This window comes from Populus alba, chromosome 2 (genome assembly GCF_005239225.2).
Source record: "Populus alba chromosome 2, ASM523922v2, whole genome shotgun sequence".
Classification (NCBI taxonomy): domain Eukaryota; kingdom Viridiplantae; phylum Streptophyta; class Magnoliopsida; order Malpighiales; family Salicaceae; genus Populus; species Populus alba.
In genome coordinates, this window is record NC_133285.1 from 11,722,357 (window position 1) to 11,794,271 (window position 71,915).

General features: G+C 32.4%; 4 protein-coding genes across 13 annotated transcripts; 2 read left to right on the forward strand and 2 right to left on the reverse strand.

Moving 5' to 3' along the window:
• Positions 1–785: 785 nt before the first annotated feature.
• On the forward strand, positions 786–8,190 carry LOC118046896 (DUF724 domain-containing protein 7). 4 transcript variants are annotated; one of them, XM_073407505.1, is made up of 10 exons: positions 786–1,767; positions 2,359–2,440; positions 2,564–2,892; positions 3,665–4,114; positions 4,661–4,772; positions 4,848–5,041; positions 5,937–6,015; positions 6,103–6,213; positions 7,019–7,189; positions 7,255–8,190. In XM_073407505.1, the coding sequence occupies exons 1-10, from the start codon at positions 1,240–1,242 to the stop codon at positions 7,938–7,940; spliced, it is 2,742 nt and encodes a 913-aa protein (XP_073263606.1). In that variant the 5' UTR covers positions 786–1,239; the 3' UTR covers positions 7,941–8,190. The 4 variants fall into 4 exon arrangements, with proteins under 4 accessions (XP_073263606.1, XP_034911878.1, XP_034911876.1 ...); XM_035055987.2 differs by lacking the exon at positions 2,359–2,440 and having other exon boundaries at positions 2,476–2,892; positions 7,255–7,505; positions 7,640–7,782; XM_035055985.2 differs by lacking the exon at positions 2,359–2,440 and having other exon boundaries at positions 2,476–2,892.
• A 13,870-nt stretch (positions 8,191–22,060) lies between these two features.
• On the forward strand, positions 22,061–36,010 carry LOC118046895 (long chain acyl-CoA synthetase 1). 4 transcript variants are annotated; one of them, XM_035055984.2, is made up of 21 exons: positions 22,061–22,150; positions 22,264–22,314; positions 22,405–22,580; positions 22,920–22,983; positions 23,050–23,139; positions 23,277–23,333; positions 23,414–23,462; positions 23,864–23,940; positions 24,016–24,055; positions 31,889–31,983; positions 32,295–32,462; positions 32,823–32,933; positions 33,311–33,398; positions 33,497–33,563; positions 33,672–33,747; positions 33,992–34,109; positions 34,476–34,721; positions 34,803–34,942; positions 35,046–35,228; positions 35,443–35,562; positions 35,648–36,010. In XM_035055984.2, the coding sequence occupies exons 3-21, from the start codon at positions 22,429–22,431 to the stop codon at positions 35,693–35,695; spliced, it is 1,989 nt and encodes a 662-aa protein (XP_034911875.1). In that variant the 5' UTR covers positions 22,061–22,150; positions 22,264–22,314; positions 22,405–22,428; the 3' UTR covers positions 35,696–36,010. The 4 variants fall into 4 exon arrangements, with proteins under 4 accessions (XP_034911875.1, XP_034911874.1, XP_034911873.1 ...); XM_035055983.2 differs by having other exon boundaries at positions 22,068–22,150; positions 22,410–22,580; XM_035055982.2 differs by having other exon boundaries at positions 22,074–22,314.
• Positions 36,011–36,045: 35 nt separating this feature from the next.
• On the reverse strand, positions 36,046–39,849 carry LOC118046893 (probable pre-mRNA-splicing factor ATP-dependent RNA helicase DEAH3). Of its 4 annotated transcripts, XM_035055979.2 has the most exons (7): positions 39,379–39,845; positions 38,849–39,051; positions 37,671–38,755; positions 37,130–37,255; positions 36,797–37,035; positions 36,546–36,664; positions 36,046–36,462 (listed from the first exon to the last, which is right to left on the reverse strand). In XM_035055979.2, exons 1-7 carry the CDS (start codon positions 39,664–39,666, stop codon positions 36,336–36,338), a joined length of 2,187 nt encoding a protein of 728 aa, XP_034911870.1. In that variant the 5' UTR covers positions 39,667–39,845; the 3' UTR covers positions 36,046–36,335. The 4 variants fall into 4 exon arrangements, 3 of the variants coding, with proteins under 3 accessions (XP_034911870.1, XP_073263417.1, XP_073263418.1); XM_073407316.1 differs by lacking the exons at positions 36,046–36,462; positions 36,546–36,664 and having other exon boundaries at positions 36,895–37,035; positions 37,130–37,230; positions 39,379–39,848; XR_004687253.2 differs by lacking the exons at positions 36,046–36,462; positions 36,546–36,664 and having other exon boundaries at positions 37,012–37,035; positions 37,130–37,356; positions 39,379–39,849.
• A 21,313-nt stretch (positions 39,850–61,162) lies between these two features.
• LOC118046892 (probable glycerol-3-phosphate acyltransferase 3) lies at positions 61,163–63,625 on the reverse strand. Its single transcript, XM_035055978.2, has 2 exons — positions 62,861–63,625; positions 61,163–62,368 (listed from the first exon to the last, which is right to left on the reverse strand). The coding sequence occupies exons 1-2, from the start codon at positions 63,620–63,622 to the stop codon at positions 61,475–61,477; spliced, it is 1,656 nt and encodes a 551-aa protein (XP_034911869.1). The 5' UTR covers positions 63,623–63,625; the 3' UTR covers positions 61,163–61,474.
• Positions 63,626–71,915: the final 8,290 nt, after the last annotated feature.

Sequence of the window (71,915 nt, forward strand, 5' to 3'; positions counted from 1 at the left end):
AAAAAATATTGCTTCACCTGTCAACTGAGAATCAAACTAGTGTGTATGTACACACACACATAACATGACACTGGAAGTAACATCCTTTATTTATTTTCTTCCTTCCTTTTTTTTTTTTTATCTTTCGAGTTGCATGCTAAATAGATTATATGTTTATATTTATGTGTTATATTATTTGACTTGAATTTTTAGATATTTGATGTTATTTTGTAATTGAATGACAAACTGTTGTTTAAATAACAAACTTAAATTACATTCTCTTTTAGTTTTCTATAATAATAATAATAATATATATAATATATAAAGAGATTTAGATTAATTTTTACAAGGATTGCAATGTGATAAGATGCAATAACTTTAATAATGGTTACATATTCTCTAATATTTATTTAATAAAATCTAGTTAATAAGCAAAGGTTGAATAATTAGATTTGTTTTATAAGATATACAATAATTTAAACAGCAAAAATAACAAGTTGAGCATATTTTCATATGTACCCGACTCACAGTTAATCATATTTGTTATTATAAAGGGTATTTGTTTTAGTATTTTCAAAGTTTATTTTAAATTAATAATTTTTTAAAATAATTTTGATTTGTTAATTTAAAAAAATAAAAAAATAATTTTAATATATTTATGAGAAGAAAATATTTTAAAAAACAAGTATTATTATATATATATATTTTTTAAAAAAGCAAGAACAGTAAAATTGTCGTCTCTAACCGTTGTCGTAACACGCGACAAGCAATGATAATATATCGACATTTGTTATTGTAGTGATTTTATTCTCACTCTGTTCGCTAAAGCTTAAAAGCCTCAAAAACATGTGAAGGCCGAGTTTCTTTCATAAAATTTCCCCTCATGAACACATAATAATGGAATAATGGGCCAATTTGGCAACCCTTAATCACGAACACGAAAGACCAACAGTTCCTTTCACCCGACACCCCACTCGGAAGGCAACAGGAAACCTCGGAATCTAGAGCTAGACTGACTGCACATTTCCCACACAACGCAGCACAGGCACCCGGCACCGCACCATCCCGCCAAAACCCCACCAAATATTATCCATCCACTTTAATGCTTGTCATTTGGTTGAACAGCATTTGACCGTGGAAGGCACCCCAGGAAGAAAAAATAAAAAAAAAGAGAGAGAAGAGAGAGAGAGGAAAAGAAAAATGCACAAAACCCCCTCTGCCTAGGGTTTTCTTCTTACAGTCACAGAAAAGAAAAAAATTATGGTGGGTTTAGACTCAAATCCCGAACCCCAACCCCAACAAAACCCTCGACAGCAAGACCAGACTATCCTCTTCAACAAGGGTGAGGAAGTTGAAGTAAGCAGTGACGAGGAAGGTTTCAGGGGGGCTTGGTATTTAGCTACCATTTTAGAATTCCCGAAACCACAATCACAAGCAGCTGTGAAATCAGCTTCGAAAAAGAAAAGGAAAGCGATTGTTCAGTACAAGACTCTGGTTACTGAAGATGGGTCTGCTCCTCTGGTAGAACAAGTCGATCCCCATCTCATTAGGCCTTTGCCCCCGCAATATTTACTGAAAAATGGTGGGCCTTTTCAAGAAAACGAAGCCATTGATGCAAGCCTGAGAGATGGCTGGTGGTCTGGTGTTGTAAAGAAGGTTCTTGATGGGGGGTCAAGATACATGGTTTATTTTGATAACCCTCCTGATGTTGTTGAATTTGAGGCCAAAGATTTAAGGCTTCATTTGGATTGGGTTGATGGCAACTGGGTCCGACCCCAAATGCAGCGGGTATTTCTCATTTCCATGAAATCGAGGCTTTTGAGTGTTTACTCGCTTCTTCTTCTTTGTGTTTGATTGTTTGTGCACTGATGCTGTTTAGATGTCTATGAAACTTTTTTGCATGTTGTGTTGAAGTTCTAGATCTATGTGGGTGCTTTCGAATCTCACTAGAAATAGAATGACTCAATTGCATGTTGTGTTTTGGAAATTTGGATGCTGAGGATTTTTTTTTGTGGTCCTACTTGCATGAGGAAAAGGAGAACTTTGAGTCGCTTACTTTAGTTGCTATTCCTTTCTTCGTGCACCCGCGTAACTTAATGCCTTAATCAATTCCTTGTCTTTAGGTCATTTAACAATCTCCCTTCCCATTGCATGCCTATTTTTATGACAGCTAAATTTATTTTAAGTTCCGAAAATGAGATTTAGTACCTGCTCCGTACCTTTTCAGTGCCTCAGCTCTGTCCTACCTGAATGCGGTTATTAAATTTTGACATTCATCATGTCAATGCCCCAACTATGGATTTTGTTCTTTGCATTGATCATACTGTAGTAATTTGTGCACTTATCATTTATGTTATCTTTTCTTTTGGCTTCCACAAGCTCTATTTCTATCCAATCTGTTCTTTCCATTTTATCAATGGAGTTGAAGATATGTATGCTCTCTGTTTGACTTATTTATCATGTAAGTGATTTGGTTTCTCAATTTGATTTTTAAAGCAAGCAACAGGATCGGTTTTTAGCTCAGGGACAGAAGTAGAAGTGAACCTTGAAAAAGATAATGTACGTGATATTTGGTTGCCTGCAGTTGTCATCAAAGAAAACGAGGATAAAACTTTCTTGGTAAAGTGTCTAAGCGCGCGGAATAGTGATGAGGCCGGTCCGATGAAAACAATTGTGGATTTTCTTCACATTCGACCCACTCCTCCTCTTTATGCAGACAGAAATTACGAGTTGCTGGAAAGGGTAGATACACGCTATGGCTTTGGTTGGAGATCTGGAGTAATTACAAAACTTCTTGCTGGGAGGAGATACAATGTCTTTTTTAAGCACGGAAATGAGGACAAGGAGCTCAGTCACTCAAAGATAAGGCCTCATCTGGAATGGGTTGATGGAAAATGGATTAGTAAATCAAAGGTATAATACTTATTTGGGTCAATTTGTGAGTTCATGTTATTAACAGTAGCAAGTGGCTGTTGTTAGATATGGTGTTGGATATACATCTAGGTTTGTTCCTATGTGCGGAAGATGGAGACCATTTCCTGACAGTGTGAGCCATTAGGTTTAGATCTCCCCTGCCATTCCATTTAATCTGAAGCTTACTCTTTAAATAGAGTGTTTTCCACCTCTTGCTCTATATTTGAACATCAACTGATCAACACAAGACATTTAAGGTTTTTATGGTCAATCATTTTCAGATTGATTGCAGATTAATCTGAGAAAAAGAAGGGAAAATTGAGCTGTTGACCCAGACTCAGGAAGTGTGCTGGTTGGATCTGATTCACTTTTGTATTGCTTCATATACTATCTTACAATGTATGGTTTCTTCTGTTATGTGTGCACAGGCCACACAGGCACGTGTTTATTACTAGCACTTTTCCTATAAGAAACTTCACTTGTTTGCATTTTGTACCAGGAGTATTTTGAATGCATGATTAAGTGACTAATTTAGCATAGGGAATGCAATAAAATGTCTTGCCTCGCTTTCCTTGACACGTCAATGGGCAATGGCTGAGCTTAGGTGATTCTTTGGGCTTACTTTTCTTATGACTTGGAGTTTTGTGATAGTCTGATGCATTTATTCTCTAAAGTTTGGCAGGATTGTATGAAATGAAGTTAGGAAGCCGAAAAACATGGTAGAAAATCCCCTTTCATCTTTTGATTGCGTAACTTCCCTGTTTTTGTTCAGGAAGTTAGAATTGTTTCTGATAGTCAAGGACAGTTTGTTGGCACCGACAGTAGTGATAACCCTGATGTGGCAGTACAACTCAAAAGCTCAAGTGCAGCTGAGGATGAGACCAAAGAGAAAACAGTTTCCACAAGCATAAGGAATCCCACAGAGCAGTCAATGCATTCGGGTGAAAAATCAGTGAAGAAGCTAAAGCTGACACTTTATAATGGTGGCGGCGCATGTTCAAGCGCTTCCAGTATGCTAACTGAAGTAGATACTACTGAAGCTCCATTATCAGTTACAGTTCTGCAGTCTAGGAAGATACCAATTGAAATGTCAAGCAACGAAAAACCTTGTGGTTTTACCACTTCAAAAACAGGAGGTAAAAGAGCAAGATGCATAGAAAAACATATGGTTGATGCTCAGCCTTCTAACAAAACTGAGAACTTTTCTGCAGGAAAGACAACTGTGAGTTGAATTTCATCTTCTAAAATTTTCATTAATTTTACATCCTATACTTCCAAGAGAAGCATTTGACTTTTTTTGAATGGTCTGCACATCCTGGCTGTGTGATCCAGCGAAAAGTATTGACAAGCTTTATGCTAACCTTGGTTGGCATTTTGTGACAGCATGGTGGTTCCATGAAGCACTATTGTATTGAAAGTCTTACATTCAGTCTCACAGTCATAAACTGTTATCCTTCTTTTATGTTGTGACATATATGAAATAATCAACAGCTAAAACATGCACTTCGCAAGATCAAATAAATCATTATACTAGTTTTTGACACAAGCAGGTCCTTTTATATGATGACATGAACCACATGATATTGGGAAACAGTTAAGCCCATTTGTTAAAAAATAAATTAAGACTTTCTTGATGGAGTTTTGATGATCACCTATACACATTCACTTCTTGTTGGTTCTACCATTTTTTCTATGAGTAACTTGTTCTACTAGTTTTTTCCCTTTTGTGATATTTTTTTCTTATTTGCATCATCCCTTATCGATGCAGAAGACTAAGCTACATAAAGTGCTTGAATTGGACTGCCCAAAAGTGGATATTGTAACTAGGAAAGGGAGAGCCACCAAATCACCTTTTAGAAGTCCAAACTCTTCGGCAGCAGGTATATATTTCCTTGTTATTGTTGCATTGCTTATTTCTTTTATTCACAGGATCTCTTCTATTGAGTGATTTTCAGTGAAGGACGGTGATGCAGTGGAAGTTACTGTTCAAGGCATCAGTGAGAGTGATGTTAAAACAAAAGAAATTGAAGTCCCTCTGATCATAGGGTTAAAAGCTATAGAGGGCATTTATCAGGATGACAAGGAAATGCTGAAGCTTATGAGGGATCAGAAGAAGGGTTTGAATGATTCAGCCAAAGACAAGAACATGGTAAGGAAGAGGTTTCTTTCTGCTTCTGTTTTTGTTTGGTTGTTCAACGGGAGGTGAGTGGGTGGGTGGGGCCGTGCTTAGAAGCTAAGGAAAACTGCCAAGATAAGTTGACAAGTATGAAAAACACCTATTTATGAGAGAGATGTAGACTGGTGATAGGATAAAGCAGTTTAAGGTTTGAGAATTTATGATGCTAATTCATGTGCAGTAATGCTTGTGATGGTTGTAAATAATGGGAATTTAGTTTTGAAGTTTCTATGAACTTACAGTTTCAGACATTAAACAGAGCTGGTCCTTGAGAAAAGTGTTGCCATATTCTACAATGTTAAATTAGGTTGCAGGTTCACTATTCCTAATGGTAACTTGATTGTTACTTTGACATGCTGGATAGAAAGTGATACTGTTATTGTATAGAGAAAAATGATATTCTTCAGTGTGGTTTGTTTGAGTGGTTGGATAATTGCTAGTGTGCTTTTTTTGGCACTGTACCATTAACCAAAGTTTGACGAATTCGAAGTGCACAGCCATTTTGCTGGCATTGGTCTCGAGCAATCTTGCATTAGATAAATGATACTGATTTTTAGGGAAAAAGAGTCCATTGGTAGACATGGTTCTTGCATTTCATTGCCCTTAGAATGTGCAAAGGTGTGGAACATAAAATATTGTTCAAGGATTCCTGAATTGTGGTCACTTGTATGGGAGGCTACTGTAATGGTCTTTATAACCATTATATCTACTCAGTGTGCTAGTGTTTTTTATTTTGGCATACTTGCTTTCATTGATTCCTTGACCAAACCTGGAGAATAAGACCCTTACAGTGTTTTGCTTTCCCTCCTGTTCTTTTTGTCCCCTAATCAGACAGTACCAGCTCTTAGGTTTGTTGTTTTTGGTTCAGGAATATGTGGGAAGCAGTCAAAGAAGAAAGAGGGGAAGACCACGCAAATTAATCATAAACTCAAAAGCTCTGGTGGCTAGTATGTAAATGCTTTAAACCACAACTTGTTGGCTGGTCATTTTGTGATTTTTTTTGGAGATACACAAATATGCAATATAACATGCAGGTAAGGACTTTGGCCCTGTGGACATTGCTGATGAAGTTGTACAAGTGGTTGTAAAAGATCTTACAACTAATGAAGTTGAGTGGCCTACACAGGCAAGGGCGGAGCCTAAAGGTATGTAGAGCTTCAGATCTGAGTTATTTTTCTGCCTTGCTGCAAGGAACTTCTGTTGTGGAATTTTTAAGCAAACAAAAGGAAATTTCTGATTTCATCCACCATTACCCAGAATGCAGTGAGCTATAATGTGGGTATCTTTGGCAAAGAAAGAGAGCACCAAATGAAACTACTGTGGAAGTATTAGGCAAACAGCTGTAAATGTCATCAGAAGGATGCCTGTTACGCAAATCAATAACTTTCAATACTTTCCACTGTGATGACATAGACATTGATTTTAGGTTTGCCAAGAGCATGGCATACTCTGAACCTCAGTTGTGGATGAGCTTATTATCTGTTGTCATAGATGTTGTAGAAAGATTAGGTTCTCATAGACTTTTTTAATGGCCACAACAGCAAAATTAGTCGTAAGTTTCCACTTCTCCATTTGTTTTGCCATGTTTATTCTTCAAATGGGTAATAGCATTGGTTCCCAGAAAGTTTTTCTAGAAGAAGGGAGATCAGAGTAGTGGTTCTTTTGTTTGATACAAGCTCTCATCTAACAAATTTAAGAGACTATAGAAGCAAATCATGGAATGAATACTGGTTGGTTAATCATTTGCCAGATATTGCTCTGGAAAGCTGATAACGTTAGAAGTTAGTTTTGCCTTGTCTCTTGGTCCCATTTCAATCTCCATCTAAGTGTTTCTCTCATACACAAACACCCTCTTTACTATAAGAAACACAAGCATAGAAAGCTACTACACTCACATTAGCCATTCAAAAGTATGTATCCATTTCTGAAGCCTGATATGAAATTATGCAGTTTCACATAATTCTTCAAGAGAGAAAAGCAGTGAAATTTTCAAGACAGAATTCATGTCAAGGGAAGCTGATGCTGCTGCTGCTGCTGCATCGAAGAATGTTGCTGAAGATGATCAACCTCTATCAACCTGGTTTGGGAATATGCACGGTTCTGCAGGTCTTGAAGAATTAAGTAAGTCAAACATTTAAATGCATTTCCTCTTGTAGTTTTGCTGACTACAATTATTTCCTGTTCAGGATTATCGACTGGTCGGATTGTGAGTGAGGCTAGAGAAAAAAAAGTTGTGGCAGTGCAATCGTGTACGGTTGATCCAAAAAGCAATGACACTCTGGTGGAAAATCAGTTGGTGCCTTTTGTAAAGAAGTCTCCGGTTTGGAACACAATTGAATCTATGGAAGTATTCCAAATCATACCGCAAAAACCACACTTCCATCCTTTGACTGAATGTAAAGAAGAGTATCGTGAAGGATCAGCCATTGGCATTATGGTAACATTCGCCAGTTTGTTTGAGAAGATATCCTCACTTCAATTTGATGATTGTAGAAGCATATTAGAGAGTACATTGGAAAGTCTTGTTGACTTGGAGAAGCATGGATTTGACATCACTGTGCCACGCTGTAGGTTGAATGAATTGCTTTCAATTAAAGATGGGCAAGGGGAGGTAATAAATGAGTCCAAAGATGCTGAAGGGAAAATACGAGCGCATGCTGATGAGAAAAGAAAGCTGGAAGAGAAGATGAGCGATATTGAGAAGAAGATAACTGAGCTACAGGAAGAACTTGCTTTAACCAATGCAAAGATGGAGGCTAAGGGCCTTGATATTTCCAAGATGCAATCCCATACTGATGCCATAAATGAACGGATAAAAAATGCCCGGGATCATTTTGTAAAAGTAGCCTCCGCCCCTTGGAAGTCTCCCTGATGCACTTCAACCTCAACCAGTTTTCTTGCTTGCTGCCATGGATTATGGGAGTATAGTGAAAAGTTGTTGCGCATTAGTGCTTCAACGTGGTGGTCATGAAAATGTAGTTAACTAATTTCAGCTGTGTATTTATCATCTATATCTGATCCTAGACATATGTTGAATCCTTTTGGTGCCAAGTGCATGGAAATGGAGTTCGTCTAGAAACTCGTAATGGATTAAAGCTTTAATTTGGTTGGATTTATAATCATTCTGGGTTATGGATTATCTTCATGTTCAGAGCATGAGGTGTGACACCAAGTGAAGGCCACTCATTCCAGAAATGGTATTCTTGTCGCCTTCACTCACAAACTCTATAGTACAGTGCCCGCCTTCGAAATTTTTTTTTATCTAATTATATAAAAAAATAAAATCCATAAGACAGTGATTTCAAGTTTCGGAGCAAGAATTTTTTTCAAGTCAAAATTATTAGCGACAAGGATTTTTTTGAATAAAAACTAAGGACAATTAAAAAAATCTGTAAAAATCTTAATGATTTAAATTTAAAAAATATTCATCTTTTTAATAAAAACTCTCCTTTCTTATTTATGTATATCTTTTTTTAATAGAAAGTACTTTTTTTTCAACATAACATTATTTCTTAAATAAAATTTCATTATGATAAGCAAGTTTTAATAAAGAAATAAAAAACTACGAATTAATCATTTTTAAGCACAAAAAATAAATTTAAAAGTTTTATAATAAGAACTAATAAAATATATATTCTATTTTTATGAAATATTAATGAGTAATTTCTTTTTAAGGTTATGCATGTTAGGGATATAATTATTTATAAAATAATTGTTGATATTATCATAAGATCTCTATCTTTCTTGAAAATCATGGTCTAATTGGATAATAGCTAGAATATCATTTTAATAAATTTATTTATAGTTAATTTTATTCTAAAATAATAATAATAATAATAAAGGGGTTAAGGGTTGTTTAATGAACATTCATAGTTTTTGAGAAATAAAATTGTGTATTTCACCTCAACAAAAACCCATATATACATAGGCCTAGAAGGCTAGGTCTATGCCTAACTTTCTATTTCTTTTTTCTTTTTAAACCCACCTTTATTTTAATAAAATAGACAACGAGTCGTCTTTTAATTCAAATTCCAGTCACTAAAAGTCAAGATTCAAGTCTTTGAACTCCAAAACCCGGATTTTGATAATAGCTCATGCCATAATAGTCTTTAAAATATTATCCTCATTATATCCATCATTTTCTCCTTGTAATTGCCTGACCACACCTTTGATCTAGAGAGTAGTAAAAAAGATTGACAAAGCATGGTACATTATTGCAATGACATTCGTTTTTAAAATATATATTGAAAGAAAAAATTGCATGTATTTTCTTTGTATATCATTGTTGATCACATAGAAAAAGATTATGATTGTAACAAGTTAACTTTTATTTGATTGTCATGATAAATTGCTTTATATAACACAATTTAAATCAAGTTTAATGTTTTAATTTAGATTAAACTTTTATGAAACCTTTAAGGTGCCAGATCCTTTTCAATTTGAACATGTGATCTCTGAAGATGTCGAGTCTCTTTATTGAACTTAAAAGTGTTAGATCCCTTTCATTTCAAACATGTAATCTTCAAGGTTGTAGGATCCCTTTGTTTTAAAGGTATTGGATTCCTTTCATTTCAAACATGTGATTTTTAAAAGTGGTGGATCGTTCAATTGGAAGGATCCCTTGACCATTTCAAGAATTTTCATTGATAAGGTTAACATCAAACCCATGTCAAAACATTTCTTTTCTTTACAAGCTTACTATACAAAGTATTTTACAAGACTTTGTACCATAAATATTGTAAAGAGAGGGCAAATGTTATAACCTAATTTGTGACCATTTATTTTTATATATTTCAAATAAAAACATAAAGTCTAAAAAAATATATTTTCGGTAAATTTAGTCAATTTTAATTATTTTGTTGTTTTGATCATTCTTGTGTGGTTAAAAATAATCATAAAAACACAAAAAAATACAATTGGGGGCAAGCCAAAAAATAAAAATGACATGTCATTCCATTTGAAAAGGAATGACATGTCATTCGCTATGGTCTTTTCAATTATGTAAAGTCTTACCTAAAATCTCTATCCATAATCCAGGCCTAAACCCCTACCTCCTCATTCAAGTTTTAGCCACAATTGATCTTTTAATGACCCAAAATCATGAAGATTCCCTTCTTTAACGTAATTCGAAAAAAATATATGATTGATTCCTTAAACCTATTCTAAAATCTAAACAAATACATGCTCTCAATTAGCCTCGATCTCATGAAATTAGCCTCTTTTTAATCCTATAATCCTTGCTTTTCCATTCTAGTTTAGAATACTAACGACCTCACATACTCACCTATAAATAGTCTTTGAAAAAAGAAAGGAGAGAGGGGTAGATACAAAGGGAGACTAATAGAGAAACACACAAAAAAAAGAGAAAGTTGACCATAAAAAAAAAAAGATTTCGCTCTTAGGTTTTTCCTCACCAATACAACTACTTTCCCTTAAGGTTTCTCTAACATTTTTTCATCAAGCCTATTATTTTTGCAGCACCACACTCTTCTATTTTCCAGCCCCTAAACTATACCAATTTTAGCCATTGAAACACCATCCACACAACCATCTTCCATCCCAAGAAAATCCATTTGCAGCCACCACATAATGACCTAGAAAACCCCAGCTACAAACCCCCCATGAAACATCTTGGATGCTCTATACGAACTAGAACATTGTTTTGTTTTTAATTAATAACAAAGGCCATGCAACTTAATTTATGGTGTTTTTTAGCTCAATGGAAAGCTAAGATATAGGAATAATTTTTTTTATGAAGAGTTAAAAATCCATTTCTTGCGTCTAGAAGCCCAAAAAACAACCGAAACAAAAAATTCAGAATCTATCTAGAAGTTTACTGCAACCCATACCTGTTTTGATTTTTAGCATCTATCTAGAGTAGGTAAAAGAATGCAAACTAATATGCGTTAAAAAGTTTAGAAGAAGATCTAAAACTTTTCTAAGGGTCCAACTACAAACTATGTCATTTTACACTTGTAATCCAGTTGGAAATTACCGCATATAGTACTCCATAACCACATCAAAGATGTCACCACTATTATAAATGCCTCTTTGCATTCCAACAATCCTTAGACAACCATAACCACCTTGGAGGAACAATTGCTAATCCTAAATCATTTTTTTTTGATAAATTATTAACTTTTAGGACCAAACATTAATTGTGTTTGATTTTGGACTGGGTGGTGATAAATTATGATGGCTTGAGTTTGATTGAGGATGATGAGTTTGTTTCTATATATAGGTGTTATGTTGTGACATTTTTTTTTTTTTGAAGATGTGAAGATGTTTATGAGTTGTGAGAGATTATTGGGTTGATTAATGTGATAATAGGGAGTATGTAGGTATTGCATGGCTATTTCCTTGAAGCATGGACTAGAACAAAGTGAAAAAGGATGATGCAAAAATTCATGATTTTTTTTTTTTAGCATGGCCAAGTCTTTCTTCAAAATCATTTTGCATACCAAAAGCCTAACCTGGTTTTCTTAATTCCCAATCATAAATTTTTTGTTATTTACTTTCACTAATTAAAATAAATGGACTCACAAAAAGCCTTGAATGTTGAGAGAAGTAACACATTTCTTATATTTTAAAATAATAAAAGCACTTCTTACTCATGCTAGAGTCAAAGTAATTGAGGTATCATATGTTAGGTTAACCTTATCAAGGCTCTTTCCATAAACCTTCTTTATGATTTGGTTTGGGTTTCATGGACTCAATATAGACCCACTGATACATTCATAGACATAACTTAAGTTGTGATATGAGATAACCACTTTAAAGCTGTCAACTCACCAAATAACTAGGAGTGGAAAAAACCATCCAAAATTTTAGAACAAATAGGTGTTGAACTTTTGACAAGGGTTTAACTTGTCATAGTAAACCAGCATATGCCCAATAAATAAACCACCAATAATTTGAAACAACAGACCTTAGCAATTTAAAACAAGACTAGCAATACAACTTACCTCAAGTATGATGCTTTAAGGGTGATGGTATATTCCTTTAGCATAAGTAGTCCTTTATCATAGATCTCTGAAGAACAATTATGATTTTCTAGTGATCATAATACTAGGTGATGATTTCTTATCATAAATTAAGACATTTCCCTAAAAGAACACCCACAAAAAGTGTTTCTTTTTTCCTAATCACTGTAATGTTAAGTAGCCGATAAGTTGGTGACTCCACTGAGGATTTTAGGACTAAGCTTTGCTTTTTTGTATTGCTTGTTGTGTAATGTTGTGTTTATATATTTGGTTGTGCTTATTTACTGCTTTAGCATGCAAGTTTTTCATACCATTCATACATCACCTTTTTATGATCACGTGCTTTAAACCTCATGATAGGTGGGAGATTAACGGTACCCAAATGACTTTTAGCCTGGGTAAAATTTATGAACTATCCATCTCTTGTCTGATCGCTTAACTTGGCAGTGGTTGGCACAAATGCTTTCACACTTCTACTGAGCCTCGTATCAACCTCTTGAGGATGATTATTGAGTAGCAAGAGACATTTTTTTTTTCACCAGGTAATAACCTACCTCATTCATTTAATGGCTAGAACCTACCTTTTAAGATGTACCCTATATAAATGCATCAAGGCAAGCCTGTTATATAGCATCCTAAATTCAAAACTTATAGGAGATATGATGGTTGTTACTTGGGAAATAACTATTATAGAGTTTGAGAAAGAATATGAGTTACAATGACATCAAAATTCTTATTCATCATGTAAAAAATAATGATTGTGTGTCGCCCTTGAAGAGAAAATCCATCTTTTTTGCTTACCAAAAAAAATAAAAAATCCATCTTTTTTTTTTTTTACTAGCATCATTACTTTTGCATGTTATATTTGCTTTGTTTTCATTTGAAGGTGAAAAATAGGTCCCCTTAAAATCCAGCCTCACTCAAGAAAAACAAGAAAAGAGCGTAGTTGGAGGCCCAACACAAAAAAATAACTTGACAATCTTACAAAAGATATTTCTAGGCTTGCTAATATGCTCAAGGAGAACTTATATCCTAAATCATTGGGAGAGGGACCCTTAATACAGCCTGTAAGTATTACTCAATTTGCACCCATGTAAACAACTCCCTTTAGATTTATTCCATGTAATTTAAGAACAATTAGCACCTTACTGAAGGCTCAATTCACTACACATTTACCAATACCTCTTACAAAAGCACCACCAACTATAAGCTTGACTGCCGATAAAATTCAAAAGGAAAAGGTGGTAGAAGAGGATGGCTCTAATAAACTAGTTGCTCTTAAGTAAAGGACGAGGGTGATTGAAGGAACTAATTTGTATGAGTCCATAAAAGTTGTTGAGATGTGTTTAGTTTCTAATATGGTTATTCTAAAGAAGTTTAGAGTATTAGAGTTTGTTAAGTACATTGGAAACCAATGCCCAATTACTAACCTCAAGGTGTACTATAACAAGATAGTCAAGATAGTCCACGATGAGAATTTATTATTAATCCACTTCTTTCAAGATAGCTTTAATAAAGTAACATTAAACATCGGGATTAAGAGATGGAAAAACCTAGTGGATGCTTTTATTAAATAATACAAATTTAACATGGATATTGCACTTGATAGAGTAAGCCTACAAGTTATGAAAATAGGAAACAAGGAGTTTATCTAGGAGTACGCCCAGAGGTGGCATGAAGTAGTTGCTCAGATAAATCCTTCACTACTAAAAAAGGAGATGGTTAGCATGTTCATCAATACTTTTAAGACACCTTACTTCAAGTATCTTGTTGTAAATGCAACCCAATGCTTTAATGATCTAATGATTGTGACTAAGAGAATTTAGCAAGCCAATAAAGTAGGAAAAATAAAAGGTCCAACCATGAAATCAAAATTCATGATGAAAGATAAATCATAAAATAACTCTCAGATTGGAAATTGTAATCTTGTCCGATCAGATCTCATTGCATCACCAATTGTCTAATTGTCATTGTTAAATATTGACATATATTTACTATTCAAACATGTTTACCAGCATATTCTAAACACCAAACATATTTCCCCCACTCTATTAGATCAATTTAACCACAATTCTCTAAGTGATACAAATCAAACGAGAAATGTAAATATCATAATGAGATCTTGGGCCATTTAATTAAAAAATTGCAAGAATTTCAAGTGTCAAGTTTGAAAGCTAGTGAGTAAGGGATAAATTAAGTTTGTGAAAAATAATGGTACCTATCACATTGTAGGAACTATTTAGGATGACTCCAAAATTTTATTATGATAACCTTCTATAATAGGTGGTGTGGTGCTCCTATACCTAAGAATGGTATAACCACCACACATGTGTGGAGGAGTGATGCCTTTATACTTAGTGTTGAGGTCATAAAAAAGAAACTTCACTGAAAACATGCTTTTTTTAGGCTAAAATGGATTGTAAAACTTACCAATCCTATAAGATATATGTATGGCTAGATTCTATTTAAAGGGCATATAACCCTATCGTATTAAAGGATCCTTGTAGAAGGTCCTATTGAAAAAGAATGCATGTCGATCTTATTAAAAAGGTATACACGACCAATTCTATTAAAGACAAATGTCTGATTGATCTTTACTAACCATATGGAGGGTAGGTGAAGGAGTTCGTATGCTACTCGAAGGTTGTGTATCTAGATGTACTAGTTGGATTTAAAAGTATAGATTTGTCCAAGGGTATAAGCTTTGTTCAAGGATGCAAGGCGAGTTTAAGAGAACATGTAACTAGTCCAACAAGGAGAAACACAAGGTCAGTCCATAAATGCGTGGCTAGTCCATTGAAGAGGGATGCAAGATAATCTTGAGGGGTCTAGCTCAACTGGTCAAGCCCTGGATTTGCTCCCTAAAGGTCATCAGGTCGAGTGCCACAAACTGCAGGATCATTGGAGGCTTACATGATTATTAACTTCAGGGTCTCGATAGACTAGTCGAGGTGTGTATAAGCTCGTCCAAACACCCATATTTACCTTAAAAAAAAGGGATGCAAGGTGAGTCTAGAGGACGATGCTAGTCTTTTAAGAAATGAGGCAAGGTGAGTTTGGAAAGATGTGTGGCTAGTCTAGTAACAAGAGACACAAGGTCACCTCGACTGTATTATTTTATTATGCCATGTAGATATTCCAGTCCAATCTAGTAGGTTGTACAGAGGATTTCAATTTTCATCACCATTCACCACCTATGGAGGTAAAGTCCTACTAGTTATTTACTATACTCGTGGACAAATACCAGAAAAAGGAAAGAGCTAGGCAGCATTGATGCACTCAAGATAGAAAATATTGCCAGAAATGGTTTACTAGGAAGGCATGCCACTTTTTGTGGGAACTCCTTAATGCCTAGTGAAGTCGCGTATAGTATAAAGAGAGGCAAACATCAATTCTTAAATGGAAATCTTATAATTCAGTTCGATGTATGATTAACATTTACATGTGATTCATCGAACTTTTATTTATGATTTAGACCACTCACTATTGATTTGGTGTTAAGGGGTTCTCAAATGTCATTTCAATACAATTAATTTTAAGAAAGAAAACTAACAACCAACCATATCATCAGCACATCAATTTTTAAATTTCCTGAACTTCATTTCAAGGGTTATTGAGGATATTCATCATATCATCTCAAATCCTTTTTTATTTTTTCTTTTTATACTGATTATGTTTTCCCATATTTCTTCCCTGCACACAACTATATCCTTTAATTACTTGTAGTAATATGTTTATTATGAATATCTTGATTATTATATTTCAACATCACGAGATGAAGTTAAGTTTATAAAAAAATTACTTCAATAGATGTTAAAAGAATACAAAATACATTTTTTAAAAGAAAATTAAAAAAATTGTACCATATTACATAAACATTTTCCCCGTCAATACAACTCCATCATTTGAATTTCTTATCATTTGGTGTAGTACTTGTTTTATAGGCGGTGAGTGAAAAAAAATTGAATATGAAAAAAAATATCTAGGTCAACAGAAACTATTTGATGTTATTAAAGTCAGCTTAACGGTGAATTTTGAAATTTCCTAACTTGACCATTGCCTAGTTTGAGTATTTAAATTAAACTACATAAATGTTATCCCAACATAACCCAATCAACTTCGTGGGTCCAAAGGCAAGCCAAACATGTAAAAAATTGTGGTTTGACTTCAAAAAATTTCAAGATGAATTCCTTTTTTTTTTTTTAATATTGAGACGACGACACATTGAATCAACCCAAGCTTGCTACTTAACTTGTCAAACCCACGACCAACATCATGGACTCTACAAGGTTTGATAAATTTGTTTTTTTTTTTTTTTATATATATTTTTTTACTTAATTACACGATAAAAAAAACACTTATAAAATTAAACACAAACCAATTGTCAAGATGTTTGAGATTACGATAACCTCATAGAAAGTAAATCGAAATAAATTTTGAAGACCAATTCAAAATCAACTAAATATTAAAGGATGAAATTGAAAAAAAAAAAAACTCATTACAAATCTAATGTTGAAGGGTGGAATTAGAAAAAAAAAATCAAAGAAAAAAGGAAGACAATGAAAGAAAACGTGAGGGGAAAATGAAAAGGAAAAAAAAATGAGGAGGAGAAGAGGGGGGTCTACTTCATTGCTCATATAAAAAATTAGTAAGCGAGTTATAATCTCATTTTTTAGTGTATAGTACTAGTTTACAGGTTTATGCTATATTGTGGTTCAAATAAAAAATAATAATTGTAAAAAATATCTAAGTCACATAGAACTATTTGACATTGTTATTAAACCCGACCTAGTAGGTCAACCTTGAAACCTCCTAAACCAACTCCTTACTTAGCCGAGGTTTGAAATTAAAATATGTGGGAGTTACTATGATGTGACTTTGTTGACTTAGCATGTCCAAAGACAACTTAGTTGACATGTAAAAAATGTGGTTTAGATTTATATAAAAGAAAATCAAGATGATATATTTTTAATATTGACTTGGTAACAAATTGGATTGACCCGGACTTTGCTGCTTAACCTGTTAAACTCGTGATCCAGGTCATGAACTCCACTAATTTTGATAATTTTTTTTAAACTATATTTTACTTAATTATAAAAAAAATAGACGATCACAAAAGCAAGCACAAATCAAATATCGAAACACATGTTTGAGACTATAATAACCTTATATAAAGCAGTTTAAAACAAATTATAAAAAGAAATTCAAAATTAACCAACTATTGAAGAATGAAATTGAAAAAAAAAACTCAATAAAAAATTAATGTTGAAGGATGAAATTAGAAGAAAAAAAAATTCAAAGAAAAAAAAGAAAAAAAAAGAGCGACTAGCAACGAAGTAGGCAAGTTAAAATCTCTACCTTTTTTTAGTGTATATTGCATTATAATGGGGTCTGATAAAATAGAAATTAAACTTAAAAATTATCTAGGTCATAGATAACTATTAAGTATTGGTATTAAACCCATTCCAACTGGTCCACCTTAAAACCGCTCATTCGCCTCATTGCTTATCCAGCTTTAAAATTCAATCATGTGGGAGTTGCTCCGATGTGATTCAATTGACTTGGTGTGTCTAAAGATAGCCCAATTAATTAGTAAAAAAGTATGGTTTTGATTGAAAAAATTCAAGATAATATTTTTTAAAAATATTAAGACAACAATATATTTGATCGACCCAAACTCTATTGCTTAACTTTCTAAACTTGTGACTTGGGTCACAGACTCCACTTAATTTTATTTAAAACAATTTTTTACTTAAATATAAGATAGCAAAAACATATGTTTGTAAAATTAAGTACAAACCAAATATTGGAAGATTTGTTTAAGAATGTGATAATTTCATAAAAAAACAAATCAAAATAAATTATGAAAACCGTTAAAAATTAACCAAATATTAAAGGATGAGATTGAAAAAAAATAAAACAAAATTCAAAGAAAAAGAGGATGAAAAAAAATAAAAAAAGGGGGACTAGCTTCACTGTTCATCTAAAGAGTGAAACATTGAGTTAAAAACCCAATTATTTTAGTGTATAGTATAATAATAATTGAACAACTTTAGTGTCAAATGGCTTGTATTGCCACCCAAACCAATTCATAAGGAATTAATTGAGTTTGAACACAACCAGGTAAACATTTGCAATTTGTTTTTCCTCTTTTTTTTTTTTTGAAAAAACAAACCTTGACAGGTATTGTTATATAGTATTAAGTAGTCTTAATGCCTATGTTTCACCACAAGGTTGATTTTTTTTTTTAACTAATAATGTTCAGATATCAAAATGGGTTTGCAACCACAATAATCAAGATTAAGCCAGCCCTAGATGTCACGTCAAAATTATGGCTTAGATTATGAGATTAAAATAACTCAATAAAAAATAAAGATAATTATAAAGATATTTTTAATTTTAAAAAAACATGTTAACTTTTCAAACACATAACCGAGGTCATTAGACTCGAAGCACCTAATATGAAAAAACCATGAAGTTCAATTCTTAATCAATCAAATATTGAAGGATGAAATTGATAAACAAAATTCAATTATACAAAAGGATTAAAAAATAGCAATTAAAAGAATGAAAAGCAAAATACAAAATAAATTTTATATTTGATTGATAGGTAAAGTTGAAAAGAAATATTAATTTAGTAAAAGGACCAAAAAATAAGAGAAAAAAATGAGGGTCAAAATAACATAAACAAATATTTTGATTGAAGGGATAAATTGAAAAGAATAATAACTTTTACAAAAGAGCCAAGAAAAAATATTAGAAATCAAAACAATAAAGACCAAATTGAAAAACATAATACACCAATTTGAATTAAATGATGAAATTGAAAATTAATGAAATTTTTATAAAAGGGCCAAGACAAAAAGTTAGAGATCCAAAGAATGAGGATGAAATTGGAGAATATAATATTTGTTAAAATGAAATTGAAGGATGGAATTGCAAAAAAAAATAAAACTTCTACAAAAAAAGCCTAGATCAAGAAATAAAATCAAAAGCATAAAGACTGAAGTTGAAATATCAACAACTAAGTGGGCCAAACTTTAATTTTGAGAGGAGTACAGAGAAAAGAAGAAGAAGAAAAAATGCACACCAAAAACAAACTGAACCACTATCAGATACATATGTCATACCAATAGAAAGAGAACATAATAGGGCTTCTAGTGACATAATGAATAGGCATTTTTGGATGTTGGTATGCACCACATGCAACGCACGAAGGGCGCAGGCACTTCCCATGCACCATCGGGTGGGCCACACAATCACGTCATTTTTTGTTTGTCTATTTAGCCAAATACCAAAGTGCCCCTGAGCTATTTTTATAATTACAAAAAAAAAAATCATTGTGAAAAGACCAAGAAGCTTCTTGACTCTGAGTTTTATTTTTTTTATTTTAAGGGTATTTTTAGTTTTTATATTTTGTCTAATACCAATTATCCCCCAATTTAAATTATAATAACAAAAAAAAAAAACCATTATGATAATACAAAAATACTCCTTGATATCATGTTTAGTGTTTTTTTGCTTTCAATGGTGCGTTGGTAGTTTTATTGTGCAATCAAATTATGAAAGCCCTTATTTGTCCTTACTCTAATTGGTAATAATAAATGGACCATGTAAAAAGACTTCAATACCCTTGAAAACTTGTGTTAATTTTTTTAGGTTAAGAGGAAAAAACATCATTACACTGTTTTCAGTGAACAGTGACAATACATCTAGACCTATAGTGCTTTCGCTAGGGGTTTTAGCTCTTTTTAACTTGATCTATTGTATGTACTCCGCTTCAAGCACAGAGTCAAAGTCTCAACAATGTTCTTGCAAGTTTAAATTTAAAAAAATAGGCATAAATATATAATATGACAAAGTTGACTCGGTCAAAATCCAATCTAACAAAAAAAAAATGTTGTTTGAATTTTATTTTTATTTTTAACTTTTAAAGCAACGACTTTTTAGACTAGTACAAGGAAACAAACCAAATCCATTATATGAGATGTGATCTTGGTTGTATTCATTAAATTTAGTTTTTAGAACTGCATTTTAATTATATGAGATGTGGATCTTTTTTGAATTTTAGAATCCATAAGGGATATTTGGATTAAACATACAACAAAAAAAATAGAAAATGGATGGGAATTTTGAAAAGAAATTTGAATATGATATCTACAAAACTGGATAATAATTGAGTATAACAAGGGTTAGTTCATAATGAGAAGTAAACCTAGGGATTTAATGCCGTTTGTGTGAGATTTTTGATAGTGATTAATTTAATATCATAATGTTTAATCTTTTCAGGTTCATCATAGCCATGCAAAGAATAAATTAACTATTCTCACTTCTTGTATCTCAATTTATTAATCTTTTATGAGAATCATTGCAAACTATTCTTGAGTGGGAATATTGTGAAATAAGGTCTACAATGGTTAGAACATAATTGAAAGATTGATTTTGGTGAAATGATTGGAGTTGTCGTTGACTTGATATAATCCAAGTATAAAGAAAACTATTTCAAGATTTTGATAGAGTATTATAGGAAAAAAAGAATGATTGTGGTTCTTAATATATCGAATATTCCATAATTCTTAATATGATATGTGGAGTTGACTTAGAGTTACCCTGGAAAACTAGGGGTGTTACAAGATCAATTCTTCCTCTATTTTTCTTGCTTAAGTTGTTAGGTGAGGTCTTAAGTGTCAAAGAACCAATTCAACCCAATAGCTTAAGCTATTAGGTGAGATTCTAAGATATGATTTATATTATTCTCCAACACACCCACTCAAGTGAAAGCTCTTTGGGCTTAAACCTTATATAGGCTCACATTACCTTGTACTTGATTCAAACTCATGACCGTTTGGTCATCAAGGCTCTAATACCATGTTAAAGAACCAATTCAACCAAATAGCTTAAGCTGTTAGGTGAAGTCCCAAGATATGATTTATATTATTCTCTAACACTAAGCACGTTGGGCTGATGCTGGCCAGACTCGAGAGATAATTGAGTCTAACATCATCAATTCTATAAAATTTTATATAAAATCATAAAATAATTATTTCTCAACAAATAGACTTAATTAAACAAATCTATACTCCATCAAAATCATTAGATACATTAAAGTCTTTCATGGTTAGCATGTCACCATGTTTTAGTTGAATAAAATGAGCAGAATACAACTCAAAATATCACAAAGATGAAATTACACTTCAGTTTTTTCTCTCCATAAAAAATAAGAGTACTTATGAGCTATAAATATACTATGAGATCTTCAAAATAAAAGTTCACAGTTTTATTCTCTAATATATATATATATTATGAGCATTTCTCTAAAATATTATTATATTTTTTTATACTTCTTTAAGAATCGGGGAGTCATTAATTTCACTAAAAAAGATATTTTACAAGTAATAATCATAAATTATCTTGATCTATTATGCACTGAAAAAATAAATAAATGAAATTACAAGGATTTCTTAACTATCTAACCCAGAAACCTTTTCGTAGGATACTTATTCCTAGGATACTTAATTTCTTATTACTTCATCAGTTTGCTTTTTCCTAAATGAAATAATTGTATTTAGTATCCTATGTGCATGGTGGTGAAGTGCCATCTACTGCATTTATGATGGGTTTCCCTTTCCATCCATTTAATTGGGTGGATACGTATTAAGTGAAGTGGGTAGTAGCTGGTTAATTTGTCGGTGCTATAATTCATTAGTTAGCTTGCCAGACAATCATCTGTCCTGCTTAATTATCAACTTTTTTTTCTAGTACCTGTAAATTATAGAGTAATAACTGTGGGCACTTTTTAATCTTTAATCTTTATTTTTTTTTAGTTTAACGTGGGTGTCCGGCTAGTTTGCGCGCACCTCGACTAATCCCACGGGCCCTGAAATTAACGACCATATAAGTCTCCAGTAGCCATCATATGAGCAACTTAGAGCTCAGACCATAGAGGGAGCAAACCTCTTGGTCTGCTTTTACCATTTTTAATCTTTAATCTTGATTTTACTGCTTCTATGCTCTATATAACCACCCTAGCTGTGATACCTGTTAACTAGACTCTCTTCGTTTTGTTTTTCCTTCTCCTTCTGTGTTTTGCTATCTTCAGGTCAACCTTTGTCATGTCATGCATCAACTTTTATCTTTTCCAGTAATTGACTTGACTTCACAACCACTTCTTATATTTTTTATGGTGCTGAAGTTTTAGTCGACTTGTCGCAGAGTTTTTGCTGAGTTAGGCCAGCCATTCCTGACTTTTGTTTGCCAGTGACGGTAGTTGACCGCCTACTTGAATGTTTTAAACGGCGCTTCTTAATCTGCGCTTATTGGACACTAGAATCTAAATCTGTACGTTTTCTGTAGAGCAGCGGGTGCAACAGCAAACTAATGGCATTGAAGGCATTTGCTGCTCAGGTTGAGGAGGGGAGGGAAGGAAAAGATGGGAAACCTTCTGTTGGTCCTGTGTATCGTAATCTACTATCCGAGAAAGAATATCCTCCTCTTGATCGCGATGTGACCACATCTTGGGATATTTTCAGGTATGAAATTGATCAGCAAGAGCAGTAGGAATATCATTTTGTATTAAGCAACATCCTTCTGTTTTGCTAGACCTTAAGGTGTAAGCCAAAGCTAGCTACAAACTACGTTGGTTTTGCAGGTTTAGATGGTTAAAGAAACTAAGTTTGGTACAATTATACATGTTATGTGATAATTAATGGAGATAGAACGTAGATGTTTAAGCAGAATGGCAGCCCATATAGCTTGCCAATGATGTTGGCAGGAGCTTAACTTGAAAGCTTGGATATTGAGATGGTTTTGACTTTTTTGCGCTTGTTATAAAATTCGTCTCTTGACAATGAGAATCTTTCGATGCATAGTTCATCTGCCAAGAAGTATCCTGGATATAAAATGCTTGGATGGCGTAAATTTGTTGACGGGAAGGTAAATATCTGGTTGAAAGTTCTGTAGATTAGAACAGCAGTTTTTTTTACTTTGATCCTTCTTTAGGTGGGCCCTTATGTCTGGAAAACCTACAAGGAAGTTTATGATGAAGTTTTGCAAATTAGCTCTGCATTGCGGGCATCCGGTGCTGAACCAGTAAGCATAGATATGTGCATTGAACAGGGACTTGGATTAGAGTGACTTTGGATTTGAAGATCTGGCAATTAAAGCTTTCTTTCTTTTCTTTTCCCTTTGGTCATTTTTCCTGTGCCATAATGAATTTCTGGTGGCAGGGCTACCGAGTTGGCATTTATGGATCAAACTGTCCTCAATGGATCGAGGCAATGGAGGTCGGCTTTCTTTAATATTCTACGACTTTCCGTTTATTGGCTGAGCTTTTATTTTCTGTACTTTCGTTGTCTCTGTGTAGGCTTGCAATGCCCAAAGCTTAGTCTGCGTGCCTCTCTATGATACGATTGGTAAACTTCTTTCTACAATACTCTCAATATAGGATTAGAATCTGTGCTCTCTTTCGGTAAAAAACGATCCAAAAAGCTTTCATCACTGGTTTTTGTTCCAAGCTGTAAATCCACTGGTGTGGGTGGTGTGATCGGATTCTGCAGCTGAAAACCTTGCAAAGGAGAAAATCTTCTTTTTTAGTTTTTTTCCTTGTGCTTTCTACTTCAACTGAAAGTTGACAGTGAACTTCAAATAACCATTAGTGGCTTGCGCTCTAGTTTTAAATCCTGCATCCCTCCGTCTCTCTGTAAGTCATTTATTAATATTCTAGAGATGGGTTTCCGAGGGGGCACCATGCATCTCGACCTTTCTGATTCTTCTCTCCAATTTAAGCAGGGGTTACTGGTTTTCTTGGATGCAGGTCCTCGTGCTGTAAACTTTATTATAGATCACGCGGAGATTGATTTTGTCTTTGTCCAGGACAAAAAAGTGAAAGAAGTAAGAAAAGTTTTTTCTGTTTTATGCTTATAAGAGCTGCAGATTCTCTAATTTGACATGCACTTCTATTTGCAGCTGCTAAATCCTGAATGCGCATCTGCTCAGCGGCTTAAAGGTAAGTATTAGTGGACAGTCCAGAAAGGATTTGCTGGGAATGTTTTCAAAATATAATTGCAATGGTTCTGGTTTCATTTTTTCCAACTAATTCATACGTGAGAGTTGCAGTAGATCGCTAAATAAATTGCTTGCAACTAGAATAAAATTTAAGATTGGAGGAAAGTAACTAGCAAGCATATAAACTTAAATAAGATGAATTAAGCAAGTAAATCCTTTTCACTTAAACATACCTGCAAAGAAAGCAATATATTTTAGTATATTTATTTACCTATTGAAGCACGTGGAATATAAAAGAAATGCATGTCCCTTTGCTTTCAAGTATCGTATTTTTTTGTCCTTATTGCTAGTTAGTAGACGGATTGACTATAATCAACATTCTAGTATTCTTACACCACCATTTTTATTAGTTGTATTATTAAATAAGGTTCATGAACTAAAAAAACAAACTCAAAAATCTCTCAACAGAAAACTTACTTGACCTTAAGCTCTACTAAGGAAAAATAGAGTGGAAAAGTTGAGAAAAGCAAGTGAGAGAAGGCTAGAGACCTACTGCTTTGTGTGCACCAAACATCTCTTTAGCTCCTTTTTATACTGATTTCTTGATACAAAACTAATGCATAATTAATTATAGTTATTACTATATATAATTCTCATCATTTTATTTTAATTAACCCGTCATAAAAAGATAAAAACCTAATAATTCTTGTCTTAAAAATATTGTAATTATTGCCTTAAAAACCAGACTTTCTATGTAGAAAATAAAATTATTCAGGATTGTTTGTTCATGAGTTGAGTAAACAAAAATATATTGACAAAAAGTAATTTTTTATGAGCCAAAAACTATTTAACAATATATTTAAATTCAAGCTCAAGCCTAGACCCAATCCATAGGACTAGGACTGAGCATGTGATGAACCTGCAATTACATAATGTTTGAAATAATTATATTAAAAACAAAAATATAGCAAAGAAGAGAAAATCACATAATATATGCGCGCCACAAACACACACATATATACTCTCAATGATATGCAATCGTAGTTTCTTGTTCTTATCTAATCTTCCTTTATTATATGTAGATTCACCATTCTTTAAATTTTTCAACATTCTCATTTTGTAAATATTATTAATTATTTTTCAACAGGAGCACCAATCGTATTACTTCTTTTCAAATCTAGAAAGGCTATTGCCGACACTAATGAGTATTAGTTGCCTTTATTGGGATTGACTAATCAAATCTTTAAAAATGTCGACATCAACATAGCCGATTGATGCCATTAACTATTTCAAATCTAAAATAGTTAATCAATTTTCTATAATGCCTTAGAAATAATTTTGGGAATCCTGATGTCAAGAGTTCTTGACACTTCTGTTCGATAAGATACAAAGTTATCCTGACACGCTACTGATTATCCCTTCTCAGAATGGGCTAATGTTGCAAGTAGGTGAAAAACAATATCCGTCAATGGATCCTTTTCTGTTTCGTTACCATACAACAAGTCATGCCCTCTCCTCCACACAGAAGACGGATCAGTCCTTGCTCCCTATCATGTACGAACCATCCTGCAACATGTTTTCCCAAAACCACATTATTATTCCAATCCTTGAAATTTCAACTAGAAGCATTCTCATTACTTGAATCAAACATTTAAATCATATGAAGGAAAATCATGGAGAATTTTTTTTTTCTCGAACTCATAAAAATGGTCAAAATTTTAACAGACTCCCTAATATCGGGAGGTCCCAGGTTATAAACAATTATCCGTGCATCTTATACTTATTTCTAAACTATATCACAATCATTGTGATTATCAATAGCAAATTATTTATCGCACAAGCATAGTATTTCACATATTCATTTTCTTTTACATTAAGCATATGTTAATTCATAAATAAACGAAAATGAACAACTGTTAAGATTAAAAGTACATAATAGCACAATTTATGTTCTAACATTTAATATAAAAAAGGTGCTATTATATTTCAAGTCATATAATTCCTTAAGAGACAAAATACAGTAGTATTCATTTAATTCCTAGATCATACAAAAGAAAACTAGAGAACCTAAGACATTACTCCTGGCATGAATGTGATGAACCTGCAATTACATAATGTTTGGAATAATTATATTAAAAACAAAAATATAGCATAAAAGAGAAAATCACATAACACACACACACACACATACTCAATGATTCGCAGTTGTAATTCCTTATTCTCATCTAATCTTCCTTTATTACATGTAGATTCACCATTCTTGAAATCATTTAACATTCCTATTTTGTAAATATTATCAATTATTTTTCATCAATAACACCACTCGTACTACTTCTTCCTAAATTTGGGGAGGTTATTGTCAACACAAATGATTCCCTTAAGTGTCATTAGTCATCCTTACCGGGACCAACTAATAAAATCTTTGGTAATGTTGACATCAATATAGTTGGTTGATGTCATTAATTATTTCAAACCCCGAATAGTTAATCAATTTTTCATAATACATTGGAAATAATTTCAGGAATGCCGATGTCAAGAGTTCTTAATATCATTAGCTTTTACCTCATGAAAGCTAATAAAGTTTCATGAGTTTGTTAATACTAACGTCATCTGTTGATATCATTAACTATTATTTACCCGAATAGTTAATCTAGTTCATTATTCCTCAATTCTCTATAATGGGCATGCCAATGTTAGTAAATCTTACTAACATCATTAGCCTCCTTATTTTGGATTGGCTAATCAAACCCAAAAGTGTTATTCATGAAATTTCCTTACTACCATTCATCATTGCCAACTTTGATTCATAATTAAAATCTAATTTACATTCCCCAATTCATTTAATTCTTATCTTTGCTCCTTTTGGTTTCATTAATAAGCAAAAGGTTCATAAATTAAATAGATTACTAAGATTCCCCTTATTTAAGGATGGTATAGATATATAATACCTAGCTGCTACAAAAGCTTGGCTCGTACTCCCTTGTTGTTGTTGTACACCTCTTATAGTTCCTCCTGAATCCACAAGTACACCACAAATATGTCAATCAATCATGTTTATTTAAAATAAATTTCTAACAATCCCTACGTGAATGAAAATTTTGACAATATATAAGAACTCTAAAATTCATAGAAAGATAAATGACTCGGTAGATCACTACATCATAACAGGTAGCTTTTGGTTTTAAACTTTTCTTAAGGAAATACTATTAAATTTACTCGGTTAATTAGTGAAGGCAATGTCTAAACTTATTAGTTAACATTTTCTTGGTAAAAGTTATCATGTAATCATTGTTGTCTAAAATTAGCATGTCATCCATAAAAAGACATAATGACACAATATTTATTTATGTTTTTCATATAAATATACTTCTTAACTTCATTGATTTGAAACTCATTTGATAACATAATCTTTAAATTAATGATGATAATATCATCACCATATGAAAACACCATACTGTGCCTCCTTAAATAGAAACATATCTCCAAAGAATATATTATTGCTTGATTTTATTATTGCATAATGATGAATATCCTTATTACTTGACTTGTATACAAGAAATTTACATGCACTCTTATTGTAAACATATCTAATAAAAACACACTTCATAATTTTAAGTCCTATATTGACCTTTTTATGACTCGACAATACCACTATTACAAGATATTTTGAGGTATTTGTAGGAAGATATTCTACCATTTTACAATTTATATGGTTTTTTCTATAACTTTTACGGGGTACTTTATTAAGTATATAATTAGCAGTCAGAATTACCTCACTCTATAAGTTTCGAGGTGCTTTAAAACATATCAACATTACATTCATTATTTATTTTATTTTGGTTTTTTCTTTCAACAATGTCATTTTATTTATGTGAATAAGAAGTGGTAGTTTGATGGATAATACCATTTTAGAAAGCAAAATTCACCAAAAGGTGCTTCGTACACTCCTTTTCTATCGTGCTTAGTATCTTTATCTTTTTATTAAGCTAAGTTTTAACTTCATTCTTGTAATATTTAAATATTTTAAGAGCCTCATCTTTGTTTTTTAGCAAAAAAATATAACAATACCTTGTGCAATCATCTATAAAAATAATGTAATATTTTTTTTCTCACCTTTAGCTTGTATAAATTTTAAATCACTAATACCCGACTTAATTAAAAGAAGGTTTTATGAATTTTTTTCACAAGTTCTTTTAATTGTTTAAAAAGAAGGTTTTATGAATTTTGATTTTGCACAAACCTAACACTTATGATTTTTCTCAAAACTATACTTGGTAAATATTCAATATTAATTAAACTTATTGTAGAACTATAGTTCACATGTTTTAACATATCATGCCACATATCACAAGATTCAAGCAAGTAAGAAGATAGGCATCATTATTATTATTCATCTCATCATTTGTTATAATGGTTATTGAAATCATTTTGAAGAGATCATCACAAAGATAGGCATCCTTTTCAACAAACATCATATTTTTAGTGAGTACAAATTTGATACTCTTAACTATCATTTTAAAATTATTTTTACTTAACAATAAGACAAACACTAAGTCTTTTCTAATATCAGTAACATGAACCATATTATTGAGGGTGAGAAGCTTTCTATAAGTCATGTTTGGTATGATCTTCCCGATGCCCAATACCTTAGATATTAATGAATTCTTCATGCATAAAAGTTCATCATCCACTTCTTTATAAGTGGAAAACATTCTCTTATCGGCGCATACAAGTCTTGTTGCACTAGTATTAACTCATAGCTCCTCAGGTTTTTTTGTCGATTTGACTTCGAAAACAACAATAAACAAATTCAATTTTAACACATCATTTATCAACCTTAGTGATATTGGCTTAAGTAGTCTTTCCTTTTTAGGGTTTTCTTGTTGATCCTTGTTTATACAATCCTTGGCTTAGTGACAAGTCTTATGCGTATGAAGCTTTTTCCATTGATTTTTTTGACAATTCATTTCCCTACAATGTTTGCATTAGGAGTCATAGTGGAAAAGTTGGCTCTTTTTTCAAAGAACCTAGTATCCTTTTTTATCCTCAACCTTGAAATGAAGTCTTTAACTGTCATCTTTTTACACTTATGTTAAAAGTAGTTCTTAAATTTTTTTATAAAAAAAAGGTGCATTTTTTTTATAATTATAGCTACTTGAAAGGATTCACTCAAAACCATTCTTTCATCATAAATATCATGTAATATAAGTTAAAACTCTTGAACTTATCTTATCATTATCCTTGAATCAACCATCTTAAAGTCCAAAAATTTGTCGACTATGAATTTTTTTTATACCAACATCTCTAGCTTTGTATTTTCAATCTAAAGCTCTATATAATGTCTTTATACTCTTGATTGAACTATACACATTAGGGGTGTTTACGGTATGGTTTTAACCTAAAATTCAACTGAATTGAAAAATAGTATTCCCTGTTAATATAACCAGGACCAAATCAAGAACCGATTCAAACTGAATCAGTTTTGTTCGGTTCGAGTCGGTTTTTTAGCATTAAAAACCAGAAAAACCGAAATGTTTTTGCTGCTGTCATTGTATACCTTAATCTAAGACATGGAGATTGCTCTTGAAGGTTATCCAAGTATTAAGAAATCAAAATAAGCCGTTGTATACCTTAATATGGGACATGCACCTGCATTTAGCAATCGATTGTTACTGCCTATAGAGCAATCTTTACGTCTTCGGGCTTCACATGCCAGTGGAGAAACGACTGAGAGAGGAGCATAGAGGGATAGAGGGGTGGGGTGGCTGGAAAGGGGGAAGGAAGGGGTGGCTGGAAGGGTTGGGGTATTTAGTTTTTATACCTTGTTTTAAGATTCAATTAAACCAGTTCGGTTTGGTCTGATTCAATCAATTTAAGCTTTTTTAAACCAGAACTAAACTGGACTGGGTATTTTTTTATTTTTTTAATCGGTTTATTTGGTTTTTTCTATCGATTCGGTTTTTTCGGTTGCTTTTTCTTAGCTTTTTTGGTTTAATTGATTTGTTAGTTTTTTTAAAAAAAAAAAAAAAAAAAAAAAAAAAAAAAAAAACATCTCTAATACACATCATATAGTGTGTTATCAAATCCTTTCAAGATATAGTTCTTGCACATGAAATCACTATAATTTCATATGTTCACAACTGCACAATAATAGGATCGGATTCACTATCTAATAGATTTGATGCTTCTTGAGACAATATCTTTGCCAGGTTCAAAGTGGTTAAATAGAAAGACATCTTTTGTTGTTACCTTTTAAAGTTCAATACATTGAATTTTTTAGGTTTTCTCACTATGCATCACAGACAGTGACCAAAGTAATATTAACCAAAGCAACATTAAATATAGTAACCGGATCTTAAGTTAAAGTCAAAGTAAAATTTCTCAAATAACATCCAAATGTATATGATTAAAATTTGGTTTTAAACTTGCAAATGACAAAGAATTACAATAGATTAAAAAAAAATCAACAAAGAAATTAATGAGATAATTTCTAATGTATAATTTAGTATTTTTATCATTTATAAACTATGTTATCATAAATTAAATTAAACAAAAACAATTAAAAAATAAAATGATAAAGCCTTAAGATTGTTATCAAAATTTAACTGAAGTTTTTTAGGTTTAATTTTGTTCACCTAAATATATGAGAGTTGCAATAGATAATTTAATATTATCATTAAATAAGTTGTATGTAATTTAACCTTGTAAAAAAAAGTAACTAGAAAGTATACTGATGACTTGAACAAATAAATCAATTTTACTTAAACATACAGGTAAAGAAAGCAATATATTAAATACATTGTTTAATATACTTATTTACTTATTGAAGTACATAGGATCATATTGTTTTAAAGAATTATGTACTTTGTCTTTAAAGCTTTATTACTTGTTATTTGGTGCAAATAAGTTGATTGGAATTAGCTTCTGAAGATTCCAACAACACCATCTTAATTACTTATAATATTAAACAAGGTCCACAAACTAAGAAACAAACTCAAAAACTTCTATACGAAAATCTTGAACTTATGCTCTAGAATGACTAATAAAAATAAAAGTTGAAATATTTGGAAAAGCAAAGGAAAGAAGGTCTAAGAGCTACTACTTTGTGTGTACAAAAAATTTATCATTCAATCCTTTTTTATACTGATTTTCTCTTAACCAAAATTGATTCAAAGTTAATTATAGTAATTAATTGAATTAATTATAATCATTTTGCTTTAATTGCCTACCATAAAAAGATAAACCATGTAGTTTTTGCTTTTAAAAAAAATATAAATGTTTTTACTTATGAAACAAAAGTGTTCAAAAAGAGGAAGATTATTGTTCAAATTGTTTATTCATATGCTAGCTAAACAAAAATGATTTGGCAAAAGAAAAAAATTATGAGCGAAAAAATTATTACAAGTCCAAACCTAAATCTCGGGACTTGAGTCTGGTTGAGTTATGGCTGAGTTAAGAGAGTAAGGATATATAACTTAAACTTAAATTTAACTTATCGTAGACCTTTCCACTCTAAAAACTTTAATATCATGTGAAATTGATTGTGACTATTTAAGAAACTCTTATAATATCTCAATCAAGGATTAAAGGTTTTTTAGTTTAAAAAAACAAACATGACAATCACAATTTCTTTAAATTCAATTTTTAATATACCAATAATTTATCTTAAACAAGTTAATAATCTATATTAAAATATATTTATTAGAGAATAATTTTCATTAAATTGTTAACCTTAAAAATAAGTTTACTCTGCTTTTTAATTTAAACTTCATTGACATGTTTATTTAAAATAAATTTCTAACAATACATCCTATAACTTTAATTGTGATTGCAGCAATTGTTTGCTTCACTTCTTTGACGGAGGAAGAGAAGGATCGGGCAGCCCAAATGGGGATACAATCATACTCCTGGGAAGAGTATCTATGCATGGTTAGATATAACTTCACCTTCATGAAATTTATCAGTTGTAAATCTGTATCCAGGTCCTCTCTTTCCAAGTGATGATAACTGAAGATAGTTGCAATGTTAATATATAGTTGAGGGTAGAGCGTTTTCATGTGCTGTTTAAACTCCTGCTATATTTGACATTGTTTTGCATCAGAGTGAACTGTATAAAACTAGATAACTTCTGGGAGTACTGCTCCGATTCCCCATAATTGATAGAATGGAGTTGATACAATATTGCTTTTTTTTTTTTTCCTGGTTCCATTGTGGTTAGTTTTAAGAGTCTTGTGCATTAGGGAAAAGAGAATCCATCGGAGATATTCCCGCCTCAGCCTCTTAACATTTGCACAATTATGTACACAAGTGGTACCAGTGGAGATCCCAAAGGTGTTGTGATATTGCATGAAACAGTTGCAGCTTTTGTCAGAGGCATTGATCTATTTATGGAACAATTTGAAGACAAGGTGGGAAAATAAATATGGTATTTTTTATTTAGTGTTCTCTCATTATGTATGAAGCTGTATGTACAAGCAAAAACTGGTTTGAATAAACAAAATTCATTAATTCTACTGGCTTAAAATTATCCAGTAAGCCAAAGTTCACCATGAGAAACCTTTTTTTTCTTTGCTTGTCGGAACCTGTCCTTATTATCTTAGTTGACAACTTTAACTAAAGATCAGCATATATAAAAATCAGTTCTCATCTTGAATGCATGCGTTCTCATCTTGAATATGTTGCTGTGTTTTCTCATGGTCATGTATTGTTCTTCTACCTGGATTTATCTTGCTGTTTAATTTTGAAACACATTTTGTGACTTAACACAGATGACACCAGATGATGTGTATCTATCTTTCCTGCCGCTTGCTCATGTCCTCGATCGCATGATTGAGGAATACTTTTTCCGGAAAGGTGCTTCTGTTGGCTATTATCATGGGGTATGCTGCTGGAACACCACTACTTGAACTTTGAACAGGTTAATGGTCAGTGAAAGAGAAGAGGAAATGTTAAACAACTAGACTTTCTGTAGGGTATTATCACGGGGTATCCGCTTAAAAATCATGACGACTACTGATAGTTGTAGTTGTAATGGACTATTGAGTGATAGTTAAACATGGAATTCGTGCTGGCATGATACAATGATGCTGTAGGAAAAAGGAAGGAAATGAAAGAGCCATGCACTCTACTGAGTACCAATTTCACCATATGACTTGAGTGTTCACTTTCAATTTTCCACATTCACCGATTTTCCTATAAATTCTCAGATCTTTATTAGCAATAATTGTTTCTCAAGATTATATGGGTTGATTTGAAGGATTTGAATGCTTTGAGGGATGATTTGATGGAGTTGAAGCCAACATGTTTAGCTGGTGTACCTCGAGTCTTCGAAAAAATACAAGAAGGCATGGAAATCCTTATAGTAATCTATCAAGCGCACATAAATTGATCTTGAAAGGTGTTTGGCAGTTCTTATTTAAGACTAGGTTCATCTGTATTTCAGGTATAAAGAAGGCATTACAAGAACTCAGTCCACTACGCAGGAATATATTCGATGCTTTGTATAGATAGTAAGTTGATCTTCTCTTAAGAAATGAAATTTGTTCACAATACTAGCAATGATTGGATACAACAATTTCTGTAACGATGCTTAAAGTACCTTTTCTGCTGTTATACAGCAAGCTTGGCTGGATGAATCGGGGTTACAGACAAAAATATGCATCGCCATTGGCAGACCTGTTAGCCTTCAGGAAGGTTGTATCTGGCCTCCCTCAATAAGTCGTATTTTACTCAAAATATTATAGCACACAGCTTGTAAGAAACTCCCAGAAATGACCGCACCAGTTTCCTGCTTCCAAATTTGTGGAACCCTAATTCATGGTTCTTAAAGACGTTGGCCATTCAATTGACTGATTGAAAACCATTTACCATCATTTATCTCTGCATTACTACTATCGTCTTGGCCATAAAGCTTTTATCATTGATTTCTCTTTGTTAGGTGAAAGCTAAGTTAGGTGGCCGCCTTCGACTAATAATATGTGGAGGTGCATCCTTGAGCACTGAGGTGGAGGAGTTCTTGCGGGTTACGTCCTGTGCCTTCGTAATCCAAGGCTATGGTAACGAGCTGTTTCCTTAACAATGAGGACAAACATTAGTGGTCCATGTAGATAAATTGTATTGGAAAATGATGAAACATTGCTTTAAGCATATAGTTTAGGGCAACTAGGTTAATGCTCATGAAGATCTTATTCATTTCTTTATGCAATGCAATGATTTTAGTGGAGGAATGATCTTGTCTGAGCATTTTAAGTATAATCCTCAGAGATTGCCTTCTCTTGCAAGTAGCTTGATAAATGATAATCCATTCTGATCCTGCCAGCATGGCTACTTAGGTTAATGCTCATCTTGTAGGCAGTCGAATTCTCATCCACTTACATTTCTTTTGATGTTGAACACAACCATTCACATCGTTTCTTGTTCAGGGTTGACCGAAAGCTGTGGACCAGCCACCATGGCCTTTCCAGATGAAATGTGCATGCTGGGTACAGTTGGGGCGGCAGCCGTATACAATGATCTGTGCCTGGAGGAGGTTCCGGAGATGGGATACGATCCGCTTGGTAATCCTCCTTGTGGCGAGATATGTCTCCGAGGGAAGACTCTTTTCTCTGGTTATTACAAGAATCCAGAACTGACAAGAGAGAGCATGAAAGATGGGTGGTTCCATACAGGTTAAACAGCAATCGTTTCTTGTCAAACAGGATGCCTCTACATTTGTGTGTACTGACTCTTCCATTCTTTGGCATTTTCAGGAGACATAGGAGAAATTCTTCCAAATGGAGTTGTCAAGATTATTGACAGGAAGAAAAATCTTATAAAACTTTCTCAGGGAGAGTATATTGCTATTGAGTACTTGGAAAATGTATACAATAACACTCCAATTGTTGAGGACGTAAGCATCTCTTCGACTCAACTTCTAAATCGAAAGTTTTATCGTGTGATCGCTAGGTGCGTTGAGGTTTTATTGAAATCGCGTTATCATGTTCTTTGTTAAGATTTGGATCTACGGGGACAGCTGCAAGTCAATGCTGGTTGCAGTAGTTGTGCTTCATGAAGAAAACACAAAAAGCTGGGCCTACTTGAATGGCCATATGGGTTCATTCACTGAACTCTGCTCTCTCCATCAGCTACAGAAACTTGTCCTCTCAGAGCTAAAGACTACAGCTGAAAGAAACAAGGTAGTCCCTGCTGAACCTGAATTTCAAACCAATGCGAGCCGTCACTAGCTTCCTTTCAGGCTTTTCGCTGTTTGCTATATCTGTAGCTCCAGAACTTCAGAGAATCGTTTTAGCCTTTCCAAAGTTTTCAAGGAAGATATTTGAATTCCTTCAAGTCAGCTGATAGTTTTGATTTTTTTTTTTTTTACACTTCTTCCCCATTTCTTATTATCAGTTGAAAGGTTTTGAACATATCAAGGGAGTGATACTGGAGTCCTGCCCCTTCGACATTGAAAAGGATTTGGTGACTGCAACCTTGAAGAAGAAGAGAAACAAGCTGGTTAGCCACTATCGGGTAAATCAATGGAACAACTTCCTTCCTGTGCTTGCATCCTGTTTAACAATTGCTTATTAATTTCCAACTTTTTTTTGATGTACAGGTGGAAATTGATGAACTCTATCGAAAACTGGCTGAAGGACGAGCATGATCAATTAATCAAGATCCATAGTGTGCAATGTCACCTCTTGAACTACCAGTATTGGATTTATCCTCGCTATTTCGCATTTCAAACCCCCATAAAGCGTGTATAATATGAACACTGCCACAAGAATCTTGTGATTCTTGCTATTTATATAATTGCAGCCCTCTAATCATGTTGGAGGTAGTAATAACCCTGCCGGCTTTTCATGTGATGATAATGATTATCGTTCGAGAATGGGACAGCTCTTGACATAAAAGAGCTCGCATGAGGCCCGCCCCCTCTGGTTCAATTCACTACTATTTTAGTATCTAATCTTCTGCATACCAGTTGTCGGTAGTGAGATCATGACCACAGCATAGCAAATTCATAACCGTTTCAATTTTCTTTAAATGTTTAACGCCTAAGCCTTGAAACGGCAACAATCCCACATCCAAAAATAAATGTGGATGCTTGAAGTACAGAGAAAATGAAAAGTGCTAAAGCTACTATTTGAATAAATGGTACAAAGCCAGATTGGCCAGGCAACTGGATCCGAAAAGGTGGTTGTGTTGCACATAAGTACTGGATAGCTTCGGAAGGACAGCCACGCTTTTAGTTTCTGGATAAGAAATACTGGAATGATCCAGCAACTAATCAGTCAATATATTCATTTTCTGTTCCTGTTCTCCTCCCTCTCCCTCTCCCGCTTCCTGTAAAGCTTTTCAAGAACCCGCTTGGCCTCACATTGCGGGAAATTTTGCAAGTCATAGTAATGTGATGCTATGTCTACCAACCTGCACATAACATAAATAAATAAAAACATGCATTGAGGGACAACAACATTGAAAGACAAGGATTGGAGGAAGGATAGACTCACCATTCCCCACGAATGTCTAGCACAGTCCGTATATAATTCCGGCTGGTCAAGACATATTCATTGTAAATCACCCACTCCGGCTTGTGATCCAAACAATTTGAAGGATGCAGGTGCACCACCTGAAAAACAAATTACCACCACAAAACAAAATTGTTATCTAACACATCATCTTTCAATAATTTGCCTTGAACGAAAAGAACATTAGACCATCGCTGCAAAAATAACATAACCAATATATATTATCCACATACTTGGTTGTCTTTCACTGTCAAGTAGTGTCCACTTTGTTCCAGGTGAGCAACCTGCATAAAGTATCCGGCTAATATAGCTTTTCTTATGTTGATGTAGTAGTCACGGCTGTTGAAGTCAGTGCTGCATAACTTGAGGTTAAACCTGGCCATGATACGGACAAGCTGTTGTCTTACATTGTCGGCAGCCTTCAGTGCTCTATGATTGACAAAATTTTCATAGCACCAAGATGGATCCTCATCTGCAATCCATTCGCCAAAGGTAAGAATCTAACTAAAATGACAACTAATTCAGATGAGTCAACATTAAAAAGAGAGAGTAAGACAAGCACTTACTGTTTTGCTTATATGCATGATACACATTCAACAGCGTGAGGTGATCCCCATCAATGTGCCCAAACCTTGCTTTTGCTTCATCAGCAGCCTTTTGAGCCTCCCTAGGGCGGACAAAGCAATTGGGTACTAAAGAAAGAATTTGGTTACCACAGAAGAGGCCCATGGTAGGTCAGCAGATGCATACAGGCGAGACGATACCATTTGCTTCATGAGATAATACTGAGAAACTGCAACTATCTGCATCAGCACTTACTTAGAATCCGATGGTACATGCCATCCGGGGGCATGGGACCCATACAAGACAGTTGCTGATGACAACCTAATAGGACACATAAATTCTTTAACTGCATACATGCATACTGGCGAACACATGCATGCAGTTAAACAACTAATGTGGTGCACAGAAAACTGGCTGCACACATGCCATATAGAGAGGGATGCATCTGATAATACTGCAACCCAATGGCACCTATTCCCCCTATATCATTTAGACCAGACTCAAGACAACAATAAAGAAAATAAACATGGTTGAAAAACATACCTGAAAGCATGGCTGAAATTGAAAGAATTTCATTCGAACAGTTGAATTCTGGACTCACAACAAGCATCTTTGACAGCTGAGGATCCAAGGGAAATTCACTCATGATCTCCCCAAGCTTTGTCAAGTTCCCCTCATCATCCAATGCTCCCAAATAATTCAACACCTCCAATGCTCGCATCAATGTCTCAGGGGCAGGAGGATCCATGAAATCAAAGTGCACCAGATCATCAATACCCAATTTCTTCAACGTTAGAACTGTATTTGCAAGGTTTGACCGCAATATCTCTGGATAGGTCTGAGGCTGAAGATCCTGGTTGAAACTTTTCTCTGTGTAGAGTCTAAAACATTTGCCTGGTTGAGTTCTTCCAGCACGTCCTGATCTCTGGTGGGCACTAGCCTTTGATATGGGGGAAACTAACAAAGATTCAACCCGCACTCGTGGGTTATAAACCTTTTGTTTTGAGAAGCCAGGGTCAATAACATAAACAATACCATCTATAGTCAAAGAAGTTTCTGCAATGTTTGTTGACACCACAATCTTCCTTCCAGAAGGGCCACCCTCCTGCAGTGGAGGTGGAGCAGGTTCGAATATTTTTTGCTGCATGGCTGGTGGAAGCGTAGAATATAGAGGCACCACTTTCACTGGCCCCACTTGGTCCCCCAAATTTCCAATTTCTTTTGTTATTTTTCGGCAAGCATCTTCTATCTCCTCCTCCCCAGTTAGGAAAACAAGTATATCTCCAAGGGGTTCACACAAGTGTATCTGGACAACTGTTCGAATTGCTGCCTCGAGGTAATCCCTCTCAGGCTCCTGGGTATAGAAAATTTCAACCGGATGAAGCCTGCCAGGAACTTTCATAAGCGGTGCTTCACCAAAATAACCCTGAAATTTCTCAGCCTCAAGTGTTGCACTCATTACAACTAGCTTCAGGTCAGGCCTATTTTTCAGCACTTCTTTAAGAAGCCCGAATAGCACATCTGTTGATAGAGTTCTTTCATGGGCCTCATCAAGAATTATTACTTTGTACCGTTCCAAAAGTGGATCGGTCATTGCCTCTCTTAAAAGCATACCATCAGTAAGATACCTGCCACAAAGGAGAAGAAAAATGAGCACGTGAATTAAATCCAAGAATCTTAGGGGGGGGGGGGGAGTGACATAAGGGAGCCGAGCATCTCACTTCAAAACCGTTCTCGCACTGCTACAGTCTTCAAAACGGATGCTATAACCAACCTCTTCGCCAATCGTAACATCCATCTCCTCAGCAACACGTCGAGAAACAGACATTGCAGCCACCCTTCGAGGTTGGGTACATGCAATCATCATCTTCCTACGTTTATCCGGAGATTCTAAGTCTACAGCTTCCAAAACAAACTGAGGAATCTGTACCAGCAGAAGTTTTTCATCGGTTAATTATTTCTATGCTTGTCTAGTTTCCATTACAGTATATTTTAACAGCTAACTCGCAACCACACGCTGCTTTAAAAATAAATGAAAATACATCTAACTGCAATAGAGAAATAATCCATCATTTCCTTCTCAAAAAAAATAATCTTTCTCATTACCTCTACTATTCAAGCTAAAATTCTATTTAAAAAAAAAACTACGATAATCAATCAGTAAATAAAATAATTAGACAAACAACTCAAAACACATACAGTAGACAAATCAAGAAAAAAAGGAAAGAAAATAAAAGAAAAGGGAACAAACCTGAGTGGTTTTACCACTACCAGTCTCGCCAACAAGGATTATAGCCTGATTTTTCTTCAAAACTTGTAAGAAATCCTCTTTTTGATGCCAAACAGGCAAATTCTTCCTCTTCTCTAATATATCATAGTACCTCTGTGAGTAGGGCTTCCCATTCCACCGATTTATCAAACTACTTCCTCCATTGTTATTGTTACCCATCGCTCCGTTCGATTTCACGATCTTTGCAGAAAGCGACGTCTCGTCAACCACGTCGAATAAACTCACCTTCCTCTTCCTCTCCGTACCCATCCAAATCTATCCTATCCGACCAAACCCTAACAGTTTTGAGATTGAATGACTTGAAATCGAGTTGTTAGGGAGAAAGAACCCTAAAAGGTCAGGAGATGGAGAGATAGGAGGAGGAGGAGGCTAGGGCATTAGTGTCGTGTTCTTATATATTAGTACTGTTCGAGAGATGGAAAGAACTTTCGCGATTTGCTTATTGGTCCCTTTCGGTTCTTATATTTTATGGGGAACAGACAACAACGAAAGCGGTTGAATTTCCTCCTCTTTTTTTTTTTCATTTAAGGGCCCGGCCTTGAAAACATATCGGGTATAAGCCCGGCCCAATAGAGAGATGGAACAGCAGCCTGTTGAACAACTTTTTTTTTTTTTTCTTCCATGAATGAATCCATGCGCGACCTTCTCGAGAACCAAATCGAGAAGGTTATGCTTTGAAACTTCCATTCCAGGAATTTAGTGTTTGCTATCTATATTGGCTTTTAACTAAAGTCAAATTGTAAACAAAAACAAAAACCGGTTGAACTTTCCTTTAAAGGGAGTAGTTGAACAAATATCTCTACATGTTTTCAAAAATATTTTTTATTTAAAAATAAATTAAAATATTTTTTATATTTTTTTATATTAGTACATCAAAAATTATTAAAAAATTACTAAAAATAAAAATTTAATATTTTTTTCAAGCCCGAACACACATAAATATAATTTAAAAATACAATATCAAACAGACCTGGTCTGTAAATAATAGGAAGTTATATACGATTTTATTGTTCATGTGAACATTGAAGTATCATACATAATATGGTTTTTAAGTTGGTTTTGTAAACAATTACTGGATGAGTTTGGTTATTTTACACATTGTTCAAAACCTCAAGGTTGCGTGTTTTTGAGAATAATCTCGCGTAAAACTTTTTTTAATTATGATAAAACAACATATTATCTATCACATTTTACAAAAAGACTCCATTTATTAATTGTGACAAGTGACATGTTTTTCTACCATATTTTTTAAAAAAGTAAAAATTAAAAAGAAAAACCAAAGAAGGGTAAGGGTGGGCCTAGCCCTTTTATGTCTTTTTTTTTTTTTTTTTTTTTTTTTACACTTTGAGAAAAAATTAGCCAGAGTTACTTACTCTTAATTTTAACATATTCTTTAAATATTATTATAAATTTTTTATTTGCGTCTTAATAGTTTTTCAATTATTATGTATCTCATTTGAAAATAACAAATACTATAAATAAATTGTTTGATTGAAATTTATTTTTTGTTTTGTTAAAACTTTTAAATTTATTTTCAAACATGATTTTAACTATATTTATAATTGTTTAGTTTGCCAATCACAATATAAATATTGAGAAGTTCAATTGATGCAAACTAAATGTTTTTGGATTCCTAACTCAAAGCCCATCAATGCTCAAATTTTAGCCAAAAATGATGTCATATGAAGGAGATATGATTTTTCAAAGATGATAACTGAATTCTGCCAGCAAACAGATTTCGTGAAGAAACGATCCAAATTACATTCGAAACATCTAAACCGATATCCAAGTTTTTATTTTAGCAATTTAGCTCCTCTAAGTCAAAGCTTGAAAATTTCATGCAAGGTTATTTTTTTTTTTTAGAAAAATAGTTATTGAAAGTACTTAAATATAAGCTGTCTACTAAGGGAGGACTATTTTGTAAAATAGAGACTAAGGTTTCTTAGGATATAAAAAGAATGAGAGAATAGAAGGGGGTAGCCAGCCAAGAGAAGAAAAACGCCCTTTCCTTTAAAAAACCCAAAATCATGCATTTCTCCATCTTTTTTATTAGTTGTTCAACAAACATGCAAGGCTAAACTCGTTTTCTTGTTCCAAAGACACGGAAACCTTAAATTTAAGAACTGTGAGATTTATTTTACATTTTCTTTTCAATTTATATAATGAATATGTTTGTTCTCCTAGGCTTATTTTTCCTATGATTTTTATTTTAATGTACTAGAGCAAACTCTAAGTTATTATTGTAGACAATCTTTTGATAAAATTTGATATCAAAATCGGAGTTGTAGTATATGAACTTGTGAAGCAACTAAGTTTAATAATTAGGGCGGATCTATGTTATTAATCTTAAGGAGAACATTCAATCAAATCAAAGATAGACTACGGACATTATGTTTTCTTGATTAATCAACTTATCTAGTTTCTTAAGGCTGCCATTGAATTAAATTACTAGTTCGAACACTGTGTTATTTGATGGTTAGGGTTAGTTATACAGGATCCGTTAACTAACCAATGTTAAAAAGAGATAAATATTCAGAATATAAATTGATGTTTTGTTTTCATGATCAGTTCTGATTTATGTAGGTGGATGTGTGCGCAACCAAGGTTTGTTCTCTTTTAATATTTTTTTGATTTTATTAAATTTCGTTTGATAGTTTTCTGTTTTTTTTTGCTTCAACTTAGATAACATCCAAACCCCTCCAAATTGCATATCATCTAGTATAAAAATCTGACTTGAACCTTCCTTGTGAGATCGACCCCTTGTTTGCTCTATATTATCTTGTATGATTGTGTTTGAAGCTAATGATAATTAATTTGTGCGATTGCGACATCACAACAATCTTATTAATTACTTTCAGAAAATAAAATTCCAAAAAAAAAACACAATCAATATTAGAAAAAATAATAGCTGGAAATTGAGAAATTTATCAAGGTAAAAAAAGTCCGCATTAACATTGTGCACATCTTGTAATTACATGCAAACCTTGTTTGCTTTTGTGTTTTAAAAATACTTTTAAAAAATTTTAAAATTTTTTTATTTTTTTTCTTTACTTTAAATTAATGTTTTTTTGTGTTTTTAGATCATTTTTGATGGCTGTTGTCAATATAAAAAAAAATTTTTTTAAAAAAAAATAATATTAACATTTTCAAACAAAAATACTTTGAAAAAAACCACAACCACACTCGCATAGCTGCTTAGTGGCCCTCCAATAAGAACACTCATTGATGTGGTCTTATTTTTTGTCTAAAAGTTTACCTGAAGATACAATTTAACCATGAAAATCTTCGTAACGTGTGTTTGGAAGTGTGGTGGTAATTATTTTTTAAAGTGCCTTTTATTTCAAAACGATTTTATTTCAAAAACAGATTAAAATAATATTTTTTTTATTTTTAAAAAAATTATTTTTTGATGTTAACATATCAAAATAATTCTAAAAAATAAAAAAAATATATTAATTTAAAAAAAATTTGTTTTTTTTTTTCAAAAAACGATTTTCAAATACAATGCCAAATCATACTATAGTAGTCTCCACCATGCGCGGATACGAGTTTCCAGCAGATTTAAGCTAAAATGAACCAAAAGAATGGTCAAAATTAAGTTCGCTTGTAAAGTGGATAAATGCTTTAGTTTTATTTTATGTTTTTTTTTAAACAAAAACCAATCGCACTTCAAAAAATCTAAATTGGAAGTAATAAAATGATTAATTTTTTTTTTCTATTTCTTATTAAACTTTTCAATTTCCTTCTCTCATAAGATCCACCTTTTATCATAGCAGGGAGCCGCTGTCAATGATTTTTCAACAACCTCGACATTATTTTTTTTATTTTTATTATAATAATCCTAGATCTAGTGCAAGAGATTTGATATGTTTTAGTTATATTATGCAATTATCTAAATATTTTTTTTTTTTATTAATGTATGTCCAAGTGTTTAAGCTTGTGCGTGCCTCTTTGACTAATCTCACGGGCTCTAAGTCAATTTAGCAATCATGTAAGCCTCCAGTGACCCTAAGATTTATAAAACGAATTAAACTGATAATCTTAAAAATTAAAAACTTATTCTATCCGAATTTTTTATACTACGAGTGAGGTTTTTTCTTTGTTAATATTCGTGCTTTTATCACAATAGTGAATTGTTGATGGATTTTTCCTTAATAATCACATATTTAGTATAATAAATCTTAAATGTTTTAGTTTTATCCATAACTGGATTTTTCCTTATTGATTGTGAGATTTATTTTTTATTGTTGTGTTTGCACTTCTTACATGGGTTTGTGGGCTATAGGAGAGATTCCTTTTTTTTTTTTTTTGGTATACCGTGGGTGTTCGGATTAGTTTACGCATATTCGTCTAATCTCTTGAGGCCATGAAAGTTAATTATCAAGGTAAGCCTTCAGTGACCCTGATATTTATAACACTCGAACTAGTGATATCTGAGAAGCAAACTTAAGACCTAACCAGTTAAGGTACACATCTAAAGATTTACTGAAGAGATTTCTTAATGATATTGTTGGTAAATGAATCACATCTATTAATTAAAAAAGAATAACAATTAGTGAACCACCCATTTAAAATATATATGGAAACTAATGTACTTTTACTTAAGAGAGAAATTTGATTTTCTCAAACTTAAAATTGTTTTTCAATTTTCTTTGTAAGAATCTCATTTATTTGCTTTTAGTATCCACATGTTATTTCTGACCCTATTATTATTTGTTACTTTGTATTCACATAGACACCTTTAGTTTGACTTCAATTTATCATATAATGTTCGAAGTCTTTATTTTTTTCATATTAATACAAATTCTATTTTTTTAAGAGAAAAAGTTTTGAATTCAAATTATTAGATTAGAAAACTAGCTCTTGGATCTAGATACTAAAGAAAACACAACTAAATCATGTTTATAATCTAATAATTAATTTCAAATTCAAATGTTTTAGACCTGGAGAGAGAATAAAGGAATTAAATAATTAATTTTTTATCTTGCATTAATATATTCATTAAATTTCAATGAACTTAATCGTTCTAGGTTTAGACAATACCAGCTATGTTCCTGCACTATGCCATAAGACCTTTTTTTCCATTAAAAATGATATTCATGTAGCTTAAATTAATTTTTCACCTGTAGTTACATTACCAAACGATCTTTTAGGTTTAGACAATACAAGCTATGTACCTGTGATATGCCACAAGACCTTTTTTTTTTGTTAAGAATTATATTCATGTAACTCAAATGAGTTATAACGAAGAAAAAAAAATTATGACTCAAGTTATTGATCGAATTAGGTTAAATAAGTTAGTTTTATTTTAATTAGATGATAAAAAAATAGATAATGACAGCAAATGGACCAATTTTTTTAAAAAATTGATAACAATAATCTGGAAAAAAAAATATTTTGTAAAGGAAGGACAAATGATGCAGATCAATTCTTAACCTATAAAATACGGAAGAAAAAAATTGGGTAAGAAAAGGATAAAAAAATGAATTAATTAGAGTTATTATGACAAACCTGTAACTCGGAGAATAAAAGGTGAGCTAACTTGGATTAACTTGCAAACCCCTGATCAAAGTTATAGGATCAGGATAGTTTAGTAGAAAAGAAAATGTAAAAATCACAAAGATGAAAACAAAATAATCTTTTTTTAAAAAAAAATAAGAAAATGATGTTAATCTATGTTAACTTTTCAAACTCGTGATTCAAGGCATTAAATCGGAAACACCATATCTAGAAAAAACATGAAGCCCAATTTTCAATCAATTAAATGTTGAAGGACTATAAAAAATAATGTCAATTACACAAAAGGATCTAAAAAAAAAACTAAATAATGAAGATAAAATTGAAATACAAAATAAATTTTATTTTTTTATTAAAGGGCGAAATTAAAAAGAAAATTAATTGAACAAAAGGATAAAAAAAAAAAAAAGAACGAGGGTTGAGATTGAAATAAAAAAATAAAAATAATTTTTTTATTGAAATGTAAAATTGAAAAGAAAAATTAATTCAATAAAAAACTAAAAATATAATTGAAATAATGAGGATATAATTAAAAAAAAAAAAATATATATATATATATAGATAATTGAGATTGAAATATAAAATTGAAAATAAATAATTCTTTAAGAAAAATTAAGAATAAAAATTAAAAATTAAAGTTAAAATACTAACAATAAAAATGGTTAAGTTATAGTTTTTAGAAAATAATAATAAAAAAAAAACAAATAATAAACCAAACCGCTGCCATTAACATGCGCAGAAATTTAAAAAAAAAAAAAAAAAAAAAAAAAAAAAAACATGACGGGGTTTTGAAAGACACATAAAAGAATATTTTTGGACAGATTAGAGGTCTTGATCGCTTGATATTCTTCTTGCTGCTACGCTGAAGGGAAATGATTATTGACGACTTTGGAGTTAGAACTTACGAGGATCAATTCTACTGTCGTGTTATTGATTTTGTTCTTATAAAAAACAATTAACAAAAACTTAAAGCTACTAGAAGGAAAATTACTGTGAACTCAAATCAGAACACTATTTATTATAATAATATAACAACAAAATTGCTCTTAAGCTATAGTCTTTGAATCATGCATTAGGGAAAAATAACCTTTTTAGTATGGTACAATTATCATTTTTAAATTATGCGGGGATAAATTGTTTTTTTTTTTTTGGCATAAAAAGTATTAAGTTACCTCAAAAACCAAAAAGAAATAAACTTACATTAAGGTTTTTTTTAATCTTTTTTAATTTCTCCATGTAAAATGATTTAATTATTTTTAAATCCAAAATTTACTTAATTATCTTCTAGGGACTTTTCATCCTTTTATTATAGTTTTTTAGTTAATATAAAGATGATTCAAAGACATTTTTATATTTTAAAAAATATTAAATATTCTTAAAAAATAAACTTAATCGTGTTTGCATGGCCTAACAAATGGGTGGCATATACAAGACCACTCGGTGACGAAATACCACTTTTACAGTAACACTTAATTGTATCAGCGTCTTTTTATATGGCACCAACAACCTTTTATTTTTTCTCATTCTTTTCTCTCGCCCCTTTTATTTTTGCATCCACCCCTTAAAAATTTCAAAGTAGCTCTTCAATTTATTTTTTCTTTAAATTTAGTTTTTATTCTTTTAATTATTATTTGTATTATTTGAATAATTTTTTAAACTTTGAATTCCTTTTCAACTTCATCCTCATTCAATATTTTTATCTTTCAAGTCTGGTTCTTATTCTTTTAATTGCTATTTGTTTTATTTGAGATGACATCTTAAATTAATTTTTGTTTGTATTTTCATCTTCCTTAAGTTTTATTTCTTATCAAATTTAATCTTTATTCTTTTAACTGCTATTTAAAAAAAAATTACATCCTTCAACATTAAATTGGTTGTGAATTAAGATTCTTAATTGATTTCAGGTCTAAGATTTAACAGTTGCGAGTTTTAGAGATTAACTCAGGGTTAAAATATTCGACCAAGTTTGTTTGATTTCCCCCCTCTTTTTGGGTCATGTTTTTAAGTTTATTCTTCAATATTTATTCAATTAAGATTAAGAGTTGTTATTTTATTTTATTTGTTTAATGTTGAATGTTTTACTAATTTTAAAAATGACTCGGGTTATCTCGTGTCTTTTTATTTGTTGTTCTTCATTGAATTTTCTTAAATTAATTTTTTAAATTGATATTTTTTCAATTTCATCATTCAATATTAAATTGGTTGAAAATTGAAATTTTTAATTCACTCTGAGTCTAGAATTTCATGGGTTATGAGTTTAAGATATTAACTCAAGTTTAGGATGTTCGCCCAGGTTTAAATTAATTTAAAAATGACTCGGCTTATCTTGTGTTTTTTTATTTGTGTCTTTGTTGAATTTTCTTAAACTATATAATTTTTTAAATTTTATCATTCAATATTAAATCAGTTGAGAATTGAAATTTTTAATTCAGCCTGGGTTTAGGATTTCATGGTCATGAGTTTGAGATATTAACTCAAGTTTAGGATGTTCGCCCGGGTTTAAAATAATTTTAAAAATAACTTAGGTTATCTCATGTCTTTTTATTTGTTGTTCTTTATTGAATTTTCTTAAACTAATTTTTTAAATTGATTTTTTATCCATTTCATTCTTCAATTTTAAATTGGTTGAGAATTGAAATTTTTAATTCAGCTTGGGTCTAGGATTTCATGGGTTATAAGTTTGAGATATTAACTCAAGTTTAGGACGTTCGCCCGGGTTTACTTGCTTATTTTTTATTTAAGCTCAATTTGTTTTTCAATCTCATCATTTAACATTTATATTATTAGCGATTAGGCTTCATTCTTTGTTGAATTGTCTTCCGCTAAGTTTTTAATTGTTTTTCAATTTTATCCTTCAATAAATAAGCTAGGAATCAAAATATTTAATTCAACTTGGGTTTATGATTTTAAGGGTTGTGAGTTTGAGACATTAGCTCAAGTTTAGGAGGTTCGTTCGAGTTTGTTTGATTATATTTTTATTTAAGTTCATATTTTTTTTCAGTCTCATCCTTTAGAATTTATATTATTAGAGATTAGACTTCGTTCTTTGTTGAATTCTCTCCCGCTAAGCTTTAAATTTGATTTTTTTTCAATTTTATCTTTCAATAAATTGGCTAGGAATTGAAATATTTAATTCAGTCTGGGTATAAGATTTCATGGGTTGCAAGTTTGAGGCATTAGTTTAAGTTTAGAAGGTTCGCCCGAGTTTTGTTTGTTTTTCTTTTTTTTTTTTTGATCTCATGTTTTTTAGTCTCATCCTTTAGCATTTATATTATTAGTGATTAAACTCTATTGTTTTTATTTGCTTTATATATGATTTTTTGTGAATTTTTAAAATGACTCGGGTTATCTTAAGTTTTTTTATTTGTTATTTTTTTTTTATTTTACTTTGGGAAATTTTTAAATCAATATTTCTTTTTTTAATATCATCCTTCAACATTATATCGGCTGTGAATTAATTTTCTTTTTAGTTCTATCCTTCAAATTTGAGGTTTTTTTTTTTTTTTTTTTTTTTATAATGAGCTTCTTAATTTTCTTTGATTTTCTTTTTATTTGTTTATCATTGTCATGTCACTTGTACCTCGGGTTTGATAAGTTGCATGAGTTAGCTCAAGTTTTTTTGGGGTCATTTTTTTTTTTAAATTAATATTTTTTATATTTTCTAACATTAGGTTCTTTTTTAATTGAGCTTTGCAATGTTTCTCGGTTTACCTTCTTTTGGTTTATCTTATTCACATGATCCAGATCACAGAATTTGGTTAACTTATCTATTTTGTTGAGTGTTTTTTTTTTTATTATTTTTTTTATTTTTATCATTCTATTCTATGTTGGGTTTTTTTAAAATTAAACTTTGATGTTTTTTTTGTTTTCTGTTCATGACTTGTGTATTTGACATGCTCACTTAGATCAGCTCATTTCTATTTTTTTTTTAAGTTTGTTATTCAAACATTTGATAGGATAAAATCATAGCTTCATAGCTTTATTGTCTCTTTTGCATTGATAAAATTTTTTTTGTGTTTATGCAAGTTCTCATAAATTTTTTATTTTAACTAGTTAATTTACTTTAATCTTTTATTCTTTAATTTTCCATTTAAATTATACCAACTTTTTATATCCCCGAGTCATTTAAAAAAAAAAAAAAAACAGTGAAGCAATGGAGTAACAAAATATAGAATGTTTAACACAAAAATATTTCCCGCCCTACTAATTGCAGAGAGAACAATTATAATTATTTTGGTGAATTAATTATACGACTAGCCACCCTGTATTTTGGACACGCTTGCAGTTTTGAAAACCTTATACTGTAAAGCTTATGTTTTCCATAGTTTTTATGAGCGGAAAAACACCCATTCTTTTTATGCATCTCAAAAGGCACTTCTGATTTTCCTCTTCTTTTTATGCGTTCTCTATAAAAAAAAATATAGAAAACTTTATGTCGCACGTCGAAAAAAATCCACGAGCAACATCGGCTGGCGATTTTTTATTGTTGTTTGTGTTTTGCTTGGTTCGTTGGAGTCGCCACCTAGTATTATGGTCACTAGGAACCTATGGTCTGCGAGAGTCTGAGTAAGGGACTAGTTGTGCAAGGGGAAGACGCATCACCCCCAGTGCACCCTACCTAAGGTAAGCTGCATTGTTGTTTGATTGTTTTTCTAGGTCGAATTTCTATTCGTTGGTCTTTCTAAGGTTCAAGGCAGATCTCCCCTCATGAGGAAGTCTCTACCTTATTCGGTTAAATCCTAACCATTCTAAAGTCTTAATTTATTTACACCTTGTATCTTTAATATTTGAGGGTGTACTTTATCATGTAATTTTACACCTTTCAAATATTAAAGTCTACATCTAGATCCTAGAAAAAAAAAATTGGAAAAAAGGTTTTTGATATTTTGGTCAAACCCTAATGATAATCATAAACTAGTTATTGATATCCATTTTTTGGATTTTTCAAAACGTGAGAAAGATGCAATTTTTCGAAAAAAAAAGCTTGGAAAATTTTTAGGACTTGACCGTATGCCAATAAAATATTTTTTTCTTTTTGATATATTTTTTTAAAAATATTTCGAAAAAATCGGGTATTTTAATACCGGACTTGTATCTTACAATGTAAGTATACAACCCAATATTAAGCAAACTTGGTGGAAAAATATTTGAGAAAACCACAATTTTTAAATGATTTTTTTATATATATTTTTTTGAAAATAAAAAAGAAAAACGAATAAAAAACTAAAAGGCATGAACAGTGAACAGTGACGGCATGAACAAGGCTAAAAGGCATGAACAGTAGACATGAATTATAATTCACGTCTACTGTTCATGCATGAACAGTGACGCCGAAGAAGAAGAGGAAGGTGAGCGGACCACCTGGCGTGGCGGCGATGGCTGGCTGGAGGAGGAGGACCTGAAGCTGGTGGTGGAAACGACGGTGGGGTTGGCTGGAGCGGCTGCAGCTGGAAGAGGAAAAAAAGAAGAAAATCTGCAGCAGGAAAAGGGAGGAAGGCTGGTTTTTTGGCTTACTTTGGACCCGATCTTCTCCTCTCTCAGAGCACGAAATTGGCTCCTATTTATAGGGATGGAAAGAGGGTAATCTTGTCTTCAACGGGGAAAAAGTCTCAGCCCTTGATTCGACTCGAGGAATCCAAGCCGTTAGTTCAAAGTGTGCACCTCGAACTGAAAAATTTGGCAATCCAAGGCTGCAGACTGCCCGAGGGTGCCATTTTGGGCCAATACACGGAGCCGTTTCCAAGATGTTACACCCGACCGGACCACTCTACGAGATAAAGATGTTTCAGGGGAACATGTTGGTGCACTCCTTGTCGGATTTGGGGGCCAAAAGAGTGAGAAACCGTGCCTGGAAAGCAGCCACTCGGGCAGCTTTGTGAGGAAGACGATGAACAGTAACCGGGCGACGCGTCGCCTGGGCCCTTCCCTCAACACAAAAACGGCGCCGTTTGGGATAAAAATTAGGGCTTTTTGCTGATTTTCAATTTAGCCCTCCAGCGTTCAATGTCTTTCAATTTGACCCCCGGATTTTGTCAATTAGACCCCTATAGTTTGGCGCCTTTTGCAAGTTGGTCCTTGTCTTTGGATTTTGTCAATTTTACCCCTAATTGACCCCAAAACTTCAATTTTCTTGCAATTTGATCCCTGATTTCAATCAATCAACTTGGTAAAAATTAAATTTGGTCTCTTAAAATTCCATTCTTTCTCAATTAAGCCCAAATTAGGCTCCCAAACTTAATTTTTTTCACCAATTAAGCTCCAAATAAAATTAATTTGACCCATTTAAAGTATAATTAAGTCATTGCACTTAATTAAATCCCTTCAATGGACCCAAATTAATTCTTAAACATAATTAAAATTCAATTTGGCCCATGATTAAATCAAATTGGCCTATTAAAAATTTAATTATGTCCTTGGACTTAATTTTCATGCGAATTCGTCCAATAATCATTTAATTGACCTTCGAATTTGCATTTAATTCTTCTAAAAATTGCAGCTTGATTTCCCGACCTACCTTCTCCACGTTGTCAGCCTTTATTTTTATTTTTGATTTTTATTTTGAAAAAAGAAATTGATTTTTGGGGATAACCAGAATTGGTTATGACAGTTGCCCCCCTCTTACAATGCTTACGGTAGAAGTCTCTTAAGAGACTTAGATAGTAAGCGTTGTAAAGAAGAAAAAAGGAAGATTTTTTTTTTTTTTTTTGAAATGGTCGAATTGTCATGGGTGACTTACCCGGGTGAGAAACACGAAGATGTTTTAAAGTGGTGAAAAATACAAAGATTTTTCAAAGAGGTGAAAAATACAGAGATTTTTCAAAGTGATGAAAAATGCAAATATTTTTCAAAGTGGTTTTGTTGTAATGGGCAACCGGCCCAAGATGGAAAACGAAAAGAGTTTTCAAGGTGGGTGAAAAATACGAGGATTTTTCAAGGTGGTGAGAAATGCAAAGATTTCTCAAAATGGTGACAAATGCAAAGATGTTTCAAAGTGGTTTTGTTGTAATGGGCAGCCGGCCCAAGATGAAAGGTTTTTGAAAATACAAAGATTTTTTCAAAGAGGTGAAACTGCAGAGATTTTTCAAAGTGGTGAAAAATGCAGAGATTTTTCAAAGTGGTTTTGTTGTAATGGGCAACCGGCCCAGATAGAAAGTGATGAAAAATGCAAAGATTTTTCAAAGTGGTAGAGAAATGCTAAGATTTCTCAAGATGGTGAAAAATTTTGGAGGTGGTGAGAAATGCAAAGATTTCTCAAAATGGTTTTATTGTTATGGCAAACCGGCCCAAGTGAAAAAGTTTTGAAGTGGGGAGAAATGCAATGATTTCTCAAAAATGGTTTTATTGTTATGGGCAACCGGCCCCAAATGGAAGAATTTTTGGAGATGGGGAGAAATGCAAGGACTTCTCAAAAATGGTTTTATTGTTATGGGCAACCGGCCCAAATGGAAGATGAAAAGAGTTTTGAAAGAGGTCTGATTATAATGAGTGACCTACCGGGCGAAAAGGCAAAAAATGTTTAAAAGGGACGACACATGATAGGACTCGATGGGGAACGAGGCTGAAGAGCGCACTCGCAAGGTTGTAGGGTTAGAAAAAACACACTACCTAAGAGGTGAGTGCTCCAACGCGCACTCTAAAGGAGGTAAGGAGGTAAGGTTGGAAAACGCACTACCTAAGTGGTTAATGGCCCTAAGGCGCACTTAAAAGGAGTATGGTTGGAAAAAACACCACTACCTAAAGTGGTTGATGGCCTTAAGGCGCACTTAAAAAGAGGTAGGGTTACAAACATGCACTACCTAAGATGTGAGGGCTCGAAAGAGCTCTCAAAAGGAGGTATGGTTGGAAAACACACTACCTAAAAGGTGAGTGCTCCAAGGCGCACTCTAAAGGAGGTAAGGAGGTAAGGTTGGAAAACGCACTACCTAAGGTGGTTAATGGCCCTAAGGCGCACTTAAAAGGAGGTATGGTTGGAAAACACACTACCTAAAGTGGTTGATGGCCTTAAGGCGCACTTAAAAAGAGGTAGGGTTACAAACATGCACTACCTAAGATGTGAGGGCTCGAAGGAGCTCTTAAAAGGAGGTATGGTTGGAAAACACACTACCTAAAGTGGTTGATGGCCTTAAGGCGCACTTAAAAAGAGGTAGGGTTACAAACATGCACTACCTAAGATGTGAGGGCTTGAAGGAGCTCTCAAAAGGAGGTAGGGTTGGCAAACACACTACCTAAGGTCGTTAATGGCCCTAAGGCGCACTTAAAATGAGGTAAGGTTAGAAAACACACTACCTAAGGTGTGAGTGCTCCAAGGGGCACTCAAAAAGAGGTAGGGTTGGAAAAACACATTACCTAAAAGGGTTAGGGCTCAAAGGCTCACTAAAAAAAGGAGGTAGGGTTAGAAAACACACTACCTAAGGGGTAAGTGCTCCAAGGGGCACTTAAAAAGAGGTAGGGTTGGAAAACACACTACCTAAGAGGGTTAGGGCTCAAAGGCACACTAAAAAAGGAGGTAGGGTTAGAAAACCCACTACCTAAGGGGTGAGGGCCAAAAGACGCCCTCAGAGGAGGTAGGGTTGGAAAACACACTACCTAAAAGGTTAGACATTGATCTGTCAAGGATGAAAGTAATGCATCATGATCAATATGCATGTATACTTACCTGAGAAGTATAGGTCCCCTTTTCTTCATGGAGTTCTCCTTTTCTCAAAAGTTTGAGTCTCTGATAGTAAGCTTTGATGGCTTTTGTCCCCCTTGCTTACTCAAGAAATATGTTACGATCTTGGCCTCCAGGAAAGACTTGATGTCATCACTTCTTTGTTCTCCGCCCCTTTTATCTCAAAGGTTGCCAATTCTTCCCAATAGTTTCTTCGAAAGGAAATCATGGAGCAAGCTCTACCAAATGTTTTTGATTGCCCCCTAGCTTGATCATACCCCCAAGTATTCAATTTGGTTTTGGGGATGAGGCTATGTGAAGAAAGGTTTAACAAGGAGTTGTTTTCATGTAGAATTTTTGGAATTTCAAAGCTATTCCAGATACAGAAATCATTTTGACATTGATTCAAAGCGAACTCATTCTGAAGAAATTCAAGTGATTCCTATTGAGAGGTTATCAAAAGTGATGAAAACTTTTTGTTTTGATTTTGGTGAAAAATATGAAGTGACATTTGGTTGGTCACAAAAGGTTGAAACTTCAATTTGAGGGTTATTGAGAACCGTTGGTGAAAATGTGAAGAACACGAAGTGACATCTGGTTGGTCACAAAAGGTTGAAATTTCAATTTGAGGGTTATTGAGAATCGTTGGTGAAAATGTGAGGAACACGAAGTGACGTCTGGTGGGTCACAAAAGGTTTAAATTTCAATTTGAGGGTTATTGAGAACCGTTTTCAAAGCATTCATTTTATTTGCATGAATAATGAATTTGTTTCGCATGAGAAAGCACTGCCTACCGATCCAGATTGCTTGCCTTTGATCAGAAAGGACTTAATTAGGCACGTAATGCAGGCTTGGGCTTTTGGCTATGAAGAAAATGATATATGTAGGCTCAAAAGGTGTTTAAGGGACTTTAAGACTAAGGATCACTAGTGCTTATATCCCAAACTCTTTTGTTCATACATTTCTGGACCTTGGAAATGATTTGTAAAATGGTCCACGGTGCCCCCCAGTGTTGGGCTTGGGCTCTTTCTTTTTGTTTTTGTTCTTCATTTGATTTTGAGCATCATTGCATTAGCCTTGTTTTGTTTGTTTTTTTTTTTTTGCTCAAAATTTTTTGGATCCTTTGGATTTTTCTTCATGCCCCCTAGCTTTGTATGGGCACCTTCGATGATTGAGAATTTTCTTTTATGCCCCCCAGTATTGTTTGGGCATTTTCATGGTTGAAGTCTTTTTCATGCCCCCAAGACTTATTTGGGCACTTTCAATCATTATGGATTTTTTAGCACTTGCCCCCTAGTGTAGGGTGTGATCCTAGCCAAGGTTATTTTTCAAGAAAAATTTATTAGGCTCAAAAGGGGGACTGCAAATGATATATTTCAGTCTTGTGAAAGGATTATCAAAAATGGCCTTTCTTCATCTCAAATGCTTGCATTTAGGATCGGTAAGCCTTGCTTTCATGCGAGTATGCAGCGTGATTTCTCATTATTCATGCAAATAAAACTCAGCTTTTGGAGTCACTTCATGGTGTTTTTTTTTTTTTTCTAGGTGTATGGTTACCTCTCTAAGGAATCACCTGAATTTCCAGAACTCGTTTGTTTCGGACAAACATCAACATGATTTCTGTTTTTGTACTAAACTTTGAATTCCCAAAAATCCTTGTGAAAACATGGGGTCATGTTTTGTTTTGGGAAAAAAGGGAAACACGCCTAAAGATTTTTGGCACAATGGTTTTGTAAGTACAAAGGTTATGCTCAATGTGTTATTTGCATGAAACAACAACAAAAATGAAGGCATGTGATGAACACAACAAAACACATGATAAAGGCTCAGTGAACAGGGAAAGTCTTGTGGAATTTTGAGCCAAATTGCCAACAAAAACTGGGATAGGTTGAAACAAAAAAATCAAGTTTTTGCAGGCATGATCAAACAGAGGTAGATATTTTGGCAGAGCAAGAACAAGCTCCATTCTACAATGGTGATGCAATTCCCCTTCAGATTGTGTTGAAGCTCTTGATCATGTTGGCCCCCAATTTCTTCGGGCGGAGTCTTTGTTGGGGCTGAACAAAAAATAGTTGGCCGATTGGAAGGACCTTCACTAGAGGCATTTCTAAGTGTTTGCTCGAGTAAGCTAGTGAGGCGAGCCACAGTTGCTTTCAAAGACTCTAACTCTTCTTGGAAATGGATGCTGCGGTGAGCACTCAGTCTCTAATGTTTCTCTCAAAATCAGGTGTTGTAGCCTCAGAGGGTACCTATCTTTCATCCGGGTGCATGCATGACAAATGTATGAACATGAAGTCTATATGATGAACTTGCCCTTCGAGGGGTGACAACATGGTCGTAACTCTTGTATGATGGAACAAGAATCATGATTTTTGCCCAAACTCTACAATGAAAATTTTCCGAGTGACGACCAATGTGTCACCCAAAAATCTTGAGTTCAAGATGCTTCAAGAACGGTTCGCCCCGATGCAAATATATGATAGCACATACAACCTAAGGACAAGTTCTATTCATCGTGTGAACATGGGTAGGTTTTCTATCTGGTCTCAAAAGGGTCTATGAACTGCCCAGTGACGACCTCACGTGAAGGTAGTATAGGGGTTTACAAGGAATGGTTGGGGCACCATGTGACCGCCATTACCGAGTAAACACTCAGCTCATAGTTGGATGTTTCACAAATCTGAACCCCGACTGAAAGTCATGAGGTAGACTGCTACTTCCCACCTAACTTAGAAGCTTGTGTGTGCTTTCAAAAAAAAATACAAGTGATGCATGAAACAATTCTATAAAATGCATGCATAAAATAAAGCAAGACAAAAATGGCAAAATTTAAACACATCAAGTACACAAAGCTTAGTCCAATATTGTCAGAAACAATACCTCCCCAGTGGAGTCGCCATTCTGTCGCACGTCGAAAAAAATCCACGAGCAACATCGGCTGGCGATTTTTTATTGTTGTTTGTGTTTTGCTTGGTTCGTTGGAGTCGCCACCTAGTATTATGGTCACTAGGAACCTATGGTCTGCGAGAGTCTGAGTAAGGGACTAGTTGTGCAAGGGGAAGACGCATCACCCCCAGTGCACCCTACCTAAGGTAAGCTGCATTGTTGTTTGATTGTTTTTCTAGGTCGAATTTCTATTCGTTGGTCTTTCTAAGGTTCAAAGCAGATCTCCCCTCATGAGGAAGTCTATACCTTATTCGGTTAAATCCTAACCATTCTAAAGTCTTAATTTATTTACACCTTGTATCTTTAATATTTGAGGGTGTACTTTATCATGTAATTTTACACCTTTCAAATATTAAAGTCTACATCTAGATCCTAGAAAAAAAAATTGGAAAAAGGTTTTTGATATTTTGGTCAAACCCTAATGGATAATCATAAACTAGTTATGATATCCATTTTTTGGATTTTTCAAAACGTGAGAAAGATGCAATTTTTCGAAAAAAAAAGCTTGGAAAATTTTTAGGACTTGACCGTATGCAATAAAATATTTTTTTCTTTTTGATATATTTTTTTAAAAAATATTTCGAAAAAATCGGGTATTTTAATACCGGACTTGTATCTTACAATGTAAGTATACAACCCAATATTAAGCAAACTTGGTGGAAAAATATTTGAGAAAACCACAATTTTTAAATGATTTTTTTTATATATATTTTTTGAAAATAAAAAAGAAAAACGAATAAAAAACTAAAAGGCATGAACAGTGAACAGTGACGGCATGAACAAGGCTAAAAGGCATGAACAGTAGACATGAATTATAATTCACGTCTACTGTTCATGCATGAACAGTGACGCCGAAGAAGAAGAGGAAGGTGAGCGGACCACCTGGCGTGGCGGCGATGGCTGGCTGGAGGAGGAGGACCTGAAGCTGGTGGTGGAAACGACGGTGGGGTTGGCTGGAGCGGCTGCAGCTGGAAGAGGAAAAAAAGAAGAAAATCTGCAGCAGGAAAAGGGAGGAAGGCTGGTTTTTTGGCTTACTTTGGACCCGATCTTCTCCTCTCTCAGAGCACGAAATTGGCTCCTATTTATAGGGATGGAAAGAGGGTAATCTTGTCTTCAACGGGGAAAAAGTCTCAGCCCTTGATTCGACTCGAGGAATCCAAGCCGTTAGTTCAAAGTGTGCACCTCGAACTGAAAAATTTGGCAATCCAAGGCTGCAGACTGCCCGAGGGTGCCATTTTGGGCCAATACACGGAGCCGTTTCCAAGATGTTACACCCGACCGGACCACTCTAGGTGATAAAGATGTTTCCGGGGAACATGTTGGTGCACTCCTTGTCGGATTTGGAGGCCAAAAGAGTGAGAAACCGTGCCTGGAAAGCAGCCACTCGGGCAGCTTTGTGAGGAAGACGATGAACAGTAACCGGGCGACGCGTCGCCTGGTCCCTTCCCTCAACACAAAAACGGCGCCGTTTGGGATAAAAATTAGGGCTTTTTGCTGATGTTTAATTTAGCCCTCCAGCGTTCAATGTCTTTCAATTTGACCCCCGGATTTTGTCAATTAGACCCCTATAGTTTGGCGCCTTTTGCAAGTTGGTCCTTGTCTTTGGATTTTGTCAATTTTACCCCTAATTGACCCCAAAACTTCAATTTTCTTGCAATTTGATCCCTGATTTCAATCAATCAACTTGGTAAAAATTAAATTTGGTCTCTTAAAATTCCATTCTTCTCAATTAAGCCCAAATTAGGCTCCCAAACTTAATTTTTTCACCAATTAAGCTCCAAATAAAATTAATTTGACCCATTTAAAGTATAATTAAGTCATTGCACTTAATTAAATCCTTCAATTGGACCCAAATTAATTCTTAAACATAATTAAAATTCAATTTGGCCCATGATTAAATCAAATTGGCCTATTAAAAATTTAATTATGTCCTTGGACTTAATTTTCATGCGAATTCGTCCAATAATCATTTAATTTGACCTTCGAATTTGCATTTAATTCTTCTAAAAATTGCAGCTTGATTTCCCGACCTACCTTCTCCACGTTGTCAGCCTTTATTTTATTTTTTGATTTTTATTTTGAAAAAAGAAATTGATTTTTGGGGAATAACCCAGAATTGGGTTATGACACTTTAAACAATGTCTTTTAAAAAAAACCAAAAACATTTCTACAAATATATATCACCGCATTAAAAAATACACACAAGTAGACATAATTTATTTTCATGCATGTCTAAATGCAATTTTGATCGAGAGCTAGATAGAAATAGATTAAAATATTTAATCTCATAATACAAATTATTTATTAAAATAATTGTGTTTAATAACTTTATTTATTAAAATAATTTTTTTTATTTAATCAAATAATAATATAAATAAATACATATATTAAATAGATTGAATAAAAGACAAAAAATATTATGCAAGGTTGTACACAATAAAAAAAAAACTAATGTCATTTTATGTGAAAACCAAGTAAACAACAAACAATATTTAATAAAAAAATAAATTGAAAAGTTAAGAGATAAATGTGAATGTAGATATCCGATATCAAAACATAGGTCATAGACTAGATTGTATTTAATAATATTGCTTTTTAGAGCCAATGTTTTATTTAATAAAACAATAAGAAATAAATGCATAGAAAAGTGATTTAATAAAATTTAGCGAAAAAAAATTAAGTAGGGTTGTACAAAAACAATGCCTCTTAAGATTAATGGAAACGTATTTGTAAACCAAGTAAAAATTAAATCATAAAAAATTGTAAAACAAATAGAAATAAAATTTTTTAATAACAACCCAAATACTAAAAAATAAAATTAAAAAAAAAACCAACTAATCCAAAAAAGCCCAAGCATGCGAGCTTAACATAGGGGTCAAATGCGCATTGGCTTAAAACAAATTCAGGCTCACGCATATGGGCAAAGTTTTTTTTTTTTTTTTTTTTAATTTTCAAGAGGCATGTGACTTGTCATCCACTCCTAATTTTTTAAAAAAAAATAATAAAAAAAAGCAAGTGATGTGTTGCTTGTTGTGGTAAATGACACATCACTTGCTTCTCCCTGAATTCTGATCACCATGGTAACTGTAAAATCAGGAGAGGAGATTTTTACCTTGAAATTTATTTTTCAACTTATTTCGATCCAAAATTTAACCCAAACACTTCATACACCTTGATAAAACCATATATGGCCTAAAATAACTCAAAAATCCATCCAAGAACCTAAAATCAACTAAAAATAAAACACCTTTTGGAACTCATCTCTACCAATATTTTAGGTAATGGAAAAGATAAATAAAACCTAAGTGAGACTCCCATCATTGAATGAAATTTATTGACACAAAAAATGATATTTTTCATGGGCTAAATCAGTGTTGACTGAAACATTTTTTCTCAACCACCGTAATTCAGTTATTTTTTTTTCTCAAACTAGAAATTGAAAAGTAAGAAGTTTTCTTAAACTAAAAAATAAGAAATTTTCTTAAACTAGATTTTCTTTTTCCTTGTGGCGTTCTCTATATGAAAAAATATAGAAAACTTTAAACAATACTTTCTATAAAAAAAACCAAAAACATTTCTACAAAATATATTACGGCATTAAAAGATATACATAAGTAGACATAATTTAGCGATTTTTTATTGATAACTTTTTTGAATGAAGTGTGATAACTCTAATTTATTTGGTTATTATATAATGAAGGTGGGCTACGAGGCTCAACAATCTTATAATAAATGAAAAAACACTAGTTATCTTACAAGATTAGTAGGTGGAAATTTCCAATTAAAAGAAAAGAAGAAGAAGAAATATATGGAAACTCTTGGTAAACAAATGAAGCAGCACGATAGTTTCCATAGTTATTAGTTATTAATATATTTGTTGTCTGCGCTGGTATGAAGGCTGGGAAAAAAAATCGATGTTAAATAAAATATTAGGGGTAGAAAAATCTTAGACCTAGTCATTACTTTAATTAGTAAAGTTAAATAATATTAAAAAAAATACAAATTATACTTTATATACTAAAAAAACTTGGGGTGCAAGCATCACCTCCTTTTTTTTTTTTTCTTCTTCTTCTTAATTTCATTTTGAATTTTTCTTTATAAATTCTTTTAGTTTGATTTCTTTAAGGTTATTGTAGTCTCAAATAAATAATTTAATATTTGATTTATACTCGATTTTACAAGAGTACTCCATTTTTATTATTTTTATTATCATATAATTAAGTAAAAAATATATTTTTTTAAAAACAAATTCTTAAACCCAGTGAAGTTTATCACCTGGCATGGATTTTGCAGGTTATACTACAAAGTTCGAGTCATTTAAATATATTATCGTCTTAATATTACAACAACAAAAAAAATCATATTAGATTTTGTAAGTTAAACCATACTTCTTACCAATCATCTGGTTGCTTTCGAATCCCTCAAGTTCATTAGATTATATCAATATAATTCTGATACAATTTAATTTAAATTTAAATTAGATAAGAAGTCCAGTAATGTTTTTTCTAAGATTTACATCTTGTTCAGTCAGACTTAACTCTTTATAACCTAAATATATTTTCTTATGCTATTTTTTATTTTATTTGTGCCATAGTGTAGTGTTACCCTATGAACTTAGTAATCACTCAAATTATCTCACAAGAACAACTTTAGAAATTGATTCTAACATATAATTACATCCTGTCAAAACTCAAGCGAGACCTATCTGCCCACAACAATAAACAAATAGAGTGATACAATAAAGGGACATCATATGACACTAGCCTGATGTTTTACAGTTAGCTATAAAAAATAAAAACAAAAACTAACTAAAATAAACAAATAGAGTGCCACCGAGCTATCTGCCCACAACAACAATAAACAATAAACAATTCAATGGTGCCCTTGACATACAGCAAATTTGAACGTTCTCGACGCTCAAATCTGGTTAGGAAAATTTGGATTTCACCGTTGGTTGCAAGTTATGCCTTCATTGCCGGCTAAAATCAAGTACTTGTCTCTTCTTGTAAGCTTGGTGCACTCGAAGCTCAATGCCTTGCCAATCTCACTCTGCACGTAATTGGCAACATCAAATCTCGATTTATCACTGTCCTGGCACGTGGACAGTCCAGATACGCCGTCGAGCAACTGAATAGTGTAACTTGGTCGGGGGTTCATGAGGAAGAAAAGTGGGTCTAGGCACTTGAGCCCACCAGCGGTTGTGCCATAAAACATGCTCACATGGGCGTCCAAAGCCACAGGCACTATGTCATCGCTCATCTCTGCAAATAACGGGCTAAATCTCAGGAGGTATGGCTCTCTACATGTGGTTCCTTCTGGACAGACCACAAGATCCCCTTGATTTAACAGCCTCTCCATCATCTTTGCATCTTGTTCACGATCACGAGTTAAGCGAACGGTCCTGATTGGTGACAGTATCTCTGACAATCTACTAAGGCTGTATGTGACAGCAGTGAAATTTTTCTTTAATGCGAAAGAAAGGTACAGAGGATCTAGTAATGTTCTATGATTGCAGACATAAAGGAGGCCTTTTTTGGATTCATTTTGTTTTGAGCTTCGAAGCGCTGAAGGAGACAATTTGGGTCTTGATATCGCTACTTTAACCCCCGTGAAAGTCAGTGTGGGAATGGACATGCTGTATGGAAGAGTTAAAGCCATAGCGGCCCTGATCAAGGCGAGGACGAAGCCAAAAGGGACCCACATGAATAATGCTAGAGTGGCCAGCGGGGTTGGTCTTAGAGCAAGTCTACCATCGTGGAAAATAAGGGGTTTAGGGTATCTGTCTCTTGGGAGGTGTTGCCAGCTTCTCTTGTCTACCCTTTTGACCAAGTAAATCTCCTGTTGTGAGAAAGCAAGAAAGCAGCATTAAGTACGAGAAGTTTAGAGTAGTCATGCAAGGAAACAAAAATAAATGTAACCAGCAGAAATCTCGGGTAGTTATAATTTTCAATTTTCCTTCATAAACGAGTCTCGAAGTTGAAAACTAATTAAAAATGTACCAAAGAATAAAGGAAATGTTAAAGAATTAACAATATTATCATCAAATTAATCAATGCCCCTCTCCCCTCTCCCCTCTCCGCCAAAATAGATAAATAAATCAATGTCCCTTTATTATATATAAAAAAGGAAACAATTCATTGTCCCTTTCCGTTAATTGTTACTAAAATATATTCTCAAAACATGCAGATATAGGCAAATAGTACTTAACAAAGGACTCAAATATTGCTTATATACACAAGGCAAACGCATGCAAATGTTGGTTTACGGCTCAAGAAAAAAACAAAAACAAAGGATACATATATGAAGATGTTCGGAAAAAGAAAAGCTCACCTTGCAATGGGAAAATAAAGGATGATCAAGAGAGCTATTTAACCGACTAATACCAATGATATCATGGCTAATAACACTATCCTCTCCAAGTATCTCCTCCAAGTTTAGCATTTCTTTCTTCTTCTCTTCCAAGAGTCCCAAAAAATACCCACAGCTCGTCTTTAGCTCCCTCCCAAGAACACAGTTAACATCCAAGTAGTCTCTGAGGAAACTTTCAATCATGACTTGAGGGAAGTGATCACTCACGGCCACTTTCCTCCCTCCTCTTTTCAATTCCTCAAATGCCTCCAACCCTACATCCTCCAAGAAAAACTTCGGCAAAACAGCACTTCCAACCCTAAAGCTCTCTCTTTTTATCCCGAAGAAGCAAACCATCACCATTATCTTTAAGCCCATATCTTGACCAACTAAGCAAATAAATGGGTATGACAGAAAGAGAACAAGGGCCCTTAATAGGCTTCCAGCTTCAAAAGCCACGAGCATAAAGTAAGGAAACAAAGAGTATGATTTCAGCAAGGTTCCTTCCACATTAAAGACCAAGGTTTTGGTTGATAAGTCTGATCTAAAAGAAAGAGAAGCGTACTTCTGGTATTTTCCATGGGCTCCATGGACATTGCTCAAGCTTCTTTGCAGACCTTTAGGGTTGCTGAACTGTCTAGAGATAACGCGAAAGAAAAAGAAGAAGAGGTTTTCGAAGAAAAACGCCCTCGGAAACATTTTTTCAGCGTTCACAGTGCCAATATCGCTGGAAGTGGTGTGCATGGTGTCTGCTCTTGTTAGAACCAAGTCAACCAACCCTGTTTTATATTGTAGCAGGTATAATAGAGCCCTTGAAATTGCTTATTATTACAAGGATGCCATCAGTTCTCGGAACTTTAATAATAAAGTAAACAACGGTACAACACGGTTACGAACTGTACCAAAGTACCAAAATAGAAAAAAGACAACACGGTTCATATTAATAACTCAAGACCGCGTCGCCACTTGCACACCAAATAGGACAATTTTTTTCCCGAGATAATAAATTGAGGATTGATATATAATTGTTATATTTATTATAGCTGATTAATGTTACTGATTTGAATTATGTTAAGAAATAATTATGAATTTTAGATGATTAGTTTAGCATTCATCTTGATAACTTTTAATTTAAAAGTAAATAATTCATTTATGATCTTAATAAAAAAAACTATAAATTTTCTAGATCTCAAAATTTTTAAGAAATCTCGTTTTTATTTTATTTTTACACGATTGGTTTTTTAAGAAAAACAAATGCTTCAAAAAAATATTAATTATTAATTATTTATTGTATTCAAAAAAGAAAACCTATGCATGCTATATACAATTAAGCTTTAAGGTTGGGTTTTTTTTTTCGTTTGGGATGGTTGGCCAATTAAAATTTGGGATTTTTATAATAGATGGAAATCTTGAAAATAGGGGAGATGATGATCTACAAATTGGACCGAATCTCTCTTCAAATATATACAGCAGGGCCCATCCATATTGCGAAGGGAAGCTTCAAGTAGTGGGACCGTTCTCTGGACCATTGCTTTCAAACAGGAAACTTATTAACGAATCCAGGAATAGAGGGTTGGTGTTTATAATTTAGATAGTTGCTGATGTAACCATATTATTCGATAGTTTTACCCGTATTTAACTAGTGTTTTGCATATGTTATTTATATAAAATGCCTTGATATTCTTTGTTTTATGTTTTGAAGGCATTTTTGGATGAAAGATGCAAAAAGAAGTAAATTGGAGGTAATTGGCAGATTTGACGTTCAGTCGGTATTTTGTGCAGAGCGTGAGTTCCAGAGATCGAAATGAAGTGATTCCAGTGGCATTAAAAAGCTAACATCCATACCTTTTTGGAAATGTAATGCAAGAAAAATAAAAAGAGAAAGATCATGGAAATCACATCCTTCAAAGTCAAATCTCGCAGTCTGCCAATGTTGACCTTTGCCCATTAAAAATTCAATATCTGGAGCTTCAGAAGTCCAATTGATGCAAACTCAATTTTTTTGGATTCCTTACTCAAAGATCTATAAACGCTCCAAATTTCAGCCAAAAAAGATGTCATATGAGGGATATATGATTTTTCAAAGATGACAGCTGAATTCTGCCAGCAAGCAGGTTGCGTGAAGAAACGAATCCAAATTTCATCTAGAAGCATCCAAACCGACCAGCAATTTAGCTCCTCTAGTAAATATTCTAGAAGGTCAAGGAAGGCAGCCACCAACCTCAAGGCAGCCACCAAACTCATGGCAGCCACCAACCTCAACCCAGTAGCCAGCAGCCTTCACACTACCACCATCTATTGATGTTCACACTTGAGCTTTGATATTTTCTTACTTACAATTTGTGTATAAATAGAGGGTGAGTAGAAGGAGGTAGAGGAAAGAAGAAGAAGAAGTGAAGAAACACAAACTCTCCTCTCTACAAATCAGAAATTATGTATTCTTTCATCTTTAGGAGTAGTTGTTCAATAGATATGCAAGGCTAAGCTCGTTTTCTTGGTTGCAAGGACACAACAAACCTTCGGATTTCAAGAACCGTGAGATTTATTCTTCCTTTTATTTTTAGTTTATGTTATGAATGAGTATGTTTGTTTTCCTATGCATATTTCCTATGATTGTTTATCTTAATTGCTAGAGCGGACTCTAAGTTATTATTGTGAACAATCTATTGCTAAGTTTGATATCAGTTGCTTTGTTTTAGTTTTTTTTTTTTTCAGAAATAGTTGGTGCTCGGGGAGATCTTATTGGTTACATTTTGACTTTTATTTCATGAAAAAAAAAAACAAATACAAAGAGTTTTGTAATATGAATAATGATTTTTAATGTGGGTGATTCATCAAGTTTCTAATATATTAGTTCAAATATATATATTATAGTTTTAAATAAATTGAATTAAATAAATCAAATAATTTAATTTAGTATCAATTTAATAATTGATTAATTTATATTTGAAGATTACATGCACCGTCTAGTAACATGTCATAATCCCTCAAATATTAGGAAAGTTATAGGTGGTTTGACTTAATCTTTCAGTGACCGGTTTCCTAGTGTAATTATTATTCCTTTATTAATAATGTTCTGATTTATATATTTTAGCATAGAGTGTGTATGTCATGTCAAATCATATATTTTTTTTCCCCAATATTATAGTCATTGATCCTTTAAATAAAATTTAAAACTCTTTTCAAATCTTATTACACCTTGCGCAATGATTTAATAATTAATACTATATGAGAACATGTGGAACATTTTTTTTTAATTCACCTAGGGTGATAAATCCTCTCTTAATCACTCAAATACCTTCATATAGTTTATGTTATATCCAATGTCCACCAATTTGTTACCTTTACCAAGATAATAATGTAATATGATCAAAACATAACACTTTATATATAAAATAACTTAGTAATATTAAGTCTAGGATCATTTATACAACCTCATGTGAACCTTTCCATAGATATATGTGATATATTCACATGAAATTTTCATGTGGATCAGTTCAATTAATACTATATTTTATTGCTTCATGAAGTGTATATAGAAATTAATAGCAGTTACATTGATGTCAACCAATTAAAGAATTAAAAAATACATAGTAAAAAAAGTTTTTTTTTTTAAAAGAAGTGTTTAAAGAGGCATTCTTTTATGGAATGCAATTTTTTTTATATATATAATTACATGGAATACTAAATTTTATTCATAATTAGTTGAACATTTATTTATTATTAAGTCTTTTTTTAAATTGTGTTTGGTTATTGTATTAAAATAAAAAAAAAAATTTAGCATGTTCTTTAAGTTTTGAATTGATATAAATTTATTCTAAAATTATTTTAGAAATAGATTTATTTTATATTCTCCAACCATATATATATATATATTGTTTTTTATATTTTTTTTTTCTATTTTAGTACACTAATAAACACAATTTTAGGAATGACATGTGCATATGAATTTTGTTTATTTAATTCGTTAGCTAAGGTTTGGTGGAATTCATATAGACTCAATTTGTTTAGGAATTTATTAACCAATCAGTTTTAAAGTATATATATTGTCGAAAAATAAGGCTAGACTTTTAAATCAAGGCTTTTGATAAAAAATAATAATAATAATTTAACAACACAACATTGACTAGACTTTTAGTAGGATTCTACTAATCACTTCTTGAATACCATAAAATTTCTTAAGAGTTTGGAATTTTGTTTCTTTAGTAAAACCTTAAAGGGTCTTCCAGCTATAAGGGTAGTTTTGATCGAATCTCTAAGAAATTTAATATCTTGATAGGTCCCCGTAATTTTAATAGCTTCTTAATTATTGGCACTCTACGAGGTTAATTACACACATAGTTCATGTACTATGATTATTGAGTATATCTACTACTAGTATCTTTATACTGTTGGGTTCTCAAATACACATAGACACAATATAAATAATAAATTTAATATAATATTTGAGAGTTTCTAGGATCTTATTATGCATATTTAAAGTCATTTATGGATTTATTACTTGAAGATCAGATCTTCTCCAGGTTATAATAATTTTTTAAAGGCTAGTTTGTCATAAACCACAAGCCATTAAATTATCCAACTTTCAACGATAATCTACATGAACCACTAGTGATAAATTTTCTAAATCTCTATTTAGGAGAGAGAGATTGGTATATTTAGAGTGATAACTCTTTATTTTGTAACTTGTATAGTTTTTCTGTCTAACAGATAATTTCTTATAAAAAATAAGAGGCATAACTTTATATTTACAGAGAATCCTAAAACTTCTTTAAATGATAAAATATCTATTTTTTCTTTAAATAATAGTCACATATTATTTTAAATTTTTTTTTGGAAATTTAATCAATCAAGTCTCTACTTGATTATTTTTAGAATTAGAATTATAATCCTTGAATTAAATACATTCTAATGAATTATTTTCAATCAAGTCACAATTAATCAATTATCTCAATTTAATTTATGACTAATGATTCTTAATGTGCATGATCCATTAGGTCCCTAATATGTTGGTCTAAATATAAATTATAATTATAAATAAATAAAATAAAATAAATCAAACTATTTAATTTATTATCAATTTAATAATTGATTAATTTATATTTGAAGATCAAGTGGACCGTTTAGCAACATGTCATGATTCCTCAAATATTAGAAAAGTCATAGGTGGTTTGACCTAATCTTTTAGTGATCGGTTTTTCAGTGTAATTATTATCATTTTGTTAATAATGTTCTGATTTAGATAATTTAGTATGGAGTATGTCTGCCATGTCAAATCATATTTTTTTTTCCAACATTATAGTCATTGATCCTTTAAATAAAATTTAAAAATCTTTTCAAATCCTATTTCATCTTTCGCAATGATTTAACACTTAATACTATGTGAAAACATGTGCAATATTTTTTCTAATTCACCTAGGGTGATAAATTCTCTCTTGATCACTCAAATACCTTCATATAGTTTATGTTATATTCAATGTCCACTAATTTGCTACCTTTACCAAGATAAAATGTAATATAATCAAAACATAACACTCCATATATAAAATAACTTAGTAATATCAAGTCTAAAGATCACTTATACAATCTCATGTGAACCTTTCCATAGACATATGTGATATTTCCATATGAAATTCTCATGTGGGTTAGTTCAGTATGCATATTTTTTTTTTTTGACAAATACCTATATATTAGTTTTAAATATCTCTTATATCTTAGCTTATTAGAACAATTATTTCATTTCATAAAGGAAAGAACATAATATATACAAGTTTCTACTACTTTAATGAATATCCAATATTTAAAAGAGCATCGACCAAGAATATTTTAGAAATAATGCTTTAATACAATATGAATCTTATAATTATAACAACTTTATAATTTCATTTGCAAAACAATTTTGTGCTATAAACTTTATCTTTATTATAGATTTATTAATATAATATTAAAGATAAATTAAGCTTTTATTAATAATAAATATATATTTACATGAATATAATAATATCACATGTAACCAACTAATTAACTACAAGACATATTAAACTAATATATACAATGAAAGTAAACTAAACTTTTATCTTGCTAAACAAAGAATTCGTGAGATGTTAACTTAATTTGACCTTCAATTTTTATAAAGAAAAAAAAATGAGTTAAATCTTGGAAATCAATCTTTTTAAATATTTAGTATATTGAAAAGGAAAATATGTTTTAAAAATATTATGTATGTAAATGCCCCATATTAACTACTCTCATTTTTCACTCTTAAGATAAAGTCTAGCTCATGAGCAAATATTTTTAAAATTAATTTAAAGGAGTGATGTGATATTATTTAATGAAGAGTTTATGATCAATGAAGTCTTTCTTTCAATTCTAGATTTTGCTTTCTGGTAAATTCCTTGAGCTTGAATTGGCCTTTTCCATGAGAATATTCCTCTCAAAATAAAATCTTCAAAGTACAAGAGAATGAAAAGATAGAGGAAATGTTAATAATCAGATTGCTCATGATAAAAATGGACGAAGGGGCAACATATAAGTTCGTGTTAAGAATGTATTTGGAAGAATGATAATATTTATTTTTTAAAATATTTTTTATTTATAAATATATTAAAATAATATTTTTTATTTTTTATTTTTTAAAACACCAGCACATTAAAATAATTTAAAACAAAATATATATATATATATAATTCTAAGGATTTTTTTTTTTAAATTCTGACCAACTTCCATTTAGACCGACCGCAATCTAGCTAAAAGAAATCTGGCAATGCAAAGAGGCAATATTCCCTGAGAAATGGGATTTGATTTTGATGGAGGCTATCAAGCTTGGTTTTTTGAAATAGCACCATCACATGACCTGTTTTATTCAATGGATTCCTGGCTACTACTGGACACAATTGCATCAGAAATCATAATTATAATCCCTCTCATGGGGTGGGTGAGATTATAATTTATGGTTGATGCATGCATGACATTCTAATGGTGGTGACTGTATGCTTTTTTTAAAAAATTTAATTTTTTTGTTATAATTTTTTTTTATATTGTCTTGTTATCCTGCTATTAAAAAAATATTTATAAAAATATTATTTTAATATATTTATAAATAAAAAAATATTTTGATATCAGTAAGTGTGGTAGATATCATTATCATTATCATGTTATTTCAACTTTTTATTTATTGTTTATTTGAAATTTCCTAACCGGATATTCTAATTTGTCAATTGTTGATGGCGGTGCTAAGATAAAGTCCATGCAGGCCAACAATCCTACGCTCTGAATAGTATTCGCGATGGCTAACGTTGACTCTCTTGGCACACATGACAGGTCGTGCATGGCTCGTAGACTTTCATCTATCTTTGTGACAAGTGACCCCGTCAAGCTCGCAAAACTTCGTGTCCAAATAATTATACTTTCAACCCACTTCTTGTAGGAATTTTAAATGCGTAGAATCATTCACTTGACTACTAAACTAGTCCGAACCATCTAATTGTTTAAGAGTATAGTTATTGAATCTAGCTTGAGGAGGGTTGATTCAGTCAAGAAATCAGGTTTGGATTAATTTAGAAAAATTAAAAAAAATATTTAAAGTTTTAATATTTCTTATGAAAAAGTTAAAAAATATTTATATATATAGTTATCCCATAAAAAAAAATTAAAACAACAATTTATATGAATAGATGTTATATATATAGCCATGTCATATGAGTATATAGGCTATAAATATAGTTATTTTACATGAAAAAATTAATAAATATTTTATAGAGATATAGGTTATAAATATAACTATCCCACATAAACAAAATTAAAAAAACATTTTATGAGGAAGTATGTTATAAAAAAAATATGTGAAGTAAAATATTCACAAATTAACTTTATTTTTTTTAGATTCATAAAAAAATATAAAAATAAATTGGTCTCATTATACTGAGTCGCTTGGACCTCAAGTCAACCTGCTCGAGCTTGTTGGGTTTTATATCTATGTTTTAAAGTAGTCCTCATTATATTGAGATGTGTGAATATTGAATCTAGCTTGAGAAGGGTTGATTCAGTAAAGAATTCAGGTTTGGATCCATATAGAAAAATTAAAAAAAATATTTAAAATTTTAATATTTCATATAAAAAAGTTAAAAAATATTTATATATATAGTTATCCTATAAAAAAAATTAAAACAACAATTTATATAAATAAATGTTATATATATAGCCATGTCATATGAGTATATAGGCTATAAATATAGTTATTCTACATGAAAAAAATTAATAAATATTTTATAGAGATATAGGTTATAAATATAATTATCCCATGTAAACAAAGTTATGAAACATTTTATGAAGAAGCATGTTATAAAAAAAATATGTGAAGTAAAATATTCACAAATTAACTTTATTTATTTTAGATTTATATAAAAAAATATAAAAATAAATTGTTCTCACCTGAATTATGCTAAGTTGTTCGGGCCTCGAGTCAACCAGTCCAAGCTTGCTGGGTTATATATCTATGTTTTAATGTTGTCCTCATTATACTGAGATGTTTGAATATACATCTTTTGATAGTATATGAGAACACTACTATAGCTACAGATCAACACGAATTTGTGGAATCAGATATGGCAGGAATTCATGCCATATCAATCTGATCAAATGAGGTCCATAAAGTGATCAGTAATGGTTAGCAAATATCGTGTCACAAATTGTGCCCACATAAGCACTGCCCATCACCCTTTGCTGAAGCTGTAGGTCTATCTCTTCATAAATGCTAAAAGATCAGATGTCCAATCGTCATTCTCTACGGACCAGAGCAGTCATCTGATTTTTGCTTGCTCGGCCGGTGCCCGGTACATTTTATATAAGATGGAATGTTAGAAAGAATTTTTTTAATTTAATAGCTTAAAGTTTACTTTATCATATAATTTATATTATTTTTTAATATATATTCTTAAATAAAATCTATTTAGGTTTAAAACTTACATAAACTAATATTATTTTATATTTAATTTTTATCAAATAAATATGAATAATAAAATTTGAATTCTTAATTACT

Excerpts from the sequence above, each read along its gene's own strand:
- LOC118046893 (XM_035055979.2), bottom strand. The coding sequence starts at position 39,666 with ATGGGTACGGAGAGGAAGAGGAAGGTGAGTTTATTCGACGTGGTTGAC. Across the intron at positions 38,756-38,848 it reads AGTGCGAGAACGGTTTTGAA|GTATCTTACTGATGGTATGC; the intron begins GTGAGATGCTCG and ends CCTTTGTGGCAG. Across the intron at positions 36,665-36,796 it reads TGACAGTGAAAGACAACCAA|GTGGTGCACCTGCATCCTTC; the intron begins GTATGTGGATAA and ends TTTGTTTTTCAG.
- LOC118046896 (XM_035055985.2), top strand. The coding sequence starts at position 1,240 with ATGGTGGGTTTAGACTCAAATCCCGAACCCCAACCCCAACAAAACCCT. Across the intron at positions 1,768-2,475 it reads TCCGACCCCAAATGCAGCGG|CAAGCAACAGGATCGGTTTT; the intron begins GTATTTCTCATT and ends TGATTTTTAAAG. Across the intron at positions 5,042-5,936 it reads CAGCCAAAGACAAGAACATG|GAATATGTGGGAAGCAGTCA; the intron begins GTAAGGAAGAGG and ends TTTTTGGTTCAG.
- LOC118046895 (XM_035055984.2), top strand. The coding sequence starts at position 22,429 with ATGGCATTGAAGGCATTTGCTGCTCAGGTTGAGGAGGGGAGGGAAGGA. Across the intron at positions 31,984-32,294 it reads GGGAAGAGTATCTATGCATG|GGAAAAGAGAATCCATCGGA; the intron begins GTTAGATATAAC and ends CTTGTGCATTAG. Across the intron at positions 32,934-33,310 it reads CTGTTGGCTATTATCATGGG|GATTTGAATGCTTTGAGGGA; the intron begins GTATGCTGCTGG and ends GTTGATTTGAAG.
- LOC118046892 (XM_035055978.2), bottom strand. The coding sequence starts at position 63,622 with ATGCACACCACTTCCAGCGATATTGGCACTGTGAACGCTGAAAAAATG. Across the intron at positions 62,369-62,860 it reads CTTTATTTTCCCATTGCAAG|GAGATTTACTTGGTCAAAAG; the intron begins GTGAGCTTTTCT and ends TTCTCACAACAG.